The 68,037-nt window shown below is 43.7% G+C and overlaps 4 protein-coding genes across 9 annotated transcripts; 2 read left to right on the top strand and 2 right to left on the bottom strand.

Moving 5' to 3' along the window:
* Nucleotides 1–21,619: 21,619 nt before the first annotated feature.
* Ndufa6 (NADH:ubiquinone oxidoreductase subunit A6) lies at nt 21,620–28,352 on the top strand. Its single transcript, XM_005338568.5, has 3 exons — nt 21,620–21,801; nt 27,216–27,331; nt 28,152–28,352. Exons 1-3 carry the CDS (start codon nt 21,663–21,665, stop codon nt 28,281–28,283), a joined length of 387 nt encoding a protein of 128 aa, XP_005338625.1. The 5' UTR covers nt 21,620–21,662; the 3' UTR covers nt 28,284–28,352.
* Nucleotides 28,353–29,601: 1,249 nt separating this feature from the next.
* On the bottom strand, nt 29,602–33,256 carry Smdt1 (single-pass membrane protein with aspartate rich tail 1). The gene is made up of 3 exons (XM_005338567.5): nt 32,980–33,256; nt 31,253–31,393; nt 29,602–29,846 (listed from the first exon to the last, which is right to left on the bottom strand). Exons 1-2 carry the CDS (start codon nt 33,163–33,165, stop codon nt 31,256–31,258), a joined length of 324 nt encoding a protein of 107 aa, XP_005338624.1. The 5' UTR covers nt 33,166–33,256; the 3' UTR covers nt 29,602–29,846; nt 31,253–31,255.
* Nucleotides 33,257–33,276: 20 nt separating this feature from the next.
* Nucleotides 33,277–57,113, top strand: Naga (alpha-N-acetylgalactosaminidase). Of its 5 annotated transcripts, none has more exons than XM_013364399.4 (10): nt 33,277–33,417; nt 40,596–40,677; nt 41,449–41,584; nt 42,023–42,194; nt 42,608–42,785; nt 43,060–43,154; nt 43,911–44,072; nt 45,432–45,629; nt 46,455–46,598; nt 47,096–47,769. In XM_013364399.4, the coding sequence occupies exons 2-10, from the start codon at nt 40,662–40,664 to the stop codon at nt 47,264–47,266; spliced, it is 1,272 nt and encodes a 423-aa protein (XP_013219853.2). In that variant the 5' UTR covers nt 33,277–33,417; nt 40,596–40,661; the 3' UTR covers nt 47,267–47,769. The 5 variants fall into 5 exon arrangements, with proteins under 5 accessions (XP_013219853.2, XP_077908774.1, XP_005338622.2 ...); XM_078052648.1 differs by lacking the exons at nt 33,277–33,417; nt 47,096–47,769 and adding exons at nt 40,147–40,274; nt 56,917–57,113; XM_005338565.5 differs by lacking the exon at nt 33,277–33,417 and adding an exon at nt 40,148–40,274.
* Nucleotides 33,495–38,725, bottom strand: Pheta2 (PH domain containing endocytic trafficking adaptor 2). 2 transcript variants are annotated; one of them, XM_040277229.2, is made up of 3 exons: nt 38,392–38,725; nt 36,637–36,710; nt 33,495–35,871 (listed from the first exon to the last, which is right to left on the bottom strand). In XM_040277229.2, the coding sequence occupies exon 3, from the start codon at nt 35,856–35,858 to the stop codon at nt 35,091–35,093; it is 768 nt and encodes a 255-aa protein (XP_040133163.2). In that variant the 5' UTR covers nt 35,859–35,871; nt 36,637–36,710; nt 38,392–38,725; the 3' UTR covers nt 33,495–35,090. The 2 variants fall into 2 exon arrangements, with proteins under 2 accessions (XP_040133163.2, XP_077908775.1); XM_078052649.1 differs by having other exon boundaries at nt 38,073–38,725.
* Nucleotides 57,114–68,037: the final 10,924 nt, after the last annotated feature.

Raw genomic sequence — 68,037 nt, forward strand, 5'->3', positions numbered from 1 at the left:
GGGAATCAGGAGGCATCACAATACCAGAGCTTAAATATACTACAGAGCAATAGTAACAAAATGGCATGGTATTGGCACCAAAACAGACATGAAGACACAGACAAACCCACATGAACACAGCTATCTCATACTAGATAAAGGCACCATAAACATATATTGGAGAAATGACCGCCTCTTCAACAAATGGTGCTGGGTGCTGCAGTCTGGCTGGGCACAAATCACGAGCCACTGAAGCAGGAACAAACTTTATTTCTGAACTCCACCAGCACACTCCACACATGCTCCCGGGAACTCCCCGGAATGCCACGCAGCTCCTCCAGGAACACACACCATCCGGAAATCCCTCCTCCGGCACTTCCCCAACCAATGGGAACTCCAAAGTAGCAGGCCGAGGTGGACAGCAGGGGTCTAATATACACAGCTTAACATAACCATTATCATTCTCAATGGCTTGCCTCTCAACCAATACTATTGGCAAAATGCCAGGGGCCATTTCCGCTCGGCTGTGGCTCTCAGCAGCTGGGAAAACTAGAAATCCATATGAGGCAGAATTAAATTGAAACCCTATCTCTCACCCTGCACAAAACTCAAAGTGGATCAAGGACCCAGGCATTAGTCCAGAGACCCTGCATCTACTAGCAGAAAATATAGGTCGAAATCTCCATCATGTCACTGATTTCCTCAACAAGACTAAGGCACAAGTAAAATCAATAAATGGGCTGGGCTGGGGCTAGGGCTCAGTGGTAGAGCGCCTGCCTCGCACGTGTGAGGCACTGGGTTCGATCCTCAGCACAGCATAAAAATAAAGATATTGTGTTCAACTACAACCAAAAAAAAATCTTTTTTAAAATAAATAAATAAAATAAATTGGATGGCATCAAACTAAAAAGCTCTTCATAGCAAAGGAAACAATAAGAATGTGAAGAGAGAGCCTACAGAATGGGAGAAAATCTTTGTCATCTACACCTCAAATAGAGCATTAATCTCCAGGATATGCGAAGAACTAAAAAAAAAATCAAAGGAACTGAACAGATATTTCATAGAAGAAGAAATATGAATGGTCAATAAATATATGAAAAAGTGTTTAACATCTCTAACAATTACACAAGTGCAAATTAAAACTACATTGAGATTCCACCTCATTCTAGTCAGAATGGCAATTATCAAGAACATAAGTAACAATAAATGTTGGTCAGGATGTGAGGAAAAAGGTTCATTCATTCATTGCTGGTGGGATTGCAAATTTGTGTAAAAAACATTCTGGAAAGCAGTATGGAGAGTCCTCAGAAAACTTGGAATGGAACCACCATTTGACCCAGCTATCCCACTCCTCAGTTTATACCCAAACAGTGATGCAGCCACATCAATGTTTATAGCAGCTCAATGCAGAATAACTAAGCTATGGAACCAACCTAAGTGCCTTTCAGCAGATGAATGAATAAAGGAAATGTTTCTCTACACAATAGAATATTACTCAGCCATAAAAGGAAATTAAATTTTGGCATTTGCTAGTAAATGGATGGAACTGGAGACTACAATGCTAAGTGAAAGAAGCCAATGCCAAAAAAAATAAAGGCCAAGTATTCTCTCTGAAATGTGAATACTAACACACAATAAAGGAGGGAGGCAAGAAGTTCACTAGCTTAGACAAAGGGGAATGAAAAGAAGGGAGAGGGGATGGGGACAGGAAAGACAGTAGGATGAATCAGACACAACTTTCCTACATTCATACATGAATACACACATGGCCAGTGAAACTCTACCACAGGTACGACCACAAGAATGGGATCCTAATTAGATCTAAGTTGTACTCCACATATGTATAACATGTCAAAATACAGTCTAGTGTCACATACAAAAACAAAGATATTGTGTCCGCTGAGAAGTAAAAAATAAATATTAAAAAAATTTTTTTATATCTTTCTTTATTTATTTTTATGTCGTGCTGCGGATTGAACCCAGGGCCTCGCACATGCTAGGCGAGCGCTCTACCACTGAGCCACAATCCCAGCCCCCTCTTTTTTTTTTAATGTTTAGTTGTAGATGGACACAATATCTTTATTTTATTTTTATGTGGTGCTGAGGATCAAACCCAGTGCCTCATGCACGCTAGGTGAGCACTACCACTGAGCCACAACCCCAGCCCCTGTACACTTTTTATCAAGACAGTTTCCCAGAGAGGAGGGACATAAGTTTCCAGAGGGGAAGAATCACCAAGTATCTAGGACAATGGACCAAAGAGGAGCCTAACCCAGATGTTGTCACAATAAATATCAGAACACTAAGGATAAAGAAAAACCTGCCACCTCAGCATTAGGAATGCAACTTGATCAGATTTTTTTAACACCAATATTTAAAACCAGAAGAGAATGAAGAACTTCAAAATCTAAAAGAAAATATTTCCGATGTAGAATTCTATACCTAGCTAACTGCTTGATCGAGTATGAAATACCTTTTTAAGATAAGTAATGTATAAGACTACTCAGGGAACAACTCAAGAGTAATCTAGAAAGAGGATAACAGAGAAGGGATGAGTCCCCAGAATTAGGGTGGAGGAAGTCTCAGGAGAGCAGCTGAGCCTCGGGCCTCCAGAGCACCCAGTCCACAGGCAGGCAGGGAGATTCAGGGTTCCAGGAGATGTCTGCATAAAATGATCATGTTGATAACTCATCTAAATGCACTGCAAGGAGATTGGTATTTTTGGCAGAAAGCTTAGATGAATTAACTATAGGGACAGAGAAAACTATAGAAATTAAAGAGAAAACCAAAAGGAAGAGTGATCTTCTACTTCAAGAGATTATTGTTTACGTATTTTTTGTTATGTATTGATCTTATAAAAACTGACAATCATGATGAGAATAGCTTTTAAAATGACAAAAGCTAGAGAGGAAGTGGCACAACTGGAATCTCTCATTCACTGCTGATGAGACTGCAGAATAATACAATCACTTTGGAAAAGTTTGACTGTTCCTTACGTTTCTTAAACTCATACTTACCATGTGACCCAACAGCCCACTGCTGTTTATCCAAGTTAAAGGAAAACTTATGTTCCCATATGGGAATGTTTATATTTATTTTATTTGTAATCAGCAAAAATTAGAAACCATCCATGTCTCTTAACTGAGGAAGGGTAAACAAACTGTGACCTTCACACAATGGACTACTACTGCTGATGTACACAAGTGGATTAATTTCAAATGCAAGGTGCTGAGTGACAGAAACCAGGCTCAAAACAATGTGTTTCCATTTATATGACAGTTCTGCAAAGACAGAACTCACAGGTTGCCTGTGAGTGGGGGAAGTGTTGACCACAAATCAGTAAGGGAATTTTCTTTTTTTTCTTTTTGCAGTACTGGGGACTAAACTCAGGGCCTCATGCTAGGCAAGTGCTCTCCCATTGAGGTGCATTTCTAGCTCTTTTAATTTTGAGACAGAGTCTTACTCAATTGCCCAGTCTGGCCTCCAATTTTTAATCCTCCTTCCTCAGCCTCCACAGTAGTTTGGATTATAGGCATGTGTCTGGCTAGATGGGGAATATTTTGAAATGACAGAACTACTTGCATCTTGATTGTAGTAATGGTTACATAACTGTATATATCTGTCAAAACCCAGAACTGTACACTAAAAAGGATGGCTTTTACTCTGTATAAATGATAACTTAATTGGAAAAAAATAAATAAAAAGAGCCCCATAGTGGTGGGAGGGAGCTAGGGAGAGGAGCTTTAAAGCCAAATGATTAAAAAATCATAAAAATAAAAATCATATTTAAATTTTTTTTAAAGAATTGAAGTAATTACTCAAAGATTTACAATGCCAAAAACTATGATTATGTTGGAAAGTCAGAGAGAGGTGAAATGCTAGTTGGAGGTAGCAGAAATAACAGTGCAGCAGTGCAGCTGTTTTAAGCACTGAACCCTATCTTCCATTGTAGTAATTTATTCAGTATGAAAATGCCAAGATAAAGCAGGATGGGGGTGCTGGGGTTGTGTCTCAGTGGTACAGCGCTTGCCTCACACGTGTGAGGCACTGGGTTTGATCCTCAGCACCACATTAAAATAAATTAAATAGAGGTATTGTGTGTCCGTCTACAACTAAAAATATTTTTATTGATAATTGATAATTTTTGGTTAAAAATGGAGATTGGGTTTCTTTTTTAAGCAAAGCTGTAATAATCGCCAAGGCACTTGTCATCGTGGGCATTTATAGAGGCTCCCCCAATCTCTAGATACTCCCCAAAACCGTGACCCTTAGTGTCACCAATAACCTTGTTCTTTCTTTCTTTGGTACTAGAGGTTGAACCCAGGAGCACTGCACCACTGAGCCACAGCCCGGTCCTTATTTTTACTTCGAGACAAGCTCTTGCCAGGCTGCTGAGGCTGCCCCTGAATTTACAGTCTTCCTGCCTCCACCTCCCATGTTGCCGGAGCTCTGGGCATAAACCACCATTTCCTCAAAAGCACTGGAGAGGTATCGGAGGCCTCCAGAGAGCAGTATGTGGTCTTTCCTTCATGTCAGTTGGCCCAGGTACTCTCTTTTGGAGCCTGTCTCCTCATTTATAAAGTGGGAGCTTTAAACGGTCTGACAGATGGGCGGCCCCTGACCCACTGCATGTCCTTCAGTGGACATACAGCATTCATTTGCATTCTCATGCAGGGCTAGAAGTAGGAGCCTCTGCCACAGGTTCTTGGGCCTGGGACTTCAAGGAGACTCTGTAACCCCAGCCAGATGTCCTGGTTGCCCATTCTCAAACGGGTCACTCCTCCATACTGGTGAGGAGGTCATCTGATCTATTGGTGTGTGTGGGCCACCACCATAGAGACCTAAGGTGACCAGATAACCAGCACATGACTGGGGGAGGGAATAAGGCTCTTCTCCGACACTTTGCCAGAGACAGACAGAATTTCTCCGGAGCCCTCATGTTCACATAGTATTTTGTACCCATGGGTGGTTGACTGTTTATGGTCAAGGAGCAGGACCTCAACTCAGGTTCAGGTGAGACCGCCTCAGCCTCCAGTCCACAACAGCCAGACGTTCATACCTGTGATGACTCCTCAGCAATCTCAGAGTCAGGGGCTGTTTTCCCCACCGACTTCTGGAAATAGTAGTATATCACTCCTGCAGGTTGGTGAGAAAAGACCAGTTAAAGCACTTAAGAGCGACGTGATTGCTTTATTTTCAATGTCCTTATTTACAACAAGCCAGAAATCATATCCTCTTCAGCTATTTAAGCTTGTGAAAGATATTAGGTGCTGACTGAAAATGTACTCAGGGACAGCGTTTTTCCAGAGGGATGCAGGCAGAGACCTGAGACCACTGCTGTGGTCCTGTGGGGAAGGGCGGCATGGACTCAAGTCAACGCGGCCAGTCCCATGGGAGCCGGGATGTGGCTGCCTTAGGGAAGGGTCTGTAGGAGCTCCATGGGCCCCTGGAGTCAGGTAGCCCTGGGGTGGGAATCAGTCTCCCAGGTCCCGCCATCATCCCTAATCCATGCCAGCACCCAGGGCCTTACCTATAAGAATGAAGACGTGTACTATGTACAGGGCCTTGCAGAGTCTGGAAGAGAGCATGGTGGGGTGAGAGGCAGAGGTCTCTGGCCCTTTCCCGTGGGTACTAGGTTCTCCCCCGTTCTAGGCCCTAGAACCTACTCCACCAGGGCACGTCCAGTCAACATTTGTGGATGACCAGATCTCAACTGCAACAGGGCTCCGCTGGGAGCACACAAGGAACCCCTCACACCCTCCCTCCTTTCCCTCCGTCATTGTTTAGGGGATGCATCTGACTGAGCAGGTAAGCCCAACCAGGTGACAGGTCACAGACCTCTGGCCTCACTGTGTGGTCACTCGCTCACTTGGTGCTGGATTATCAGCTCTTCTCCCCACAGCTCTGCCTACTCTGAACTGACTCATCCCACAACACACTGGAATAATATCCCATGGCCCAGCTTCCTCTTCTGAGACCCCTCCCCTGCGACAAGCAGAGCATCTGGGCACTACCAGGACGCTGGCTCCCTGCTGTGCACACACAGACATGTGCACACTTGTGCAGGCACGTTCTTCCTGCCAGGCACAGGACCAGGCTCTCCACCCCGAGCTCCAGCTCCTTTCCTGGCCCTGAGTCCTACAGACACAATAGTCAGGGGAAGGAGATCTGAGAACCTTATTCTCCCTTCCTCTCAGGCCCAAGTAGGGGGGTCCCATCTTTGGCCTTTGGGGAAAGATAACAGGGCCCACATAGACTTTACCCCTCTCTCTGGCAGCATAGACCAAACAACATTTTCAATCTAGGAAGAAAAAATGGGCAACAGTCAATACGCCACGTAGGCCCAGGATCCCAGCGCTTCCCCACCCTACTGCCAGCAGGGACGCACCCAGGCGGCAGGGGCAAGAGCAGGAATTCCACCCACAGGGCTTAGCCAGGGGATGGCTGGCCAGTCCGAGAGACCAAAGTCTCTAGGCACTTGAAACATGCTCAGGAATTTCTCCCAAGACCTTAGAGCCCCCAAATAAAGCTCATCTTCATGTCCTCAGAGCTGGAGATCCCAGTGGATCAGGATGGGAAAAGGGGACTGGGATAGGACTAGGGGAAAAAGGCACAGTTCTGACAATTGGTAAAAAATGACCCCAGGTGTCTGGGCGCAGTGGCATAGACCCATAATCCCAGTAACTGGGGAGGCTGAGGCAGGAGGATCACAAGTTAGAGACCAGCCTTGGCAACTTAGCAAGGCTTTAAGCAACTTAATGAGCTCCTGTCTCAAAATAAAAACCAAAAAGCGCTGGGACATGCTCAGTGGTTAAGCACCCTGGGTTCAATCCCCAGTATTAAAAAAAAAAAAAAAGTCCCCAGGTATAGGGAGCTGATTATACTAATAAGTGAAATGGTTAAACACACTTTAAAGTGTTCTCTGTCTTATGCAGCATTTAAAAATAATTTGGGGAGTGGTGAGGGAGATCCCCTAACTTCCTCAAGGCAGCTCTTGTTTGAAATCCCACCCGCATGTCAGAAGCCCACCCAGACTGACACCAGTGCAAAGTCAAGGTTTCCAGTGTGGGAGGCCCCTCGGCAGGGCCCGCAAGCCTGTTCCCATCACTCCCCACTGTCCACAGCGACCAGTTCAGGTTCTCGTTAAGTCTTCCACCCCACCTCCACCTCGCTCCCTCTCTGTTTGGCAGAGAGCACAAACAGGCCCCTCCCTGACTCACCCCCTGCTTCCCAGGCCCTCTCCGGGGCTGCCCTGCTCCTGTTCTGGGTTCCATCAGCCTCCTCACCCCCTGGGCATTCAGGGACCTCCTGTGTACTCTGCTGCCTCCATTTTTCTTGGCTCCTTCCCACCAGCATTTAAACACATCCCTCATCTCTTCCATGAAAGAGGCCTTCCTTGAACCCTTATCCCTTCCCAGTTAGAGTCCTAACTGCCCCGACCTCTCACACCGTCTCTGCAAGAGCTGCTGGGTGGATGTCTTCAACACTTTCCACCTGGCCCTCGCTCCACAACCCACTGCAATCTGTTTTTGGCCCCATATGCTTCTAAAACCCCTCTCACAAGGTCACCAATATGCTCCAAGTCACCAAATCCAGTGTGCGCTTTCCAGGCTTGGGCTGTCTTCTTCTCTGCTGGGTGCCGCTGTGCCGCCCTCTTATTGAGTCACCTTCTCTGGTCTTTCTCCCACCTCCTGTGCTCCTCTCCCTCTGCCTGGCCTAAGTGTCAGAGCTGCTCCTGGTCCTCCTGGACACTCCCCTCTTCTGGGGTAAGCCTCTCCCAGGGCTCTCATTCACACCCACTCAAGAGGCTGGTTATGACAAAGACTGAACTCCCACCTCAGGCACTCAGTTCCGGGCTTTTGCCCAGGCTCTTCTCCATCTAGAATGTGCTTCTCTGCTGCTTCAGCAAGGCTTCCCTGACTCCCTGAGTCACGTGGAGCAGCTGGCCTTAGTGTTCTTAGAACATTTTACTGTCCCCCAACAAGGGGGCTCTCAGAGGGACCACATTAGGCCTGCCGTTGTCAGACCTCTAGTAAATGGGCTCATGCCTGAGACATAGCAAGAGCTCAAGGACCACCTGGGAGAAGGATCCTGGGATTCTGGGGCTCACCCCTATTGCTCAGAGCCCTGATCAGAGTCGGAAAGCAAACCTGCTGTATTCTCTTACTGAGAATACTGCTGGCGATGCACTCAGCAGTGAGCTCCGCGGGCCATTTATAACTTAGTGTGAATCAAGTTATTAGGCTCTTTCTGAGGTTTAGAGGAGAAGAGAGAGAATGAGTCCAAAGGGAGAGCAGGGGGACAGGCAGAAGGGGCGCGCCAAGCAGAAGGGGACACCCAAAGGGCAGGCGAAGCATCACAAAGAATTTCCATCTACTTGGGTGTGCTCAGTGATTAAGGGCAGCCTTTCAGGCTCACTTACCAGACACACCAGCCTTGCTGACGTTTATTGATACGCAGAGAATCCTTTGACCATATCAGTGTCCACGCAGCCTACCCGCCTCCTCTAAGGCCTGAGGACACGCCTGAGAAAAGCACTGTGGCCCAACTTCGTCTGGGGTCCAGTGCACAGGCCCCTCCTTTTTCAGGGAGAGAGGTGTCTGTGTGTGACATCATGTCTTGGGGAGGCTTTGTGACAGGACAACCTCTCCATCCTTGGCCAGAGCAGCCTATCGATTGCTCAGGGTGGCTTTCAATTCCCACAGGTCAGAATCAGCACCTGTGTAGGCATCTCTCTGGTTCAATTCAACATTGTCACTGCGACTAAACAGCTACAATGTAGTAAGCTGGGTGAGGTCCTGGGGGGAAACAAAGTCACCAGGGGGTTAAGACTCAGTCTTGACCCTAACACAAGAAGCACATTTTTTGAATCAAGAACCAAGAACACAGCCTAACAACTGCTAAGTGTCTCTCATTCAACATTCATTCAACCAGGGTCTGGGGCGGGGCAAAATGCCAAGGGGATATAGAAAGGCAAACAGGACACTGCCTGCCCTTGAGTAGCCCAGACATCAAATGGATACAATTCAAGACAGTAACTTTGACCTCCTCCAAATTACTGTAAATGTAACTAAATACTAATTACATATCTATGGATGGTTAAAACTGAGGAATGCCTTAGTTTTACATGCACCAGACATTTATCAAGATAGATCATATTTTGGATTTTAAAATAAGTCTCACTGGGCATGATGGCACATCTGTAATCCCAGAGGATCAGGAGGCTGAGGCAAGAGGATTATGAGTTCAAAGCCAGTCTCAGCAAAAGCAAGGCACTAAGCAACTCAGACACTGTCTCTAAATAAAATACAAAATAGGGGTGGGGGATGTGGCTCAGTTGTTGAGTGCCCCTGAGTTCAATCCCCAGTTCCCCCCCCCAAAAAAAAAGTCTCAATAAATTCTAGAAGATTAAATTCAAGTATGTTTTTTGATCACAGTGAAATTAAAAATTAAAAATCGTATACAGAAACATTATTTGAAAATCCCACCTAATTAGAATACATTAAATTCCACGTGTGTGTATAATATGTCAAAATACACTCAAGTATATCTATAAAGAATAAATTTTAAAAATTACAAAAAGAAAGAAAATCCCCAAATATTTTGAAAATCAACAACACAGAGAATTGGAATAACAATCAAAAGGAAAGTTAGAAAATATCTTGAACTGAATGAAATTTTAAAAATAAAAATTTATAGGCTGGGGCTGGAGTAGTGGCTCAGTGGTAAAGCACTTGTCTAGCATGTATGAGGCACTAGGTTTGATTCTTAGCACTGCAAATAAATAAATAAAGGTCCATTGACAAATAAAAAATATTTCAAAAAAATTATAGGCTGAAGCTAACATAGTACACTAAGTACTATAAGAATGGCCTCAAATTGATGACTTCATTTTGTCCTTTAAGAAACTAGAAATAAAATTACAAGTAGAACCTAAAGCAAACACAAAAAAGGAAATAAAAAAGTCTATAGTGGAAAAAATGAAATATAGAGCAAGAACAACAGAGAAAATCTCTAAAACCAAGATAGAGTTTTATGACATCAACACAAATTGTGTACTTTTCCAGATAGAATGGATCAGGAAAAAAGAAATGACAAAAATTATGAGTATCAAGAACGATAAAAGTAACACTGATGCATATTCTAAAGATACTAAAGTGATAATTAGGAAATATTATGAACAACATTATGCCTCTAGGTTTGATAACACTAATGAAGTAGACTCCCATGGCTTCATTAGTGAGTCCTACCAAACTTTTAAGGAGGAAATAATACCAATTCTGTACAGACTCTTCTAGAAAGAGGAGGGACTACCTCAAATAAAATAAAATAAATAAATGAATAAATAAATAAATAAAACTCATTCTAGGAGAGGAGCAATGCTCTGATACTAAAACCAGATAAAGTTCCATATTTTACCCCATAACTGTCACTGCCACATAACAGATGCACCCTGCTTATTTAGTCCAAAAGTTGGCTTATAACCTTTCATCACTAATCATCACGTGGTGTAATTCTGTTCTCACGCTGTGTAAAAGGTAAATAGAGCAGCAACGCATTCACCAGTGGCATCTGGATGCACAGTTGTCTTCTGGAGCCGCCAGCCTAGAATTCTCAGCACAGGTACTGTCCAACAGCTGCCTTGGGTGGTTCAGAGCACTGCGGTTCTAATGGTGAAACATCTTGAGTGGCGCTGAGCACGGCGAGCCAAATAACAACACGTGCACAAAATCTTCAGATACATAAAATTAAATTTTGCAACACTGCAGTAAATTTTCTCAAGTATAATACTATATTATAATATATAATACGCAAATCAGTAACAAGTAGTGTATTAATTTATTTTTTCAGACCAGAAAAACATTTGCTAAACTGTCAAGAAATGATATGCATCTATCTGGACTATGCAAGTTCAACATATATTAATGAATATTCTGTGTACCCTAATCTTGCCTCAAGTCAGTTTAGTAAGAAATTATTTTTAAGTAATGCTGGCAGATTTTTTTTTCTAAAATATTTTTAGTTGTCAATGGACCTTTATTTTATTTATTTACATGCAGTGATGAGAATCGAACCCAGTGCCTCACACATGCTATGCAAGCACTCTACCACTGAGCCATAACCCCAGAACCCAACTGGCAGATTTTTTTTTTAAAAAAAGTTTTAAGGGCTGGGATTATGGCTCAGTGGTAGAGCGCTCACCTAGCATGGGCGGGACCCAGGTTCGATCCTCAGCACCACATAAAAATAAACAAATAGATTGGAGGCATTCTGTCCATCTACAACTAAAAAAAAAGTTTTGCATAATGGTCACACCCTACTTTTTTGTTTTAAAAAAATTGGTATAAAATATGTGACGAGGTGCCAGGGTTGTGGCTCAGTGGCAGAGTACTTGTCTGGTATGCATGAGGCACTAGGTTCAATCCCCAGCATCACATAAAAATAAACAAGTAAAATAAAGGTGTTGTGTCCATCTACAACTTAATATATGTATATACACACACACAAATCTGTGACAAATATGCTGTGAATACAATTAATAAAAGAAAACTACAACATCCCTCATAAACACAGGCACAAATATTATTAACAAAACCTTATCAAATTGAAAAAGACAACATATGAAAAGGATAATGCACATTCTCAATGGAGTTTACCCCCAGGAATGCAATTGATTCAACGTTCAAAAATCAATCATTGAAATTCACCATATTAATAGACTGAAAAAGAATCAAATGATCATCAACAGATGCACAATATATTTGACAAAATCAGTACCTATTCCTGGAAAAATAAAACCAAACCAAATAAAACCTCCCAGCAACTTAGGAGTAGATAGGAATATCTTCAACCTGATGAGTAGTATCTATGAGAAAGAAACCTATGGCTCCCAACACACTCTAGGGTAAACTACCGACTGCTTCCCACCAAAGTTCAGGAATAAGAAAAGGCCATCTACCCTCGTCAACAACATAAGTCAAGAAAGAGAAGGAAATGGCAACCAAAATGGAAAGGAAGAATAAAACTATATTTCAGGCAACATAATAATGTGTAAAATCCATGGTATCATCCAAAAAGTCACTAGTATTTAGCAAGTTTGAAGGATCACTATATAACAACCAGTTATAAACTGGGCATAGTGGTGCACACCTATAAATCCAGCAGTTTGGGAGGCTGAGGCACATAAAAAATGGGCTGGGGATGTGGCTCAGTGGTTAATTGCTCCTGGGTTCAATCCCCAGTACCAAAAAATACATATATTTCTATATAGTAGCAATTAATGGTTGGAAACCAAAAAGAATTTAATCCTCTTATAAAAGTACCCAAAATATAAAATAATAAGAGAAAAATTCTGACAAAAGGTGTGCAAAATTGTACAATAAAAACTACAAAATAGGGCTGGGGCTCAGTGGCAGAGCGCTTGCCTAGCATGTCTGAGGCACTGGGTTCAATCCTTAGCACCATATACAAATAAAATAAAGGAATTCTATCCATCTACAACTACAAATTTTTTTTTAAAAAAAACTACAAAATATTGCTGAGAGAAATTAAAGAAGACCCAAATATATGAAGAGATATACTATGTTGGGGAGGATATTGGCCAAATTATATTATTATATTATATTATATCATAAATATGTACAAATATTTAAAAACAAATCCCATCATTATGTACAACTATAATGCACCAACAAAAAGAAAAAGTGACACACTATGGTATATGAATCAAAAGATTCAACATTGTCAAGATGTCATCTCCACCCTGATTAACATGTAGGTTCAGTGTAACTTCAGTCCAAATTCCAGCAAACTTTTTTCATATTGTTTCAAATATTCATATGGAAATGCAAAAGACCTAGATAGCAATATTATTTTGAAAAAGAATAAATCAGGACAATAGTCAAGATAGTATGAGACTGTTGATGTCAAGTCAGACAAATAGATCAGTGGAATAGAAGAGAGTCCAGACATAGACCCCTACATTGTAAGCCAACTTTAGATGGAGGTGCAAACATGATGCAGTAGATGAAGTATAGTTCAGGAAGAATAAATGGTCCTAGAACAATTATATATTCATATGGAAAATTGATTTGGATAGATACTTCAAGCCACATACAAAAATTAACTCAAAATTGATCACAGACCTAGATGTAAAACATAAATCTATAAAACTTTTAGAAGAAAACATAGTTGGGGCCTGGGGATATGGATAGCAGTAGAGCATTTGCTTAGTTCCACACTAAGCCCTGAGTTCAATTCCCAAAGAAGTCATAACACTTGAGTACCATGTACAAGGCTCATATACCATAGTATATCACTTTTTCTTTTGATCCCCAGTGTTTCAAAAGAAAAAGAGAAGAGCCAAGAGTGGCGGCACATGCCTGTAATCCTAAAGGCTCAGGAGGGTCGCAAGTTCAAAGCCAGATTCAGCAACTTATGGAGGCCCTAAGCAACTTAATGAGACCTTGTCCCTAAATAAAATACAAAAAGGGCTGGGGATGTGGCTCAGTGGTTAAGCCCTCCTGGTTCAACCCCTAGTACAAAAAAAAAAAAAAAAAAAAAAAAAGAATAAAATAAGAGAACATCTTTGTGACCATGAATTAGGTAAAGATATTTCATATATATCACCCAAATCATGGGCCCAAATAGAAAAGTATTGATAAACTGGATATAATAAAAATAAAAATCTCATGCTCTTTAAAGACACTCAGAATGAAAATACAAGCCTCAGGCTAGTAGAAAACTCAGATTGCAAATCTAATAATTGTTGTCCAGAAAATTAAAGAACTCTCAAAACCTAGTAAGAAAGCAAACACCCTAATTTTTAAAATGGACATTTTATTTGAATATATCCTCAGTGAAGAAGATAAACAGATGGCAAATAATCACATGAAAATTATCTTGATATCACTGGCCACTAGTGAGATGCAATTAAAACTATAATAAGAACTCAATATTGGACTGTCTCAAAACAAAAGGCCAGTGGTACATGCCTATTAATCCTAGCAACAGGCTGAGGAGGATGGTAACTACAAGGGCAGCCTTGGCAACCTAGTGAGACCCTGACTCAAAATAAAAGATCAAAAGGGCTGGGAATGTAGCTCTGTAGTAAAGATCCCTGAGTTCAATTCCCAGTACTCCAAAAACAAAAACCTGCCGGCATCAAGTGCTGATGAGAAGTACAGCAACTAAAACTCAGCCTCTGATGGAGGGAGTAGAAAATGATAAAACCACCACTTGTTAGAGTTTGGAAGTTTCATTTAAAATAACATAAAGCTACCATATTACCTGGCCATTCCACTCCTGAGAAATGAAAGTGTATTTCATACAAAGACTTGTTCACAAATATACAGAACAAGTTCAATTGTAATAGCCAGAAACTGAAAACAACATAAATGTCCATCAACAGTCAGTTAATAAATGAATTATGGTATACTAATACAGTGGAATATACTCAATAAAAGTATATTTTGCACAACAATATGGATAAATTTCAAAGTAATTTTGCTGATGGAAAGAAGCCAAATGAAGAATACATACTGTATGATTCTATTTATATAAAATATTATAAAATGCAAATACCTTTGGTAACTGATAGCTGATCAATGCTTGCCTGGGGCTGGGGGTGAAGGTAAGAAGAGATGAGAAAGAAAGATGATAAAGAGGACTGAAGAAACTTTTGGGGGTGATATGTTCATTCTCTGAATTGTGACAAAGATCACAAGTTCAAGATTAGCCCGGGCAACTTAGCAAGACCCCATCTCAAAACAAAAAAAAAAATAAAAAGGGTTGGGGATATAGCTCAGTGGTAAAAGGCCCCTGGGTTCAATCCCTGCTGTTGGAGAAAAAAAGAAAAGAGAATGGCAATGACAAAAAATATAGAGGATAAACCTAGGAGACTGAATAATCATATAATATGAATATCCAGAGGAAGAGAGTCAAGAAGCAACAGTAAAAGAAATAGTCCTTGATTCCTTGAAGAAAAGAAAGTTGTGACTCTTTAGATCACATTTTTTGTTGTTGTTTGATGAACCCAAGTCCTAGAACATGTTAAGTAAGCCCTCTACAGCCCCTAGATCACACACTTTTAAATTAACATAATGAGACAAAAATAACACAAAGGATCTCGTGTGTGTGTGTGTGTGTGTGTGTGTGTGTGTGTGTGTGTCCTGGAGAGATTTTTGAATTTTAAAAAGAAAGCATTAAGGCAGAGAAGAAAAAATAGGTTACTCAATGTCCTGACATTAAGTATTCTGGATTCATTATTATTTTGTAATAAAGTAGCATACAGTGAAGTAATATTCTACAGAGTTTTGAGAGAAAGTCATTGTGACTCAAGAAATCTATGCTGAGCCAAGCCAGCAGTGTCAGGACAGCCAGGAAGGTTCTCAGGAGCCCCTGAGTCCAGACATCAGTGTATACAGTCTCCTTCTCCTACTCCAAACCAGAGATACAAGAAAGCAGGTCTCAAATACAACTTATTTGGTTGTATCTGTCCCCTTGTTGAACCAGAAGCTCAAGGACTCTAAAAATGGAAGGCAAACAGGGTAAGGTTGACAGAGGAAACCAAAGTACAAGACCCAGGCACAGGCAGGCCTCACAGAGAAGGGCAGAGTCTCTGACTGTTCCTCAGAGAGCAAATGTGGGAAGAGAACCCTATCAGGATGACTGGGTGGGGATTCACGTGAAACCAGAGGTAACTGGCTCTTCTCCTTCTCCCTCTGTGGCAAGCAGACAAAAAGAAGCCCCAGATGGGAGCAACTAGTGTGGGGATACCTGGCAAAAAAAAGACACCCAGCATGGAACCACCAGCACCCTAGTGGTGTTTCCTGGTGACCTACGCAGACTGATGGCACGCCACAGTAACTAAAAGCATCCTAGGAGGGTCTTTAAAAGAGAACCTCAAATACAGACCCAAGCATTTGTCAAAACTGGAAGAAAACTAACACCAGGAGAGAGAGGCCCAAACTGTATGTTTCAGTCGGCATTGCATCACTGTGACCAAAAGACCCGAGAAGAATGTTTCTGTTTTGAGTTTATCTTGGCTCACAGTTTCAGAGATCCTTCTGTAGATGGCCAAGTCCATTGTTCTGGGCCTGAGGTGAGGCAAAGCACCATGGTGCAAGGGCTTAGTGGAGAAAAGCAGCTCCAGACATGGGAATCAGAGAGCTTCCTGATTCCCAGAGACCATACCCCGTGGACCCACAGGTATGGCCCGGGTAATCCATATCAGTAGTTTGATCCACTGATTAGGCTGTACCTCTCATGTCTAATCATTTCACTTCTGAACATCCTTACACTGTCTCACCTTCAAGCTTTTGAGGCGGGGATAACTCATATCTAAACCATAACACTGTGTAAACAGAAGAGCTAAGGACTAAAGGAAAGAATTAACAGAGCAAATAAAAGGAGGCATTAAATAAATATAATTGATGTTCCCCAAAAGAGGATATGGGACCAGTGAAATATGAATTGGCCATTAAAATATGGAAATAAAAATATGGCTGATGAAATCTGAGTTCCACTTAGGCCCTGGGAGGGAGTTTCAGGCATGAGGGAGTACCTGACTAGAGTTACCCTCTCACAACACAGACATAAAATCAGGACAAAATATAATATAAAATATAAATAATATAAATTATATATAAAACTATATAAAAAATATATATATAAATGAAGAGCAACCAATGCAGATTCTCCTTTTTTTTTTTTCCCGGGGGCACTTGGCCACTGAACTACACCCCCAAGTTGCATCCCCAAGTTGCTGAGGCTGGCTTTGAACTCATGATCCTCCTGCCTCCACATCCCAAACTGGTAAGATTACAGGTGTGTGCCACTGTGCCCGGCCCAATGCAAGTTCTTCAGAGATGATCCCTGCATTTACCTAGGTGTTTTTCTGAGAGCATTTTCTGAAGTATGGTCTGAGGAGGTAAAGCCAAGACAGGGACCAGCAATCTTAATGGTCATGAGAGTCCGAAGGTCATAGCTGCTGGTGTGACTGGAATTTGAGAAGAAAGCAAAATGGAGAAAGCCATAGGCCAGGAGCCTGAAAGTCTCCAGAAAAACGCTCCTGAAGTGTTTAGCCACCTGCTAGGCTGTACATGAGCAGCAAATAAGATGTTCTGGCAGATAACAGCTTCTAGAAGGTGAGAGCTGTCAGATAAATTCAGCTGCAAGTTCCGGGGAGGGGAGACATTGGGCTTGGCCAGAGTGGAGAAGGCTCGACGCATTCATTGGAGACTCTAGAAAAGCATCATGTTAGGAATAAGGACTACCCCCAAGAAGGACAAACGAAACTAAAACAGTTCAAGTGATAGAAGCCTAACTTCAAGCCTCAAAGCCTACTAAAAGTTAATATTCCTTAGAGAAAATAACATAATCTACAGCATATTATCCATGTTGTCTAGCTTATAACTAAAAGCTCATAAATGTGAAGAAAAGAAGCAGGAAAAACAAATGACAATAAATAAGACAGTCAACAGAAGACCCAAGGATAATCCACAGAGTTAGCAGATAAGGACTTTAAAACAACTATGAATCATATGTTGAAGAAAACATTTAAAAGAGAGACAAAAATAAAGTGACGCTACAAGAGAATTATAATCTTTAAAAAAATGAAGTAGACACTCTGATAGGCAACCTCTGCTATGGTCCCTAATAATCCCCACTTCCTGTTTGATGCCTTTATGGAATCCCACCTTTTGAGTGTGGTATGCATTGACAGATTCACTTCAGCATAAAATGTGGCAGAAGTGAGATGTCACTTCCAAAATAAGATCAAGACTGTGTTTCCATCTTGGGTGCTCATGCTTATTCTCTGAATGCCTGCCATTGAGTAAGAGGTGCCCTGTCATCAGGTAATTCTGTGGAGACCCACGAATTGTGACACCATGTGGTGAAAAGCAGGACCTGCCACCAATGATGTGGATAAGCTCAGAGGTGGATACCCTTACCACTCCGGCACATGTTCTCCTCCCCACCACAGCTGATCCTTCAATGAAACCATGGTGCCAGCTGGCTGCAACTGAGGGACTCATGAGGGACCTTTCACCAGAGGAACCTGGTTAAGCCTCACCTGAGTTTCTGATAGGAACAGTGAGATATTTTTAAAAAATTTTTAGTTGTAGATGGACACAAAACCTTTATTTTTATGTGGTGCTAAGGATCGAACCCAGTGCCTCACAAGACGTAGGCAAGTGCCCTACCACTGAGCTGCAACCCCTTAATATTTGTTTTGACTGCTAAGTTCTGAGGTTTTTTGTTTAAAGAAATGGGTAATATAGACATTCCAGAACACAAAGCACAACAGCTGATGTTAACTCATTAGGTGGGTTTAATACAATGGACACAGCAGGAAGTAGAATTAATGTGAGGAACAGGTAAAAGATGCTATGGTGGTAATAAGTACTATTTCCTCATACAGAAGTCTGGTAATTTTTACCATTCCTACATACAGACACATGCTATGTATGAAATACACTACCTTGACAGAATGTTTAAAAGACTCCAGAGTTTAAAGATGTCACTTCTTTTATTAGCACATTAAAGTTATATGTGGTCTTGGGTTCCTTTTGACAAAATCATGCTGCTTGGACTTATTTATTCCACTTTAGTCTCGGTTTCACCTTTTCCCTCTCCTCCACCCTCCCCATTCTCCTTCCTCTACTCTACTATTCTTTCACTCATTTATTTTTGACTGGTGCTTTCTACATACAAAGGTGGAATTCCCTGTGGTATATTTATATATGCACATAATGTAACTTTGTTAAATTCATTCTGCATTTCCCCCCTTTCTAGTTCCTCCTCTCTCCCTATCTCCTTCTATTCCACTGATCTTTCCTATATCCTTATGATATCTCATCTCCCCCTCTTTTGCTCTGGCTTATTTTGATCCAGCCTCCACATGTGAGAGAAAACATCTGACCCTTGTTTCTGAGTCTGGCTTATTTCACTTAGCATGTTCTCCATTTCCATCCACTTACCAGCAAATGCCATAATTTCATTCCCCCCCCATTCTTCTTTATAGTTGAGTAAAATTCCATTTTGTGTGTGTGTGTGTATCACATTTCCTTAATTTGTTCATCTATTGACCTATTGATGGGCATCTGGATTGGTTCTATTATTTGACTATTGTAAATTATGTTGCTATAAACATTATGTGACTGTATCATTATAGTATGTGATACTATAGTTCTTTTGGATAAATACAAAGGAGTGGGATAGTTGAGTCATATAGTAATTCCACTTGAATTTTTTTTAGGAATTTCCATACTGCTTTCCACCAATTTGTAGTTGTACTAATTTGTAGTTCCACCAACAATGTATGTGTAATTTTCCCCCCACATCCTCACCAGCATTTATTATTACTTGTATTTTTGGTAATTGCCATTCTGACTGGAGTGACATGAAATCTTATTGTAGTTTTGACTTGTTATTTCCCTGATTACTAAAGACGATGAACATTTTTCATGTATTTGTTGGCCATTTGTGTTTCTTCTTTTGAGATGTGTCTATTTAGTTGTTTTGCCCATTTTTTTACTGGGTTATTTGACTTTTTTGTGTTAAGTTTTTGAGGTCTCTATATATTCTGGATATTAACCCCCTGTCAGAGGAGTAGCTGGCAAAGATTTTCTCCCATTCTTTAGGCTCTCTTTAAAGATGTTATTTCTTTATTCAAAGTAATCTCAATCAAAATCTTTATAAAGTTATTTTTTAAATTGACAAAAAAAAAGTGAATGGAATAGTTGGGGATGTAGCTCAATGTGGTACAGCACTTGCCTGGTATGAGCAAGGACCTTGGTTAGAGCCTCAATATTGCATTAATAAATAAATAATTTTACTCACTAAGGATATAAAGCAGTGTATAAATCAGAGCTGGGGTTTGATAACAAGCATCAAAAAAGGAGAAAAAAGATTGCCAAAAATATTTGAAAAATAAGACTTGTTTAGGAATATCAAAACATACCTAAATCTTGAGCAATTAAAATTGTTGGTATAAACTAAAGGAGAGAACATCAATGGACAGAAATTGATGCTTGTGTTTATAGCTCCTTGAAAATGATAGAGGTATACCATTTTGATGTGTGATAAAAAAATCCTCAGTTATTAACATAAAATGGTAATTTTTAAAAAAGTATTAATAAAAAAGAACATAGTTGTAATCTTGAGGTAGGAAAGACAGTCTTAAATAAGATGTAAAATACTCAGTTTATTATTATTAATTATTATTATTATTATTTGCAGGGCTGGGGATCAAACCCAGGTCCTAGCATTCAGTAGGCAAGCACTCGATCACTGAGCTACAACCCCTTCCCCATATATTAATATATAAATTTCTATATTTAGCCAAGTACATTCATTCACTCCTGTAATCCCAGCTACTGAGAAGCCTGAGGCAAAAGAATCAGGAGTTCAAGTCCAGTTTGGGTAACTTAGCTAGATTCTGCCTCATAAACAAATAAATTTCTATAAAACAAAGCCATAAACAAAACTGAAGAGAAAAAATAAACAGGATATATGAAAGCCGGGACAGTGGCACATGCCTATAATCCCAGCAACTCCAGCAACTCGGGAGATCCCAAGTTCAAGGCCAGCCTCAGCAATTTAGGAAGACCCTCAGTAACTTGGCAAGACCCTGTCTCAGAATGAAAAAGGGATGGGGCTGTAGCTCAGGGGCAAAGCGTCCCTCAATTCCTGGTACAAAAATAATAATGAAAAAAAAAAAACTGAGAAAGATTGGGCGATGCAGGATCCTACCCAAGCCAGTTGGGGCCCCACAGCTAAACTCAGCCTTGTCCTTTCTCCCTTCCCCAGTACTTCCAAGGTGCCTGTGGCAGGTGGAAAGTGCACCATCTGTTTCCTCACCAGTAAAATGGGGATGCTCACAGTACCTGTCTGGCCTATGAGGTTAAACTAACTAAAAAATCCAGTGCACCGCCTGTCATGTTGTTAGCTGTTACTTTTCCCGTTACAGTTCGAGGTTCTCCTTGTTGTTCTGCGAGAAAATGCCAGCAGACAGCTTCCCAAAACGGATGACTTAAGGTTCTTTCCAGGTTTCTTGCTCAGGTTCCTGGGTTGCTTCTGGGCGAGATCCACGGCTTGGGATGTCAAGTCCTTGTCTAAAACGGAGTGATGCTGTGACCTACCTCCCAGGGCTCAGAAGTGCCCAGAAGCTAAAGCCAGGAGGCGCTCTACCATCTACCGCGCTCCGGAAGAACTGATTTTTAGGAAAATAAATCAGCAAACAACCTGTTGCTGCAGAAAGCCGCCACGGTCCAGGCCAGGGCCACTGCAGCCCGGGCGCCTGTATCTACCCCAGACGTCCCCTCACGGTCCTGCTACCCACGCCCACGCAGAGGACGGGAAACCTGGAGCCCGCGCGCCTAGAAACGCTGCAACTAGGCTCCTGCACTCAGTCCAAGATCCCGAAGCAGTTTCCTGGCGCCCGACCGCCCTTCGGAGCAACAATTCAGCAGCCCAACTGCGGAGCCGCATTTCTGCCAATCAGCGTGCGCCGTTCCCCGAGCGCGGCTACTCCCACTGAAACTGAGGCTCCCAGCCAATCCGAGAGCCCCGGAGCCGTCCGCCTGCCTACCAGCAGGGGGGCGTGGCGTCTCATTGTAGCCAATGAGAACGACATCCTTCCGGGAGCACGCGCGCGTGGGAGGCGGCGCCTCAGCAAGATGGCGGCGAGCAGCCTGCGAGGGGCTGTTGCAGCGGCCAGCACCTCCGTGAAGCCCATTTTCAGTCGGGACATGAACGAGGCCAAGCGGAGAGTGCGCGAGCTCTACCGCGCCTGGTATCGGGAGGTGCCAAACACTGGTGAGAGGCAGCGGCGCAGGCGGGGCCCCGGATGCAGCTGCCCAAGGTCTCACGACCGAGCCGAGGTCACTAGCTTGGGCAGAGGCGACTGCGGGTGCTTCAGGGGAAGAGGGTCACTCGAGCTAAGGTGGACCCGACTTGAAGGCAGCGCCGAGGTCAGACCAGTCGTTCCCAGCATCCTACAGAGGTTCCAGGCGCGCTCGGCGCTCTGGTGTCCCGTCTCCTAGTTCTTCCCGAGGCCTAGAGGGAGAGCAGGGACTGTCGGTGACAGACTCATTATGCAGATGAGGCACCTGAGGGCACCAGAGGCCAAGCGAAGCGTTCTGGCGCGGAACCCAGAGTCAACTCTAGTTCCAAAAGGCAGTTTCAGACACCCATTGGGTTTTATAAACGAAGTGGCCATAGGATTCGGGCAGTCATCCAGTTCCTGTCACCACCAGAAAGTGAACCAGAGAAGGGAAGTGATTTTCCCAAGGTCGTCCGGTAAGCCAGCGACTCCTTTTCCAGTCTCTTTAGGCTAGATGGCTTCCTTGCCCTCCAGTCTCCCAAGACTTGCTGGTCTCCCCATTTCTACCGCAGAACCCCTTCCTTCGCCCAGATGGCAGAGATTCAGTCCGTTTAGCTGAAGGATTAGTATGTAAACTCCCTGTGTGCAGAGCTTGTTTTCTTAACTTGATTTCCCCCGGCTGCCCACTTTATTTTATCCAATAAAGACTGGGGAAAATCCCACCTAAACTTCCAGGGGTAGTACAACTGTGGGACTGTCCATGCTTTGTTATCTTGTTGTTCTTCCCTGCTAGTCTGAGGGGTAAGGCATGTTTGAGTGAGTTGGGAGCATTGTAGCACTCTCAGAGCTGACACTTCCCTATCTATGAGAAGCAGCAGAATGTGGAGATTAGAATAAGCCTGCACTCATCTCCAGGCCCTGCCCTTTAGTAGCTTTGTGACCTTGGGCAAGTGATTTCATCTGTGTTTCAGTTTTCTCATCTATAAAATGGGGGTACTGATAGTATCTTCGGAGAGTTACTGTGTTAGGTAGGTTAATATATCCAAAGTGCTTAGAACAGGGCCTGACACTTGGTTAACACTTATTAAGTTATTGGCTACTATTGTTTTTATAGGGCTTACCCTAGAAGGAGCTTCCATGTAGAGCCCAGTTTTTTAATGTGGGAACTGTGCTCCACAGTCCCTGTCCTCAGACTGACTTTTTGAGAGATTGCTAGTGACCTTAATTTAAACCCACCTGAAAGAGAGGAACTAAGGAGGACATGACGTGGCTGAGTTGAAGATGGAACCCAGGTATTGCAAGTGTCAGGACCCAGCTCTTTCTGAATCATCCCTTCCCAGGATCTTCCTTCAAATGCTGTTTGGAGAGAGAATCCCAGAGTCAGAAGGGGCCTGAGAGGAGAAAAAGAAGGTAGGGTTAAGGAGCCTAGAAAGCAGGGTCAGAATGGGGGGCAGCGAGTGGTCAAGGGAGCAAAGGTCAGACCTATAGGGAAGGTCAGTAATCTGTAGCTGGTCAGTTACTTAGATGCTACACTGTCATGCATCACTGGAACTCCAGCTAAATAATCAAATCAAGGATTAGGAATAAGTAATAGAATTGATGATGATTAACATTTATTGAAATGTTTACATATGGCCCAGAACTATGCTAAAGGCTTTACATTGCCTTATTTTAAGTCAGGCTTTGTTTCCTGCCTTACAGATGAGAAAACTGAGGCACACAGACTTGTCTGGGGTCACATTATCAATGAGTGGAAGAGCCAGTTTTCAGACCCTGATTATTCAACTCTAATATGTGGCTCTTGGAGCTTGGGGTATATATAGCTCAGTAGTAGAGTGTGAGCCCTAGGTTCAATCCCCAGCACCAAAAAACTGGCTCTGAATGCCCACTGTATTTTCTCTGAAGCTTCTGGGATCCACTTTGGCATGGGAGCACTAGGACAGAACTGCCTTTGAATCCTTTCTTTGAAAAAAAAAAAAAAAACTATGCTGCTTGCTGGCCAGAAGATATCAGGAGGCTTTCTACAGAAAATTCATTGATTTATTCTGCATTTCACTGGGCACCTCTTGTACTAGATAGGGTCAATACTAGATACCTAGAATGAAACAAACGTGTTTGTGTTCACCCACAAGGCCTTCAGGATCTTGTGGTCAAGTGAGGAAGGTAGGCACATAACCAGATAATTTCCTGGTGTATCATGGAAGTGGCAGGGGAAATGCTGAAAAATTTTAACAGCCAACATTTGTCTCATGCTTTACTATTTACAAAGTGCTGTTCCTTATTCTCTACCATATTTCTATACAGCAATTAGATTAGAGGTTATTTCCTTTCCTATAGAGAACATAGGCAAGAAGGTATACGTCAGACCAAAATTGGAATGTCTTTCTCTAGGAATGTTCATACTGATGTTGAGGCTTTACCCAGCCTGTTTGACCCCTGCCCTTGTGTTCTTTTCCCTTATACCATGCTGCCTCGCATCAAAGGATCACCTGGTGTGAATGATACCAGAATGAACTGCAGCAAGGCTGACAATTGTATCAGTGTCATCCTCCCTGATCTGTCAGGAACCTCGGAAAAGCCTTACTAAGTTTGGAAAGCAGACTGGAAAAGTCATCTTTCATCCAAAAGAGATTCTTACTTATCTTTTTAGCCTCTCAAATGTAAATGTTCACTATTTAAAGAATAAGCCAGGAGTCTGTGAGTTGAAAAAGAACAGTTGGAATTGATTTATATCAGGGCTTCCCAACATTTGCACTAGACAGTTTATTGTACGTACAGGGCTGTACTGTGCATTGTAGGCTGTTGAACAATATCCCTGACATATACCTATTAGAAGCCAGTAGCATTCTCCCCTTAGTTGTGACAGTCAAAAATGCCTCTAGACATTACCTAATGTTCTGGGGGTAAGATCATCCCTGATTTGAGAACTACTGATTTAGACCAAGTTCAGCAGACTAGAGCTAGGCTGTTTTCATTTGATTTCCTTCAGCCTTTCTCACTGGTGAAGGGTTGTGTTCAGTTGGCTGGGATGTGAGGACGGCGCCTGGGACAAAATTGGAATGTCTCTCTCTAGGGAAGGGTTCCCTGGGGAGATGGGCACGGAGGAAGGGGAACTGATGGGTACCAGCTCCCATAAGTATCCCTGGAAGCATTGCCTCTTAAGGTTGGCAGGAATTTGATATAAAAGTGTAGAAAAGGCAAGCACTGATAGCAGAGGAAGATTCCTCGTATTTCTCCTCTTAAATGAGCACAAGATTGTAGGTGAAAAAACAAAGCAACAACAACAAAAAACCCACCTGGATTCTAGGCCCTTATTTTCCAGGAACACTTGTATATGATTCCCACAGTGCTCGTGCCTGATTTTTCCTGAAAGAGAAGATTCTGAATCCCATGTCTCATACTAGTTTTCATTTGTTTTTGCATCTCTTTGTCATCCTATTGTACTTTTCTGTGCTTTTTGGTGAAATCCCTAATGTGATAAAAGGATGACCAGCATTCTTGGGGGTGGAGGGGCGCAAAATTTATACACGCTACAGTTTACCATTTCCTGTGGTATAAATATTCCCACTATGGTTGATTATAAGCTACCAAACTGAAGGCAGATTTGGGAAGTGATTACAAAATTGGCTGTCCTTAAGGACCTGCTCCAGGACAACACTGGATACTTCAATGAGTGATCATCTCTGTTATTAACATTAACATTTATTTACCTGTCAAGCTGGGATGCCAGTTTTGTTAGATACTGCTATTACTTATTCTGTGGTCAAAGAAACCTTGTTTTCTTTGCAACATGGCATGTTATTTCCTTGGCAGAAGCTTTATTACTCCATGGCTATCGCTAAGTTATGAGTATGATGAGATAGGCCTCATAAGTTTTCAGAGTTAGTTGTGATAGTTCTGTAGATCAGGGTGGCCAAGCCAGTGAGTATACAGTAATAGTTCTAGCCTGTCAGCCTTGCTCGCTGTCCCACCAACCTACTGGGGCCTCACCCTGTCTGTATTCCACCTGGCTCACAGGGGCTATTCATACCTGTTACTAGCACTCCACGGAAACTGGCTGAGTGCCGGGGGGTGAGAATACAAGTGACTGAAACCTAATTTTCAAAGGACATCCACATGCCTGTGTGCCATACAAACTTGAAGGTCTGTCACTATTTTAGGTGCTAACTTAAGGGATTGGGAATATTATGATTTTATGCTGGCAGTCATGGATGACTGTTCCTCTAATCAGAATTTAATACCTAGAGAACTGGAACTATATCTTCTGTCCTTCTTCCAAGAAACCTGCTTGTTGGATTAAAGCCTTCCGTACCTGCAGAAACCCTTAAGCAATCTCTCTCAACTCCCAAGTTCATGTGGTACCAAAGCCCATGCCACATTATTTTACATAAATTTCAACCCTGTCACCATATTGTACAGATTGTTCCATATAAAAATAATGCTAATTCTCAGGTGTGGCTCAGTAGTAGAGCACTTGCCCAGCATGAACAAGGCTCTGAGTTCAACTGCCTGCACCGCAAAAAAGAAAGGAAAAGCTGGGTATGGTGGCATGTGCCTCTAGTCCCAGCTACTCAGGAAACTGAGGCAAGAGGATCACAGGTTTGAGGCCAGCCTGGGCAATTTAGTGAGACCCTGTATTAATAATTTTATTTATTTATTTATTTTAAATATTTACTTTTTAGTTTTAGGTGGACACAATATTTTATTTTTATGTGGTGCTGAGAATTGAACCCAGTGCCTCAAGCAGGCTAGGCAAGCTCGCTACCACTTGAGCCACATCCCCAGCCCCTGTATTAATAATTTAAAAAAATATATTTTTTTAGTTATACATGGACTCAATATCTTTATTTTTTTTGTTTATTTTTATATGGTGCTGAGGATTTAACCCACGGTCTCACACGTGCGAGGTGAGCGCTCTACCGCTGAGCCACAACCCCAGCCCTGTATTAATAATTTTGCTAACATTTATCGGGAGTCAACTCCATGTTAGGCACTGCTGTAAGCATTTTATATCTCACAGCATCACAATTTAGAGTTATGCATCTTATTGTCTTGTTGTCTCACTTCACTGACAGACTCAAGCACAAAGTTGTTAACTTACACAGAATCACGTAGCTGACAACAGCAGCTGGGATTTGAACCCATGTTGATCACACTCTTCAACTGTGCTACATACTGTTTCTTCAAATGCTGTGGTCTTGTCTCCTGAAACAAAATGTAAACTCATTGAACCATGTCTCACACATCCTCACGTCCTCAAGCAACTAGCTGAGGGTTAGTTAGGCTGACGTTTGGTGCACGGAATGAATGCACAATCTGTATGTGTTCAGTGAACATCTACTGACTTAAGTTTTTAAAAACTATTTTAGCTGTGTAATTTCTATCCCAAATCTTGTTTTCTCTTTAGTGCACTTATTCCAGCTAGACATCACTGTGAAACAGGGACGGGATAAAGTCCGAGAAATGTTTATGAAGAATGCCCACGTCACAGACCCCAGGGTGGTTGATCTTCTGGTCATTAAGGTAACTGCCCTTCCCGGACCAGCTTAAAGGACTGGCCAACTTGTCCCAGGCGTTTTCAGTTTCCCCAGATGAACATTTTGCCTCCAAGTTAAAAAAGTAACTACTGGTTCAGCAACTATTGCTGTTTCAGAGTACTTGAACTTGGAGGTTATCCCCTGATTGAATAGACTAAGATTGCTGAAGGGAAAATCTACTGGGGGGTTCCATTTTAAAACCAAGAATCACCAATGTGGGAGGCTGAAGCAGGAGGATCACAAATTGAAGCCTGCCTGGGCAACTAAATGAGACCTGTCTCAAAAATTTTAAGAAGTGCTGGTGACGTAGCTTAGTGGTAGAGCACTCCTGGGTTCAATCTCCAGTACTGCAAAAGCCAACCAACCAAACAAAAAATATATATAGGAGGAGGTTTGAGCTCTTTGTAACCAACATCCCTGGAAGTTACTGCTTTACCTGGACACCAGCTTAACAGCTGGACAAGGCAGACAAACTGGGTGTGAGTCCTGTGTAAATGGGAGTCAAATTCTGGGCCTGATTCTGTCTTCCTGTTCAGTTATATTGGTATCAATAGGAGCTTCAGTATGGATCAATAAGTCACCCAGGAGAGATGTTAAGCAGAAACATAAAGCAGTCAGTTGTAGAGGTGACTGTCTGAAAGTCTTCCAAAATGATTTAGTCCCACTTCAGTTTCCACATACAAAAACTACCTCACGGGGTATGTATTTGTCCAAGGTCATTCAGGTCAGTGCCAAGCACAGAATAGAATCCAGGACTTCAGTATTGTGTTCCTTCACCTTAACCACCTCTCCTCTTACTTGTGTAGGGAAAGATGGAATTGGAAGAAACAATAAAAGTGTGGAAGCAGCGGACACATGTTATGCGGTTCTTCCATGAAACAGAAGCACCCAGGCCAAAGGATTTCCTGTCCAAGTTCTATGTTGGCCACGACCCATGAAGCTACTCAATGGAAAGGTGCATATTGATATATTTAATTACTATATACAAATAAACATATATAAACTCATGGTGGTTGCTTCATGGTAGAATTCTCTTGGTGAACCAATTTCCTACAGTCTCTCTCACCAAGCCTGATGAAGTAGGGTATTGGTACACATACCCCTGTCATTCCCTTTGCTTCAATTGTGTAGTGTGCTATAAATTAGATTGGATTCTTCCTCAGAGTCTAATATGTCAGTAAACAGGATGAAGCCATCTCTTCAGAAACTCACACTGGATATGAAGCTGGATGACTGTTAATTTAGTCATGTTTCCATAGCCTACACAATTGGATGCCTTGGTATTAGGGCACAGATAATCCAAAATTAGCCATTTCTGGCTCTCAGAGAAGGGTCAGAGCAACACTAACAGGCATGGAAAAAGACCTGATAAGATGGGCCATTTTCCTCTCTGGTTCCAAAGGAAATTGATGGCCAGAGGCTTAACCCCTGTCTTTCAACAAGCACCAGTCCTCATAGTGAAATTCAGTTCCTACTCTTCAGGCAGGCTGCTAGTACCCTGCCTATTGGATGCATACACAGAGAACAGAAATATTCCTGTTGATTTTGCACACTGGTGTAGCTCTAAATATAAGGAGAATAAACATCAGTGGAGGTTAAAGAACTGATTCCTATTTGTTTTGGATGGTATTCTCTGTTCATTCCCTGGAGAGTCCAAATGCTGGAGAAAGGAGTTCAGTATCTATAGGTATAATCACTCAGAGGATTCTTATACTTTTCAGCATAAAGGATTCCTTTATTTTTGCCTAAGGAACCCAAGTTTTAAAAGGTCATTCTTATGAGCTGGGTGTGATGGTACACCTGTAATCCCAGCGGCTCAGGAGACTGAGGCAAGAGGATTACGAGTTCAAAGCCAGCCTCGGCAATGGTGAGGCACTGAGCAACTCAGTGAGACCCTGTCTCCAAATAAAAATACAAAATAGGGCTGGGGATGTGGCTTAGTGGTTGAGTGCCCCTGAGTTCATCCCTAGTACCCCCCCCCAAAAAAGATTCTTATGACACTAAACTAACTGTAAAATAATAAAAGCTCCTAATAGGCACATAGCTAGCCAATATTACTAACAACAGACCAAAAAAGCTTGAGGCTTTAGTTAGCCTCTGCAGCTTTGAAGGAAAACTGTTTCTATTTTGTAAATTTACAAAATAGGTCTCAGGCCTCCTTAATTACCTTTGTGGATCCATAGAGGCCTGGCTATCCTGGGCTACTTTGCAGATAGAGAAAGAAAAGACCAAAACATTGCAACAACTAGAGCCTGCTTTCAGTCACACACAGCTGATATTTATTAATATTATTCATAATTTGACAGCTTGCTTTTTCCAGTGTTCAGTGGACAGCACAACTTGGGGAACCTCCCAGAATGTGGGGATCTGGGCTGTGTTCACAGACCATGCAGGAGGCAGGACTGGGGGCTTCCCCTGAGCCTTCTGCTTGTAGGGGAGGAGGGCTGAGCATCACCATTCCTTCAGCTATGATTTTGTCCTTTCCATACCTCTTCCATGCCCTGTAAGAAAAGAGAGCAATAGTGAAATGGGTGTGAGTCCTCCATCCACTTACTGAAAAAGAATTCAACAGAATGCTTCTGCTAAACATGGCAGGAGAAAGGCAGTTCTTAGGATCTTTGATTACTTATTCACATATTTACTGGGCATTCACCACAGACCAGGCACTAGGAGTCCATAAGGTATAAAATGTTTCCTTCAGTAAGAAACTTAAGGCTCTGGTAGAATTTTGGTGTGGATGTGGGTGTTTAAGCACATAATACTGAAAATTTTTAAATTGGCTTTTATTTTTTTGATACTGGGGATTGAACTAAAGGGTATTTCATTGCTACGTCCCCATTTCCACCCCAGGATATCACTAAGTTGGTGAGGCAGGCCCCAAACTTGTGATCTTCCAGGGACTGGGGATATAGCTCAGTTGGTGGAACGCTTGCCTAGCATGCACAGGGCTACCAAAAAAAAAAATCCCACAAAAAACAAACTTGTGATCTTCCAGCCTCAGCTTCCTAAGTTTTCTGGTATTATAGGCGTGTGCCACTCCACTCAATTATACTGAATGTTGTGAGAAAGGTGAGGGTCACTCAGACAAAGCAGAAGTCACTCTCAGATGAAGGGATAAAGGGAAACTTTATCAAAGACACTGAAGAATGGGTGGAACTAAGAAAAAGAGCAGTCTGAGTGACAAGCCAATGCTTGGGGCTAAGAAGGTACTTGAAAAATGATGAATCCTGGGGATAGCTCACCAGAGTAGAACAGAAGGCCTGGTCCTCTCAGGGGCATTTCCTCTTGTGGTTGGGAATATGGAAGATGAGCGTGGGATAAGAGGTGTGACTAGATAGATCATGCAGGCTGAGTCAGGAGTGTCCTTATTTATGACAGCTGTGCTGCCAGAAAAGGACATATCAGAACACGGGAAATCAACACAAGAATGCTGAATGAGAAGAGGGCTGGCACACCTTGGGGAGGGTCTGTGAACAGTATGAACCAGGCAGTTATGCCCATGCTTAGACTGTACTGGTGCAGAGCTGACATGGTGAGGACTTGCCAGTTTCCAAATTTCAGTATGGAGCAGCTGAAATTATGCTGTTGGTGGTGGGTGTATAAGGCATATTAAATTGACAGGAAATGTATGAGTTAATGAATTAAGAGTATGTCAAGGGCAACTGAATAGATGCCTAAGATCTAGACCTAGTTGAAGAGACAGCAGTGAATTTGTAAGTCAACTTTTATCCCTGTCCAACATAAGAAAAAGGCAAAATAAAATCACTAATCACGAAGTGGATTAATTCATAGAAGTTTCTGACCTGAATGTCCAAATGTTGCTACCGGGCCAGACTGCATCACAGATCACATCAGATGCTCCACCCTCTTCTTGCTACTGCCCATTTAAGGGAATAGCAAGTCTTACCTGTTAGTCATCGTCGTCATCATCCTCTGGGACAAAAATGTCATGCTCCTCAAGTAGAGCAGCAAAGTTCTTGCTAATAAGCGTCCCAACATACAGAAAGGGGATCACAATGGAGAACACACGGAGAAGGCCAAAGGACATCTGCAGAGGGTCAGAAGGGTGGCTGTGAGCTCCAGAGCCCAATTTGACAGGAGCATTTGCTCCTGTGGACCTCAAACCCATCCTAAACAACCTGATTTTAAGCCTTTGGAAAAACTCAGAGCAAGAAAAATAAAAGAAGATAAAAAAGTGATTGTTGTGATCATGAAAAAAGATACTACGAAGAAAAGTACAAGGCAGTCAGACATCTAAAAACTAGGCACAACCTGCTAATTATTTGTAGATACTCTACAATCAGGTGAGAAAGTACTAAGAGGACTGAACTAAGATCAACACTTCTTAAAGAAGACACTACACACGTGAAAATTAATTACAAGACAAGGTATGGCTATGGGATGTTCTATACAGTTCAGATAACAGGCTCTCTGATACCTAACAAAGTTGATTTCACCACATAAAATTTCAGAAACAGCTTGTTTGAAAAATGGGCACGTCTTTACAATGGAATAGATGGATCCCAGAAGTTCACCAACATTTCCTCTCCTATTTTCCTGGAGTTAAAATCACTTTGAGAAGCTGGAAGCTGTGACATGCTCCTGTAATCCCAGCTACTCAGGAGGCTAAAGCAGGAGGACAACAATTCAAGGCCAGCCTGGGCAACTTAGACCCCGCCTCAAAATAAAAAAATGTAGATCAGTGATAAGGTGCCCCTGGGATCAATCCCCTATATTGGGGGTGGGGTGGGGTGATGAGGGTGGAGGTGTGCTGGAGATGTAACTCAGTGGTACAGCGATTGCCCTTTGCCAGAGGCCCTGGGTTTGAGCCTCAACCTGTGAGTGCGGTTGGGTGGTGTTCAATTGTCAATTATGCCTCTTTGTAAGACAGCAGCACTTTCTTTCCGGTCTTGCTGTGAAACCAGTCTATGGTTAATTGTGTGAATTAGCATGGGCCAGACCAGCTTTCAAGAACTGGTTTTTAACTCACACAGCCCTGCAGTCAGAAAGCAAACTTTTGTTTGGTATAAATGGCTATTTCTATTATACTTAGAAAGACCCAAGGATACTACTAACTGACAGCACTCGGTGGTGGGAAAAAAAAAAAAAAACCAGGATCTGGTCGGGGCTGTACTAAGCAAAAAACATGGATGCGAGGACCTAACTTGGCTGTCAGCCTAGGATATTGGCCACCACCCTGGTTCTTCATATACTAGGTCACGACTAATCGGTCCCGCCCCACGTTCCCCTGATGCAAAACTCCTTCACGACTCGTTCTTTCACCCCATCAACTGCGCGCAGAGACTGCATAATCCGCCTGAACTCGATGCACAAAGCTGTCTTCCGGCCCAGAAAAACGGGCACCGTACTTCTCCCGATAAACTAGCGCAAAATACAGCTTTCACCCTTCAACCCCAGTCTCCAAACCCGGCTCAACATGGGGTTTTAAACAACATCTCCCCCGCCCCAAACAAAACCCGCAGCCCGTCAGCGCAAAAATTTGTCCTTAGCCGCCTTCCAGTCTACAGCGATCCTTTGATTGGCCTCTGTTCCTGCCGATCAGCGTCGGCCCGTACGCACTCCCCACAACGATTGGCTTCAGCCCCTTCGCCCCGCCTCCAGGCAGACACTCACTTTCACAGGTTTAGGCAAAATGGCGCCGCTGCGGGTAACGATGACTGACCTCGACGGTACCAGGCTCCGACCTGAGCTGCCCCGTGTGGCGGAGACATCGCCACCTTTCTTCAAGATCGGCCCACTCCGGGTAACCCCGCATCGGACAGGTGCTAACGCCAGCCAGCGAGCTGCTCCGGACGCCATCTCCCAGCCCCGCCCCTCGCCCGGGCACCAGTACCCCACAGTCGGGCCTCGGTGCCGCCCTCACGCAGAACGCCACCCCAATCTCGCGAGACGTGAGGGAGAACGCGAGAAGCCCAGCCCTGACACTTGCGCAGTGCCCCCAGTTCCTGTGGTGGTGGAAAGAGGCGTTTGTCTCCCGCCCGACGTGGTGACGTCACGAGAACGATACAGAAGTCCCCCTTTGCCCCTCCCGCGGGGCCCTGGTCGGCCGCAGTGAGTTCTGTGACTTTCTTTGTTCCCGGAGGGGTCACTGAGAGTGTGTTGAAATAAGCTTCAGGAACCAAAATGAGTAATAATGAAAAAACTTTACTCATTGAATCTTATAAAAAACACTAACAACGGGCGGGAGTGGGCTGAGGTCTGGGACACGGGGCTGGAAAAGAGGCGGGGCCAAAGTGGACCTGGTGGGAGTTAGGCCCGCAGCAAAGCCGAGGTCCCAAACCTAACTCAGCTTCTGCCATCAGATACTGGCTTCGCAGCTCCAGCCCTGATTCTTCATTTCTAAAAACATTGTAATAACCAAGATGAGTAATAACTTTTTTTAAAAAAAGCTTTAGTGTTTTAATTGTATATATATATTTATATTTAAAAAAAAAACAGTAACAAAGGTAACAAAGGCCTGTAGTATCTGTGTATAAAATAAAGTGCAGGTGGGCCGTAGGGCTCCCGTACAGGGCTGGGAACAAAGCAGGGCAGCAGTGGTCCTGGGCCTAGGGCCGCATCTCAGCCTCCTGAAGTCTGTCTTCGGCCCACTTGGGCTTAGTCCAGCCAAGTGAAAGGGAAGCAAGGAAGGGGGTGTCTGCCACCAGGCCCTGCATCTTCCCACCTCTCACTGCCGCTATACCTTTAAGGTGACAGGCTGGGCTGGCCTTTGGCTCTGTAGTCCCAGCAGTTTTGCCTTCCAGACAAATAGAAAAACATTTTGCACCACTGCTGGGAAGAGCAGCAATGAGGATTCCTGAAGGTAAAGTCCTGGGAACTGTGACAGAGTTCCCAGGTGGCTTTAGGAGGAGGAGTACCTTTATGGGAGCCCAGCCAGGAGAGTGGGATTTATCACATGGTACTGAGAATCCTAAGCTTCTAGAATACCCAGGACTGAGGACCAAAGAAACAAACTGGCCTTCCCCAGGGGCCACCCTGCCTCCCTGCCTCTTCTTTACTTCCTGCTGGGCAGTACCAAGAGCTAGCTGGCTGCTGAGGACGGAACACAGGAAAGGTTTTTGCTGACATAAAAGCCCCTCCCAAGGCAAAGTTCAGCATTATCTGGTGGCTTGGTAGAGGAGGAGTAAGAAGTCACTCTATTTAGCTAAAGGCTGTTTCCTACAAAGGACCCTACCCAAACTATGGGGGGAAAGGGGTCCCGTGCCCAGTCTTCCTATCCCTCTCAAGAAAAGCTGGGCCCAGAAATCCCTATAACACAATAAATTGATTTTCACTGACAATGTTAGCCCCTAAGCTAATACTGCAGGCAGCCTCTGGCATTTAAGTGCACACGAGACTCCTGTGTTGGAAATTATGGCTAGAGTCTGGTGTGTAGGTGAAAGATAGGGCAGCCCCTCTTCCTGCATTTCATTAATATACCCTGAGAGAGGGGCAGTCCTGTCAGAGTCAGGAGACAGGTTTGCTCTGGGGCGATCCGTAAACCACCTTTCCTTTCTGGGTTTCAAAAAGTCAGGGGGTTGGAAGCCATAATTCCTCAGTCCCCTGTAGGCACAGGGAGAATGTAGAACCTGGAAGGCCTAAAAAAATCAGGAGGGAAGGAACTCCCCTCCCCCCAAAAGCAACCTTGGAAGTGAGTAAACATTTAACTCCTTGAAAAGCACTGGCTGCAGTGTCCTGACCAGCAGGACAGGGCCAGGACTAAAGGCCCAGGCTACGGGCCTATCCTATGGCTTGCATTCTGGCGGGCTCCCCAGGACCCTTTGCTGCCACCCCCGCCTCAGTTCCACAATCTCCTGACCATACCAGTCGTGGAGGGTAGAGAAGCAGGAGGTCTCAGGGGACACAGGGCTCTGCCCCTTGCCTAGGAGGAAGCTGGCAGGGCCCTGCAACTCCCACTCAGCCAAATCCCGCCCTGCTGGTCTGCTGCCCCCTTCTTCACTGGAACCCATGGGGCTGCAGTCACTGGGGAGAAAGTGTCCATTCTCTGGACTTGGAGACGAGTGGTTGGGAGCCTGTGGCTTACAGCGGCTGCCAGCCACCTTCCAGGTGGCACAGCGGTGCAAGGCCAGGCTCTGGCGAGCTTCCTGCAATTGGCCTTCCAGCTCACGGACCACCAAGCGCATGTAGCCAAAGCTGGCCCGGGACAGCGCCTTTACCCAGGCCTCTTGGGCCGCTTGCCCATCTGCTGCCAGCAGGTGTGGGCGCACTCCTGGGGCGTCAAAGCGGATGGCAAAGGCGAACTCCTCAGGCACCGGAGCCTCGGCCAGTTCCACGGTGCAGCCCTCCAGCACAACCAGGCTCAGCGGGACCCGGCCCTCGCGGCTCTCAAAGGAGAATAGCAGATTGCCCTTAAGGACAAACCAGCATCTTCGGCCCGTGCCACTGGGGGTGGGTGGGGTCCCTGGACCCCCCCAAGTGCGCAAGAAGCCTGTGTGGTCTGCGGGGGAGTCACTCAGTGCGTAGTGGGTCACACTCCTCTTGTTAAGCTTCATGGCTCCCAAAAAACTGAGGAGAGGGAGATGGTTGCAGATTAGAGAGGGAGGCAGCCCCAGGGGGAAGGACCTGGCCCTGCCTTGTGGCCCTGCTCACTGACTGCATCCCAAGGCTCTTAGTCTTCATACATGAACTGGGCCGGTCTTCCCTACCTTTCTCTCAAAGGGATGTTGTGAGAGGCCAAAAAGTGGACATCCAATGACTCAGGAGAAAGGATATTGCAATTGTAGAGCAGAGGTGTGGTGGGACATTGACATGGTTTTTTAAAACCCAAAGAAATAGGCCCTAGCGTGGCTGAAACAGACGCCAGCCAAGCCCATGGAAACAATTCTGCTTCAATCACCCCATGAACTTGCAGGCCTCTCAACTCCAGTTCTGTGGACAGCCCTCCAGAGTCCCCATTGACTCTTCCTGGCCTCTCACTGTATGGCACAGTTGTCCTTCACCGGGAATCTGCAGCCTTCGGGGCCAGATAGGTGCAGGGGGCGGGGAGGCAGGCCTGCTTCACAGTGAGGTTCAGAGAAGATCTACTCTGTAAGCAGGAGTGTGGTCCAAACTCAGGGTCTGGCTGAGAAGGGCCTGCCACAGCGGCTGAATGCTGTTGCCCAAGGATCATATAAGGCACTTAATCCCAGTGTCTTCCTTATTCATGGAAAACGGTGACAGCATTGAAGAGGAACTGCCCAAAATCACATGACCAGTGAGAAGCAGCCCTTGCTTTGCCTATTCTCTCACACCTTCTGGGGGCGGGGGAGTCTCAGGTGATGATGCACTTACCAAAATAACTCACAAGGAGAGGGCAGTCGCCTCCTCTCTGGCCACACAGCTCAGCCACCTGGTTCCCAGGGGGCCTGCAAAACAATTCTCAAATGATGAGAATTCCTACTGTGAACTGGGGCAAAGCAAAATGACCATATCCACCAAGAAGCCCTCCCTGCCCCTTGGTAATCCCCACCCATTGACCCATTGACCCAGACCTGGCACACTCCCGGGTCTGGGTCCCACAGTCTTGACCTTCACTCTTCTCAACTCCCTGCCCTCTGAGACTAGGTCAGAGGTAAGTGCCCCCATAGCTTCCTGCTTTCCCTTCTGACACTTTGTGGCCTTTAATTTATGTCACCTAATTAGAGAAGCCTTGCTGGATTACCAAACCCAAGGGAGGTCCTGATCACCAAGGTGTCTGACAGAAGGTTTCCTTCATCCCATAAAGATCCCATTTGCAGGGCTGAGTTTGTGGCTCAGTGGGCACTGGGTTCTTTCCCCAGCACTACATAAACAAAAAAACTAAATGCAGCGATTAAAAAAAAAGTTCCATTTGCAATTTCAGCACTGTCCCCAACCCTAGAATGTCCAGGGCTGTATCCAGTGTGGCTCCACTGATGAGCACTGTGCCTGGCTCCTAAAGCCCTCAAGAAGTGGGTTATTTCCAGGCGGGGCAGTGCCCACCTGTAATCCTGCAATCCCAACAACCCGGGAGATTGAAGCAGGAGTGCAGTTTAGCGAGACCCTCAGCAACTGAGCGGACACTATCTCTAAACAAACTAATTAATTAATTAATTAAAAAGAAGTGGGCAGTAGCTCAATGGTAAAGCGCTCCTGGGTTCAATTTCCACTGAGGGAAAAAAAGAGGAGGAAGAAGAAAAATGCGCGTTGGATTCAGGGGACTACACCGGTAGGCAAAGCAAAGTCCCCTGCCTTCCTGGAGCCACATTCCAGTGGGGGAGATCCACTGTGAGCAAACAGAAATGAATAATAGCATTATCATCATCATCATCATCATTATTAAATGGATAATTAAGTTACAGTCAATGGGCTAATAAACAAGGGCGGAGTGATAAGGGCTAAGGAGAGAAAGGCCGCCGGGCTGAGGAGGGGCCTTTCCAGTCGCCGTGGCCCCGGAAAGGGGAGGAGACCACAGAAGTTGGCCCGAGGAGTGGCCCCAGCGCCGGGCAAGGGGAGGGGTCTGCGGCCCGCGGCTCTGGCCACCGCTCGGGCTGCGGACCGGACCCCGCGTCCGGCTCTCGCCGAGGCACCGCGGCGTCCCGGTTGCCGGGGACTTGGCCGCTGAAACGGGGGTCGCCGCGGTCGGGACCTCCCCGGCGCGGGCCGCAGCCCGGGCTTCCTGATCCGCGCGGCGCGGCCGTTCCCGCCGCGTCCCGCGACCGCACCTTCCCCGCGCCGCCGCCTCCCGCGCCCGCGGGGCCCGCTCTCACCCCCCGCGCTGAGCGCGCGGCCCGCTCGGTGGGCTGCGGCCGCGTCCCGGGCGCTCGGGCGCCGCTCCCGCGCCTCCGCCGGGCTGCGAACGTGGCCGCGGGAGTGGGGACCCCGCCCGGGCGGCTCGGGTTACCGCCCTCGCCCCTCCCTGCCCAAAACGCCCCGGGATCCGCCAAGTCGCCTCGGGATCCAGAACGGCGGGAAACTGAGGTCCCCGAGGGTGGGCACCTGCCCGAACCATAGAGCTGGTCAGTGGAACTGTGGCCGCCAAGCCAGGGCTGCCCCTCGGGCTGTCCGCGGGCCTCCCGCCCAGCTCACCGCTGGGAGAATCCAGAATCCACTTCCCCGCCAGGTCCCGCTCGGTCCTCCGTCCTGCTGAGCCGAGCCGGGCAAGGCCTCCGGTGTCTGCTAAGGGCCAACTCCTGCACAGCCGGCCAAGCCTTGTCCGCTACACCAGGCCCCTGGGGGCTGCCTTCTCGGCCTCTGCAGATTACCCATTTCTCTTCACCCTCCAGGAGGGTCCCTCCCCTAAACTCCACCCTGAATTGGCCAACGCCTAGGCCTGCAGTGAAGATCGCTGGAACCCACAAAGACAGAGGCTGGGGGTTCCCAGAGGCCCTTCCTGGGAGCCGGTGTACTCCAATATCTGACCATGAACTTGAGGGTTCCCACCTCAAAGCCTTTTCGTTTGCAGTTCCTGTAGCCTAGGCAGCCCTCCCTTCTCACCCCCACCCTCCCAGCCCTAACCCCAGGACCCCTTCACAGCACTTTGTCTCAGGTCAGATGTCCCCTCCCTGGCCACACACTACACAGTAGCTACCCTGAGGGTTTGAGCACATCCCTGGGTGTGTTTTCATTATAGCCCCAGCCACTACAGTAATTCCCTGTACTCATGCTTTTATTTCTTACTTATAGTGTCTCCCTAAATAAATTTTATTCAATCAATAGTATAAACTATAATAAGTGTATAAAAGGTGATAACTGTGTGGAAAAAATAGACTAAGGCAGACGGGGAGTTGGGGTGAGAAGGCAGGGTAGGCCTCACTGAGAAGATGTCATTTGACAAACACTGAAGGAAACGAGGGTGCCAGCAAGGCCGATATCTGAAGGAAGGGATTTCCAGGCAGAAGTGACAGCTAGTGCAAGGGCCCTGCCAGCTGTTGTGCCTGAGGGGCTGCAAGGAGGCCAGTGTGATTGGAACATCCTGAGGAAGGGGCCAGCAAGCACTCGCAATCTGGGAGGGCCATAAGGGCACACAGAGGTGAGTAGCCACAGGGTTTAGAGGGAGGCTTGACTGGTTTTCAGGGGTTACTCTGGTTGCTGGTGGATGGAAGCAGGAGACTACTGAGAGGCTGCTGAAATACCAGGTAAGGTGTGGTTGAGGGCACCAGAACAGTGAGAGATGGCTGGATGTGAGGTGGATTTTAAAGGTAGAGAGTGCAGAATTTACCAAGAGATTGCATGTAAGGGGCAAGGAGATAAGGCTGTATGGAGAACACCAGGTTTTGGCTTGAGTAATCAGAAGTGGAGTTGCCACTATCTAAGATGGTGGCGGGTATTGGGGACCCATAATATTTGAAATCCAGTGGCCATCCAAGTGAAGGTGCCCAGAACAGTATTGAGCACTAAGTAGTTGCTCAATAAATAGCTGAATGAAGGAGACAAGGAATTTTCAGAGTATCTGGCTGAGCAGTCCCAGAGAGTCTCCTGATTACATGAGCTATGTCCTCCACCGCCTTTGCTCTCTCTCTCACCCATCCTCCCATAGCAGCGCCCGTTCATTTTCACTACTTTTAAGCGTCTTACTATCAGCCATGCTTCAGGACATTTCCTCTAAACAACGCTCTTAGAGGGTTTTCACAGCACCGCCACTTCCTGAGAGCCTACCGTGTGGGGGACACTCTACGCCCTCTTGGGTCCCCTAGAAGTGACAGAATTAACTTCGCAGCAAACCTGGTCACCCAGCGGGCAGGGCTGGAACTCAACAGGGCGGGGCATAGGGAGCGCGTGGGGGCGGGGCATCGGGTGGGTGGGGGCCCACAGAGGGCGGGGTACGTTGCTAGGGGGGTTCTGATAGGTTGTGCCAGAAGGATAGCCGAGCAGGGGCCCGCCCACTGGAACGCTGGGAGCGAATCAGGCGTGTGGATCTGCCAGAGGCTCGGGAGGCCGAGGCCGGCAGTGGGTCTGAGCGCCCCGGAGGGGTGAGTGAGGCCGCCGCGACGTTGGGAACCGAAGGCGGGAAGCCGAGGATGGAAGTCGGGAGCCCGGACTGGGCTCAGCGCCTCCGTTCTTTCAGGGCGTCCTGAGCCCGTTGCTGCCGTTGTCTGGCCCCAGCCTGGCCTACGGCTGCCCGTAGGCGCGCGGTTTCCCAGCACCGCGGGCGGGTGAGGTCCCAGGTCCGGGGCAGCCTGTCTGATATTTCTTGCGGAAGAGCTTGGGCTCGGGGAAGTAAAGGCTGGGAATGGGTGGCCAGGGGAAGTGGTCGTGAACCCAGAGCTTCTCTACCGTCTCGTGTCTTTCAGAGCCCAAAATATAAAGCTGAAAAGAGCAGAGATTTGGCCCGGTTCTGAGACGCGGAGTCTAAAGCCATGTTACTGAAGACAGGTACCTACACCGACCCCGGGAGCGACAGCACGGGTGGGGGAGGACTGCGTGGAGAAAGTTGTAGCCCTCGGGTTTTGGCCCTTCTTCCTTGACGGGTGTGTGGGGAGACGTGTTCCTCCCATTCATGGAGCTGGGCTAGGAAAGGTGAAGAGGATGCTCCCCACCCAAGAATCGATGCCCCCTCCAAAGAAGTCCTTTCCTTTCTCACTCCCTTTCCCCCAAGTGCAGAGGTCCTCTTATGCGATGTGCCATTGCTGAGAGCAGTCCTGTGAAGCGGGAACAGTAACTCCCTCTGACACCTAAAGAAACAAGCCTGAGAGGGAAAGGGCTCACCTTGTGGGCAGGCTGGGCCAGGTCCTTCCTAGGCAAGCTGGAAACCTTTCGGAAACCTTCTGAGTGTCTGTGGTTGAGAGCAGAGTTCTGGATTGGGACTTAACAGACCTGGCTTCTGGCCACATTGTACTGTAAAGTTCTATGTATAAGGTGGAGAGGGCTGGTCAAGGGAGACAGGAAGGACATGATTTAAAAGTGTCAGTTTTGCTAAGTCCAGTCCTACTGTGGCAACAGCAAGTGGGGAGCCAGACTTCAAACCCATTGTCTTGCCCAAAGGACCTCCCCTGCCAACCTCTGCAGGAAGAGCCAATTCTACCCTAAACCCAGGAGTCTGGTTCCTCTAATATGCAAGCAGTGTGAGCAGCATGCGCATGGGGTGGGAGGAGGCTCTGGACTGTGAGCGCCATTCACAGTCACTATTCTCACCCGCACTCCCAGTGCTCCTGCTGACCCTGGTGGCCCAGGTGCTGGTGTTAGAGAATGGGCTCCTTCGGACACCACCCATGGGCTGGCTGGCCTGGGAACGCTTCCGCTGCAACATTGACTGTGATGAGGACCCAAAGAACTGCATCAGGTGAGTGAGGTCCACAGCCACCAGACAAGCCTTGCCCAAGGCCTGCAGAGTTGAGGCAGGGAGAGAAGGACCAGCTAACAAAAAGGGCACGGTCAGAACCCCTGATCCCAGAACAAGTACAGGCAGAAGTGGCTTAGAGGATATCTGATATTTAGTCTCATGATCTGCTTGGGGCCTCTGTGGGGCAGGGACATTGCACTGGACTTGGCCCCTGAGGTAATTCAAAAGAGATAATGTAGAAGGCCAAGCAGACCTGTCCCTCAGCCTGGAAGCCAGACCCCTCATTTCATCCCACCTAGTTTGTTGTTCCCGACATAGTGGTTTAGTCTGCAGCTGAAAGTAGTCATGATTTTTACAGCCCAGATTCAGAGCTGAGGAAGGGAAGGGATAGGATGAGGGTCAGGCTGGGCGATCGAGCAGCCCCATGCCCCTTGCTAGTGAGCGGCTCTTCATGGAGATGGCTGACCTGATGGCACAGGATGGGTGGCGGGACCTGGGCTACGTCTACCTCAACATCGATGACTGCTGGATTGGTGAGCGAGATGACAGAGGCCGCCTGGTGCCTGATTCCAAGCGCTTCCCCCATGGCATCACTTTCTTGGCTGACTATGTGAGTTCCACCCTAGCCCTCCCAGGATCTGGGGGCTCTTCCTCCCCTATCACCCCATTGCTTGAGCCTCATGGGAAAACTGATGAATGATCACCACTATGGTGAGAGGCAGAAAGGGCATCCTACTCAGCCTGGGACTCTAGGAAGACCCTTGGAGGAGACAAGTTAGTTCTTGAGCAACCACAGAGGGGTGGCCTTTGAGGCAGACATGAAGGCCTTGAGGCAAGAAATAGCCAGAAGCAGTGTGTTGGAGGGAGGAGAGGCTGGAGCTGCAGAGGCCAGCCAGCAAGCTGGGACCTCTCCTCTGGTCAATGGGAGCCAGTGAAGGTTTGAATGGGCCCTAGTCAGATGTGCTGATGAGGAGGCTTCCTGAGGGTCCCACCTGAGCCCTCTGTGTTCTCAACCCCCTACAGGCTCATTCCCTGGGCCTGAAGCTGGGCATCTATGCGGACATGGGCAACTTAACGTGCATGGGCTTCCCTGGCACCACACTAGACAAGGTGGAGCTGGATGCGCAAACATTCGCTGAGTGGAAGGTGGACATGCTGAAGCTGGATGGCTGCTTCTCCACCCGCCAGGAACGGATTGAGGGTGAGTTCCACAGCTGCCAGGGGCCATCAAGTAAAGAGGAAGAGATGGCCACAGGAGCTTGGTCTGTGTGTAGCCCCTAGCAGTGGTTTTGCCAGTTCCCCTTACCCAGGGGCTGAAGGGATGTTCAGGTTTCCTAAAGATGGGGTAGACCACAGCCACCTCGTTCTCGGTGTATGGGAGGTACCTCCTGTTTGGTTGGAAAACATTTGAGTGGAGGCCCCTGGCTGCCTCTGCGCCTGCTCAATCCTCTAGTGGGGGTTGGGCTTTTCTTTAGGATATCCCAAGATGTCTGCTGCCCTGAATGCCACAGGCCGTTCCATCGCCTTCTCCTGCAGCTGGCCAGCCTACGAAGGGGGCCTTCCCCCTGAGGTAAGCCATTCTGTGTACCCACCTGCTAAGGCTCCCATACCCTAGGGTCTCCCTTGTCCTCTGCGTGCCAGGCCACAGGAAGGTAGCTACCAGAGCCAGGGCTGCTCTCAGCTCAGTTGCCCATGTGCTTATTTGTAGGTGTGTAGAGAGAGGGCCATAGAGTCTTAAAGAGGGGGCCACAGCCAGCCCCAGGTGTTAGAGAAATGGAGCCCTCATCAACTGAACTGTCAGGTTGGTATCCAAGGCTCGTGCCAGCACTGACCACCCAGCAAATGGGGTCAGCATGCTGGGTGGTAGGTACTGAGTGGGCTAGGAGGTCCAGAAAGCTGGTGAGCCAAACCTCAGAAGGGCCCATGGGCACCTTGATAGCCCCCACCCGCAGCACATCTGACCCTAGGAAGGATGGGCTCAGACCTCCAGAATGAGGGAGATGGCTGGCAGAAGTGTATGTGTGAAGTATGGGGAATGCACAGTGGGGAGGGTTGTGGGTGCACCAGCCTAAGTCCACCCTGGGCTCAGCTCCAGCAGGCATGAGAAGATAGCGTAAGCTCCATACTGGTGCCAGCCTGTTTGGAAGGGAAGCCTAGGTAGGCCCATAGCAGGCCCACCCTCTCAGAGGGCTTCCTGGTCCTGAATAAGCTTGTGGACCTATCCCTTTACCCCTTCCCACTGTTGCCTGCTGAGCCTCCTCAGTCCCTGGATGGCTCCAGGCAGCAGGGCATGACCATGCTGGACTCTGCCTTCCCTGGCATCCAGGTGAACTACACTCTGCTGGCTAACATCTGCAACCTCTGGCGCAACTTTGATGATATCCAGGACTCCTGGAGGAGTGTGCTCTTCATCCTGGACTGGTTCGTGAAACACCAGGACATTCTACAGCCAGTGGCCGGCCCTGGACACTGGAATGACCCGGACATGGTACCAGCATGGATGGAAGGGAATGACCCTAGACCCGCAGTCCATGAAAGCCCCACTGCCCGTGCTCTCTTCCTTCCTTGAGGCTCACTCCCAGGTTCTAGGTCAGCTTTTCTGAAATGTGCCCCTGAACTGGGTGTGACGTGTTGTGTCAGACTCACCTTCAGAGCTTATTTACAGTGCCTGACCATGGTCCCTCCCCCACCTTTTGCATCAGAATGTTCAGGGAAAGGTTGCAGGAATGCCCATTGTTTCTAGAACTCCAGTCTGTAGCAACCAACTCTCCAGTAAAGATGATGCCTGTTCCTTGCTGTGTTGCCGGGCCTAGCACCTAGACTGTCCTCCTGAGCCTCTGGAAGCTCTTCAACACCCTCTACCCTGCTGTCCTACAAGCCCTGCCCTGCCCCACCCTCTAGGCCACAGCTTCTGGCGCTTTGGTCCTATCTCCATCATAGCCCTGCTGATTTTTTAAAATAGTTTTATGGTTATCTGTTCATTTAGCCAACAAGTATTTACTACCAATGACAGTTATAATTGTGACTACTAAGCCAGATGGAGGGGCCGGCCTGCTTTGGAGTAAAGCTTACCTGCTTTGGAGTTGTAGCTCCAGCTCTACCACTTACCTCCAGCAAGTAACCCAGTTTTTTCTGTGCTTTTGAGAGTCAAATTTTTAACTCTAAAATGCATATGCCAGACACTGTTTAAATCACGATCACCAAGTACCATGTTGAATTAGCAATAATGGTTTATGTCCTGTGGATTGGTTGTTTGCTCTGGGGTCAGGAGTTCCCGTGGGTTCATTCAGCTCTGGCTAGGGCAGGTGGATGGCAAGTGGTAGGACTCTATCCAAGTCTGGTTTCCTACCACTGCTGCCTGCAGTATGTTTCTTGACTCACTATCCCCATTTACAAACTTTTTTTAAAAAATATTTTTAGTTGTAGATGGACACAATATCTTTATTTTACTTATTTACTTTTAGGTGGTGCTGAGGATCGAACCCAGTGCCTCACATGTGCGAGGCAAGCGCTCTACCACTAAGCCCCAGCCCCAGCCCTCCCATTTATAAACCACTAGACACTGTCTCAAAATAAATAAAAAGGGCTGGGGAGAGCTCAATGGTGGAGCATTTACAAAGCATATACCAGGGCCCTGTGATGCAGCGAGAATATCATCCTCCCATGCTCCTGATGAGGGGGAAAAAAAACAAACCCAAACTGATGTGCAGATGGAAGGGGATTTATTTGCCCCATGGCCACATAGCTGCACTAAGCCAGGTCCACACAAGTGACTCTCATTCCCCAGTCTATCCCATGCCTGTCTCCCTGAGGAACACAGATGATTGTTCCTTTCTTCTGTTACCAGCTGCTCATTGGGAACTTTGGCCTCAGCTATGAGCAAGCCCGGGCACAGATGGCCCTGTGGACTGTGCTGGCAGCCCCCCTCTTCATGTCCACAGACCTGCGTACCATTTCCCCTCAGAACGTGAACATTCTGCAGAATCCACTCATGATCAAAATCAACCAGGATCCCTTAGGCATCCAGGGACGCATGATTCTCAAGGTACTGGGGTGTGTGGGGAGGGCTGAGAACTGGGCTGTCCTGAAAGCAAGGCTGTCAACCTGGAGGACAACTGGGGACGGGAACAGAGGTGGGGCTGGGTCTCTGAAATCCCTTCCTGGTTGCATGCAATGGAGAACTGCTGGGAACTGCTCCAACTGCCCTCTTCTTGCCTAGGTGAGAGCAGGGCAGAGCAGGACAGCTCATGGGCATGAGGCAGGGGCACATCACTACACAATTGCTCAGGGGAACAGTGAGGCATAGGGCCACTGCACATAGGTAATGTTCTCCAGAGAGCTAGGGCTTTCTTCTAGAGTTTAAGAAATTGTTTTAGCCAAGACCTAACATTAGTTTCTACTATTTATTGAGCACCTACTGTGGCTCAATACATTTTAGATATTTTCTTAGCAAGGTGGATACTCTTACCTGTTTTATAAATGAGAAAAACTGAAGCTTCCAAAATCTAAGTAACTTTTTATCTTAAGGTTTCATAATTGGTACAAATAAGACTTGAGCAATCTTGTGAGCTTGTGAGGTAGGGCCTCAGGCATTATTGTGTCCTAGCATGAGGGCTGGCACAAAGTAGACTTTGGTGTGCATCTGCTAAGTCAGAGAATGAAGATAGGGCTAGATAAGTTGGGGAGGCTGTGACATCATCCCCAAGCCTCTGTATGACACAGAGGGACGTCTGGGAAGTCTGACAGGCTGTGGTGGCCCCACTGAGCCTTGACCATAGCCTGAGGGGCTTAGAGCTCAAGGGAGGGCCAGGAGGGAATTTCAAAACCTCTCTAAGCAGAGACCTCAGTCATAACTATCTTTTATGCCCAGGAAAAATCCTTAATTCAAGTGTTCAAGCGGCCCCTGTCTGGGGACACCAATGTCGTGGTCTTCTTCAGCCGTAGGACGGACATGCCTTTCCGCTACCACTCCTCCCTGGCAAAGCTTAACTTCTCCAGCTCCAGAATCTATGAGGTGAGTCCCCTGCCCCTGCAGCCCCTGGCCTTGCCTCCTGGAGTCTGGTTTCCAGTTTCCTGGGGGGGGGGTGTCTACTGGGGCTGACCCTCACTCACACATGGCCTCCCTATGCCATGGGCTTCAGGGCCTCTGGCAGGTGCTTGTGCAGCTACTGCAGGCACTGAGGGCTGGGGCTGTTCTCTGCACTGGTTTTCAAGCAAAGCAGACAGAACCATGAGTCCCCTTAACCTCTCAGGTTGCTGCTGTTCACTGGGCAGCCCTGGCTGCTACAGCCCTCGTGGCGTTTCCCAGGCTGGGGCTTTCTCTGCTACCCTTGTTTGGACATCTGTGAGCTTTGCTGGTGGAAAAGTGAAGGGAGGTTCAGGGCTCCCACTTCCATAGGGCATACTGGAGGCCTGCACAGACAAGCCAAGGTCCTGGCACTTCTCCACACTCTGAGGGGCTTTCTGTGCAATTCTAATTGCCGCCATTGGTGATGTCCCTCCCCACTGCAGGCCCAGGACGTCTTCTCGGGTGAAATCATCAGTGGCCTCCGGGATGATACCAGCTTCACAGTGGTCATCAACCCTTCAGGGGTAGTAATGTGGTACCTGTATCCCATCCAGAAGATGCAGAAAAATGTGCAGAAGTCCCAGGTCCCACTAATGAGGATCTGGGATGTCTGACAGGCAGTGGTGGCCCCACTGAGCCTTGACCACGGAGCCTTGGTATGCCAAGTGCAAGCAGGTGGGGCTCTCTCCTCTCCAGGCCCACTCAGCAACCTGACCTCATCTTACCCAAAGTGCAGTTGCAGGGTCAGGTTCCATGTCCTACCCAAGTGTGGATCCTATTGGAAACTTCTCTTGGGGCAATTTCTTGTGGCCTTCCTGGCCTCTATCTCATCTCTACAGCCCCACAGATATTGCTGAACAATTTGCCAACCTCCTGAGCCACAGGCAGGGGCACCGATGCCCATCAGGACTCTAGCCTCCAGCCTTGTTGTTGACTGTGAAATCAGGATTTGGAATTTTTCTAATTAGGAGTAGAGATCTGACCTCTTGCTAGAACTCTCATGAATTGTGTGACTGGCTTTCCTAGCCTGAGAAGGCCTTGCAGACTAAAACTACCTGGAAGTGGGGCCAGAAAGTGGGGCTCCCTGAGGTCACCAATAAAGCTTTTCTTTAGTCAAGTAGTTGTTACGTGGACTTGGGATAGGGCATGGACACCTTCAGTTGGGGACTCTGGGTGGCAATGCACAGGATGAAGGTTTCATGTGTCCGATGTGTGGCATCTTGTGGCCCCTCATTTTCCAGAGTAACCTACAGATTATACTCCTTAGAAATGCCAGACTTGCCTCACCGCAGGGACCCTTCTCTGCTCTGCATGACACTCTGGTGGCCATGGTGGCAACAAAATGAGGCAGAGTAGTGTTGTTCCCAGGGCCTATTGGTTATGCTTGGCACAGCAGTGTCTCCTGCCTCCGTACCTCAACCTGCTTTCTTTTGGTGACCCCACCTCACCCCAAATTCTCTCTCTTCATTATTTCTCTCCCAACCTGGCTACAAAGGAAGTTCAAATTTCTCAGCTATTTCCATTTAAAAAAACAGAAACAAAACCCATTTTCTATTGTCTGATCAAGAGAATGGCAGGTTCTTGCCTGCCTCCCCAAAACTACCTCCTTCAGCTCAGACCACAGGATGCCTCTCTCCCATGGTGGCCCTCTTTCCCATTTGGAAAGCTGATGGCATAGCAGGTTGGCTGAGTCCTCTTTGGGCCTTAAATTGGGAGCTGCAACCCGGCACTGCCCTGCCTTATGGGTCCTCTGCTGGGCAGACCTCCCCTACTCCCTGCCTCACGATCTTGAAGTCCTTATCTAGAGTAAGGTATAAAGCATTTACAAGTGCACATTTTATATGGTTTAATATTACTGGAGTTTTACGATTAAGTCACTAGATCTGATAGTTGAGTCCCCAGGGAAGGTTCCCTGTCCCCAGCTGATGTCTTGAAGCTATGAAGTCACTCAGGAAGACAGAGTCTACCCTGTCCCGGCCTCTGTCCTTGAAGGCCCATTGCTCTGTACATAATTCCATCCTTGGGTCTTGGCCAAAGTGCTCTTCAAGACAAATGGAAACGTGTTGGTGGAAACACCTCTTCTCTTTCCAGCTCTGGGAAAGAAGCTAGAGATGGGATGTGAATATAGAATATAGGGATTGAGACCACAGACAGGGACTGGGGCCAGGGTTCAGCTGAATTTGACGAATCAGCACCCTTGACTTTCAGACTCAGAAGTGGTCACACATCTGTGCTTGCTTTAAAACATGTCCTTTCATCCTGGGGTTGCCTGAGTAGTTCTCCTATTTCCATACATGCTGCCTGTCTTCCAGGAAGGACACTGTTCTACTCTATTCTGCCCAAGGTCAGTGAGGAACTCAATTCTTTTTTCCAGTTCAAGGTAGCCTTACTTGGACTCCAAGGGTAGCCCTTCTCTTTTGAAAACTGTATTATAGAAATTTTTAAACACAAAAAGTAGTACAATAAATCTCCATGTACCCATCACACAGCTCCAAGAGCTTGTGCCAATATTTCATTTCTCCCTACATACACTTTTCTGAGGTGTGAACTAGAATACTGAAAGCCAATCTCAGAAACCCTAGGTACCACTATACAATCTCTATCAGGGTCTTTGAAATATAAGTCTGACTTTAATACAATCTCCCTATGTAAGGAAGCAGAATTCTATAATAATATATGTCCAGTTTTTGCCATTGGTATCAAAATATCTTTCTTTAATTTGTTTGAATCAAAATCCAAAAAAGGGGTCAGCAAAATTGGCTCAGCAAGAACCACTGGAAGTTTGCATGCTCCATAAAAGCAATGAAAAACCTGCCACACAGGTCAGAATCATCTTACAGAATTCTGGAAATTATTCAAAGACTTCTAACAGCCCAGTTGAGTTTCAGTAATAACAGAAAGCTTCATGGCATTTTAACTTTCTTTAGTACTAGATTTTAACAATTATTTTAAATGTGTTCCAAGAGCCAAGGGAAATCATGTCTGATGAATTAAAGCAAAGAATAAAACATTTCAAAAAATAGAAGGAAGATATAGAAATTATAAAAAAGAACCAAGTATGAATTCTCAGGCTGGAAAATATAGTATCTGAGATGAAAAATTCACTACCGAGATTCAATAACAGATTTGAGTACAGAGTAAAAGAATCAGCAAGTTTGAAAATAGTATGTTGAAATTAATACAAGGAACAGAAATACTAATGATTAATGAACAAAGCCTCGGTGTCCTTTGGGATACTATCGAGTGTACTAACATACACATAAAAAAGAGGGAGGGGCTGGGGCTGTAGCTGAGTGGCAGAGCACTTGCCTGCGACGTGTGAGGCACTGGGTTCCATTCTTAGCACCACATCAAAAAACAAAGACATGCTGTTCATCTACAACTACAAAATTTTTAAAAAATAAAAAGAGGAAAGGGGCAGAATATCTGAAGAATTGTAGGAGTTAAGAGTTCCTATATTTGATGAAAATACTAATCTGTATTTCCAAGAAGTTTAACAAACTCAAAATAGGATAAACTTAAAAAGTTCCATACCTAGGGGCTGGGGTTGTACCTCAGTGGTTGAGCGCTTGCCTCGAGTGCGTGAGGCCCTGGGTTCAATCTTCAGCACCACATAAATAAATACAGATATTGCGTCCATCTACAACTAAAAAAAAAAAAAAAAGAAGAAGAAAGGAAAAAAAAAAGGTCTAGACACATCATAAAAAGAGAAAGAATTCTGAAAGCAAGGCAAAAATGACAAGGGAGGCTCAGCAAGCTACCAGAAACTACAGAAGCTGGAAGGTTGATATATTCAATAGAAAATGACTGTCAATGAGAAATTCTATATTTGTCCAAACTTCCAAAAATGAAGGAAATATGAAGATGTTCCCAGGTAAAATAAAATGAAGAAAGTTCATCTATAACTGACCTGTCTTGCATAAAGCACTGAATAGAGTTCTTCAGGCTGAAATAAAAGAACCCTGGATAGTAATCCATATGAAGAAATAAAGAGCACCAGTAAAAACAAACATTGAAAAACAACATATATGTATTTTTTGTTTGTAACTCCCTTTTGGTCCCTGATTTAAAAGACAACTTTACAATGCAATAATTATAAATCTAAAATGGACAAACAATGTATACAGATGTAATTTGTAACAATATCAGCAAAATGGAGAACAGAGCTATCTAGAAGCAAAGTTTTTGTGTTCAATTGACATAAATTGTTATTAATATGAACTAGACTGTTATAAACTAGCTATCAGTGGTAATTCCCTGAAAAGCATAGTTTTTTAAAAATGACAGCTGGGTTAGGAGGTCCTATAGCCCTACTGACTGGAGGCTGAAGCAGGAGGATTAGGTTCAAGACCAGCCTGGGCAACTTAGCAAGCCCCTGTCTCAGAAAATAAAAAAGGCTGGGGATACAGCTCAGTGGTGGAGTGCCCCTGATACTCTACCACTTCCCAGCACTGAAAAGAAAAACTGATAGATTAAAATAGTACAAAATAAGATGTTATAATAAATAATAAAAAAGGCAGAAATACAGGAAATAAGATAACTAAAGGAAATGCCAAATGGCAGAGATAAATCCTGCCTTATCTACAATTACATGTAAATACATTAAACAGATTAAAAGACTATATTTAAAGCATTTTCTCACACACACACAATCCAAAAATAGTCTTCTAAATATGATCAAAAACATTCAACATCTCTAGCAATTAGAAAAATGTAAATTAAAACTACATTGAGATTTCATCTCACTTCAGTCAGAATGGCAATTATCAAACATATAAGTAACAATAAATGTTGGCAAGGATGTGGGGGAAAGGTTCACTCATACATTGCTGGTGAGAATATACACTGCTCTGGAAAGTAGTATCAAAATTCCTAAGAAAATATGGAATGGAACTACCATTTGACCCAGTTATCCCACTCCTTGGTATATATCCAAAGGACTTAAAAATCAGCATACTATAGTGATGCTGTCACATCCATGTTTATAGCAGCTCAATTATAACAGCTAAACTATGAAACAAGCTTAGGTGCCCTTCAACAGATGAATGGATAAAGAAAACATGGTATAGTAATATACAATGGAATATTACTTAGCCATAAAAAGAAATGAAATTATGGCATTTGCCAATAAACAGATGGAACTGGAGACTACCAGGCTAAGTGAAATAAGCCAGTCCCCAAAAAACCAAAGGCCAGAAATTCTCTCTGATATGTGGATGCTAAAGGGTGAAGGGTAGGGAAGCCTAGAAGTACTTTGGATCAAACAAAGGAGAATGAAGAGAAGGAAGGGGGAATGGGAATAGGAAAGATAGCAGAATGAATCAGATATTACTTTCTTATGTTTGGGTATGAGTACACAAGCAATGTAATTCCACATCATGTATAACAGAAAAACAGGAAGTTGTACTCCATGTATGTATACTTTTTTTTTGTCATGTACAACTAAAAAGAACAAATTAAAAAATCATTTAAAAAAACAAATATACAGTCTTCTAAAGAGACATGCTTTCGAGTCAAATGAAAGAGATTGAAACTTAAAAGAATGGAAAAATTACAATAAATATAATAACCAAAAGAAACTAGAAAGGACTACATTAATGTCAGAAAAGGACTTTAAGACAAAAGTTGTTAGAAACAAAAAGTGCCAGGGGCTGGGGTTGTGGCTCAGGGGTAGAGGCACTGGGTTTGATTCTTAGCACCACATATTAAATAAAGGTCCATCAACAACTAAATATATACATATGTATGTGTATATATGTATATATTGCAAGTTCAAAGCCAGCCTTAGCAAAAGCGAGGCACTAAGCAACTTAGTGAGACCCTGCCTCTACATAAAATCCAAAAAGGGCTGGGAATGTGGCTCAGTAGTTGAGTGCCCCTAAGTTCAATCCCTAGTACAAAAAAAAAAAAATCTGTAAAGTTAAAAAGGTAAATCCATCAAAAAGACAGAATGATTATAAATGTGGATGTACCTAACAAAATAACCCAAAGATATGTAAACAAAACCTGAGAAACTGAAGAGAGAAATGGATAATTCAACAATAATAATTGTTGAAAAGAATAGAGAGCCAAGAAGTAAATCCACATACCTGCAACCAACTGATTTCTGATAAGTGTGCTAAGAACACAAACTTCAACCAATGATACTGGGGAAACTGGATATCCACATGCAGAAGAATGAAAAGACCCCTAACCAGTTACAAAACTCAAAATGGATTAAAAATTTATATGTAAACTGGGTATGGTGCCATACACCTGTAATCCCAGCAGTTCAGGAGGTTGAGACAGGAGGATCATAAGTTCCAGTCTAACCTCAGCAATTTATCAAGACCCAATGCAACTTAGTGAGCCCCTGTCTCAAAAAAATAAAAAGGACTGGGATGCAGCTCAGTGGTAAAGTACCCCTGGCTTCAATTCCCTGTACAAAAAAACAAAAAACAAAAAACTGAAACTACAAGAAGAAAACAGGGCACATGCTTTGGGACATTGGAATGGGCAAGGATTTTTTTGAGAAGACCCCAAAAAGCAGAGACATGAAAGAAAAAATAATAGTAAAAAATATATATATACACACACACATATATATACAAATATACATGGCATATTTATGTAGATAAATGGGATTACATCAAACTAAAATCTTCTGCACAGCAAAGTGAAGAGACAATCTGTAGGATGGTAGAAAATATTTCCAAACTGTACATATGACAAGGGGTTAATGTCCAGAATATATAAGAAACTCAAAAAACTTAATAGTAAAGAGCCAAATAACCCAATTAAAAAGTGGGCAATAGACATTTCTCAAAAGAAGACATAATCAACATCCCTAATCCAAAAATTGCAAATTGAAATCACAATGACATATCATCTCACTCCAGTAAGAATGACAGCTTTTCAAAAAGAAAAAGTGTTGGAAGAAATGTGGAAAAGGGAAACTTGTACACTGTTGGTGAGAATATAAATTAGCACAGCTATTAGTGAAATCAGTATGGACATTGCTCAAAAAGTTAAAAATAGAACTATCATATGATTCATCAATCCCACTACTCTGTATTTATCCAAAGGAAATGAGATCAATATGTTGAAGAGACATTAGCACTCCCATGTTCATTGAAATGCTGTTCATTTAGCTAAGAAATGGAAACAAGTGTCCATCAACTGATAAATGGATAAAAGAAAAGAAAAGGAAATTCTGTCATTTGTGACATGCATGGAATTGAGGCCATTATATTAAATGAAATAAGCCACAGAAAGACAAGAACGTCATAGTCTCACTAATCTGTGGAATACAAAAGTGTTGATCTACAGAAGTTGAGAGTAAAATGGTGGTTACCAGGGACTGGAGAGAGTAGGGGGCTGAAAAGTCAGAAGAGGTTGATCAATGAGTACTAAATTATAGTTAGGAAGGAGTAAGAAATTCTGGTATGGGCTGAAGTTGTAGCTCAGTGGTAGAGTGCTTGCCTAGCATGTGTGAGGCACTGGGTTTGATCCTCAGCACCACATAAAAATAAAAATAAATAAAATAAAGGTATTGTGTCTACCTACAACTAAAAAAAGATTTTAAAAAATAAAAATAATTTTTAAAAAGTTCTGGTGTGCTATTGCACAGTAGTATGACTAGAGATAATTTGCACTTCACAGAGCCAGAAAAAGGAATTTGAATGTTTTGAAGAGATATATTTAATTTGATTTAAACATTATACAATGTATACATGTATCAAAACATTATTCGGGGAAAATTAACCTACTGGGAGGGTTCTTGCCAGACAGAACTACAGTTCCATTGTCTCGTGGTCTTGTAATGCACTGGTATAAACAAAATAAATAGAAAAATAAATAGGGAGAGAAGTGAGAATCAGGTACCTTAAATTAAAGGACTTTGTTACTTTAGCCACAAAGCTAAAACAGCATTACCTCAGCTCTAAACTAGCCTTGAAGTTTACAGACATGACTTTGTAAATGTATTGTTTTTCTTTGTTGTGATGTCCTTTTATTTTTCCTTTGAAAACTGCTATCATGTAAGATAAAATGTAAATTGCTGCCAACTTTAGTAATGATGCTTTTAATAAAAGTGACCCATGATATGCAAAAAAAAAACATTATGTGGTATCTCACAAATATATTCAATTTTTAAGTTTTTATGTATCAGTTAAAATAAATTTAAATACTTCCACAAAACCACAATAATTGTTCAAGGCCATGCTGCTTTCAATAATGCCTAGAACTAGACAGAAGTTCAGCAAGAGAAGATTTAACACTATAAATCAACTATCCCTAGCAGGCACCTACAAAACATTTCACCCCAAAACAGGAGAATACAGTAACTTCTCAAGTGCAAACATTCTCCATGACAGACCATATGTTAAATCATAAAATAAGAATCAATACATTTTAAAAGCCTGAAATTATACAAACGTGTTCTTTCACCACAATGGCATGAAAGTAGAGATCAATAACAAAGACATTTTAGGAATTCACAAATATGTAGAAATTGAACAACACTCCCAGATAACCAATGAATCAAAGCAAAAATGTAAGGGAAATTAGAAATCATATAAATTTGAAAATGTATACAAGTGAGTATATAACATACTAAAATAAGGTATCAGAACATGGATGTATCTAAAGCAGTGATTAGAGGAAAATTTATAACTGTAAATGCCTAGAGAGAGAAAGAATGGAAAAACAACCCTCAAAATGAGAGAAAATATCTACAATTCATATATCTGTTAAGGGAATTTTATCTAAAATACATTAAAAACTCACAACTCAATAATAAAAGGCAAATAACCCTATTAAAAATGACCAGGGGCTGGGGTGTAGCTAAGTGGTAAAAGTGCTTGCTGAACATGCATAAGGCCCTGGGTCCAATCTGTGCACTGGGGAAAAAAAAAAGGCAAAGGATCTGAATGGATCTTCCTCAAGGGAAGACATGTAAATGGACAATGTTCAACTCAGAAAATTCAACATCACTAGCCATTAGGGAAAGGCAAATAGAACCCACAATGAGATACCACTGCACACACAAAAAGGTCGCTAGAATTTAAAAAGTAAGTGTTGGAGAAAATTTGAACTATCATAGACTGCTACTAGGAATATGAAATGGGGCAGCTGCTATGGAAAATGGTCTGGCAGCTCCTCAAATGATAAATAATTAAACACTCGTCTCAGCGATTCCATTGCTAAAGAAATGAAAACAGTCCAGGCTTGGCAGCGCATGCCTATAATCTCAGCAACTGGAGAGGCTGCAGCAGGAAGATTACAAATTTGAGATCAGCCTGGGAAACTCAGTGAGACCCTGTATCAAAATTTAAAAGGGCTGGGGATGCTCTCAGTAGAGTGTCTCAAGGTTCAATCCCAGTAACAAAACAGAAAAAAAAAAAGAAAGAAAGAAAACATATGTACTGTGAATCTTAAGTAGCATTATTCAGAAATATTCAAAAGGTGGGAAACAAATATTCACCAACTGATGAATGGATTATTTTAAATGTAAGGATTAGGAGTATAGCTTAATGGTAGAGAGCTTGCCTGGCATGTGTGTGGGCTGGGTTTCTTCTCCCAGACCAAGAAGAAAAAATGTGTTGTATCCATACAATGGGATATTATTCAGGAACAAAAAGAAGAGAAACAATAATACATGTATGTGACCTCATGGATGCATGATGCCACCAAAATGTGTTAGCACACACCTATATCCAGCTACCCTGAGGCTGAGGCCGAGGTCTCCTTGAGCCCAGGAGTTTGAGCCAGCCTGGGCTACACAGTGAAACACCTCTCCTAAACTAACAAAGAAAAACCCATTGTGTTAAGTGAAAAAAAGCCAGCCACAAAAGGTCATATATTATTTCATTTATAGGAAAGTCTCAGAGAAATTTTTAGAGAGAGCAAATTAGTGGTTGCTCTGAGCTGGGTGGGGAGGATCGGGATGAGCAATGACAGACAAAATAGACAAAGTAGGTTTCTTTCTGAGGTGGAGGAAATGTTCTAGAATTAATGGTTGCACATATCTTTCCATATCCTAAAAACCAATGAATTGTACATATTAAATGGGTGAACTGTATGGTATGTGAATTATATCTCAACAAGTTGGTTTAAAAAAAGAGATCTTGGGGCTGGGGTTGTGGCTCAGTAGTAGAGCGCTTGTCTAGCACGTGTGAGGCGCTGGGTTTGATCCTCAACACCACATAAAAATAAATAAAATAAAGGCATTGTGTCCAATAAAAATACATTTTTTAAAAGAGATCTTTCACTTATGTTATTACAGCATTACAATAGCCAAGAGATGGAAACAATCCAAATGCCACTCGTGGAGGAATGCCTGAAGAAAATGTGGTATATATGCCCAGTACCCCCATCCATGATTTCACTTTTTGCAGTTTTAGTTACTTACAGTCAATGGTGATCCAAAAATATTAAATGGAAAATTCCTAAAATAAACATTTTATAAGTTTTAAATAATTATATACAGGATATTGTTATAATTTTTCTCTTCTATAGTTGGTTATTATTTTTAATTTATTACTATGTCTAATTTCTAAAGTTTAATTTAGAAATTATAAAAATGTATGAATAGGAAAAACATAGTATACACAGGGTTGGTACTATCTGCACTTTCAGACATCCACCAAGGGTCAACAGAACATTACTTGGCCTTTATAGAAAAGGAAATAATGCCACATATAATAATATTGATGAACTTGGAGGACATTATCATAAATGGAATGAGCTAGTTACATGATTGCATTTTTATAAGGTATCTAAAATACTCAAACTCATACAAAAAGAAAAGTAGAATGATGGTTTCCAGGGCCTGGAGGGAGAGGTGAATGGGGAGTCATTGAATAATACCAAGTTTCAGTTTGTAAAATGAAAAGGTTCTAGAAATTTGTTACACAACAATGTGGATACAGTAAACACTATTGAACTGTAAACTTAAAACACTTAAGAGGGCACATTTTATATGATTTTTACTACAAATTATATATATATATGTGTGTGTATGTATATGTGTGTGTGTGTGTGTGTGTGTATATATATATATATATATGTATGTGTGTGTGTGTGTGTGTGTGTATATATATAGGGAAAACATAGTATATATAGGGTTTGATACTATACATACATACATATAAAAATATATTTATATATATTTCCCATCCCTAACCCAAAACTGAATCAGAAGATGCCCAACATTTTAGTGATGGTGGCTGTGGAAAGGCCGTCAGATAAATAGGTCAATAGAATTTAATATGTCCAACAAAAAGTCAACATGCCAGGAAGTAGTATATAGTCTCAAAGACATTATGCTCAGACTCAATCACAATAGGACAGCAACATTTCCCAGAAATGCAAAAAGACACACAAAGTAAAAGGTGAATCTAATTCAGCTGTGCACATTTTCAAGCCTAAGAGGTGGAATGAAGAAGGATGAAACTGGGTGTTATTAAGAATGTCTACTGCGATTGTGCCTGTCAGTTAAATGTCTACTACATACAAGTAGTTCTTGTTCTACTTCCTTCTTTTTTCCAGACTTAATGCAAAATAATGTAATATTAATACCTTTTCTCTTATTCAATGTTATCCAAACTTTCCCCCCATCTTTATCTAAATAATCATTTGGCTGCAGTGATTATAAAAAAAAAGATAATAAAGAGGGCTGGGGCTGGGGCTCAGTGGTAGGGCACTTGCCTAGTATGTATGAGGCACTGGGTTTAATTCTCAGCACCACATAAAAATAAATTAATAAACAATAGGTATTGTGTCCAAGTACAACAAAAAATAAAATTTTAAAAAAGATAATAAAGAGATCTTAATAAAAAAAGAGATCTTGGAATGAGCCATCCTCACTCTTCCCTAGATCATCCATATCCATAAAGGACTGAATACAAAGAGAGAGGAGAAAAATATCTATCATGTGGATATTCAAGGTAAGGAGCAAGAATAATAAAGGTCTTTGTTCAGTGCCAAAAAATGTTCAAATCAGTAACAGAACATTCCACCTTAAGAAATCAGAAAGAGCCAGGTGTTGTGGTGCATGCCTGTAATCCCAGCAACTTGGGAGGGTGAGACAGGAGGATCACAAGTTCGAGGCTAATTTAGGGAAACCCTGTCTCAAAATAAAAAGGGCTGGGGACGTAGCTCAGTAATAAAGTGCCCTTGAATTCTGTTCCCAGTACCAAAAACAAAAACAGAGAGAGAAAATGAAGTTTCATATTTCCAAAATGAAAAGTGAAAGAGGTGGTGTTATTTCTGACTTTACAGAAATAGAAAGGATTATGAAAGAGCACTATGAATAATTGTATTACAACAAATAAGATAACCTAGATGGAAAAAACTCCTAGAAACAACCAGCTACCAAATCTGATTCAAGAAGAAATAAAAAATCCTAAATCAATAAAGAGATTAAGTAACCAAAAAGTTACTACAAACTGGGCAAGGTGGCACAGGCCTGCAATCCCAGCAACTTTGGAGGCTGAGGCAGAAGGATCACAAGTTCCAGGCCCAGCCTCAGTAACTTAGTGAGAGGGACTGTGGATGTAAGTCCATGGTTAAGCACTCCTGGGTTCAATCACCACTACAAAAAAAAAAAAATCACTACAAAGAAAAGCCCAAGAACAAATGGCTTCACTTGTGAATTCTGCTCAATGTGTTTTCCCATGTGTTTTGTTGGCTTGTGGTACTGGGGACGAAACCCAGGGCCTTACACATGGTAGGCAAGTGAGATACATTCTCAGCCCTTTTAAATTTTTAAGTTAGGGTCTCCCTGAATTGCTGAATCTGGCATTGAACTTCCAATCCTCCTGCCTCAGCCTCTTAAGTAGTTGGGATTACAAGTACACTAATGTGCCTGGTTTCTATCCAACATTTACAGAATAATTAACCCAATCCTTCACAAATGCTTCCCAAACAATAGAAGCAAAGGGAACATTTCTTAAATTATCATATGAGGCCAGTATTGCCCCAATACCAAAATCAGAAAAAGACATTATAAGAAAGCTGCATACCAGTATGCCTTATGAATACGGACACCAAACTTAAAAGTACCAACATACAAAAAAGGATTATACATCATGCTCAAGTGGGATTTATCATAGGATTTTAAAATTCATTCAACATATGAAAATGTAATACATCATATTAAGAAAATAAATAGTTGGGTGAAGTGGCCCACGATGCCATCCCAGTGACTCAGGAGGTTGAGGCAGGAGGATTGCAAGTTCAAGGCTAGCCTCAGCAACTGAGGGAGGTCTGTCTCAAAAAATAAAAAGGATATAGTTCAGTGATAGAGTGCTCCTGACTTCAATCCCCAATACCACCAAAATAAATTAATTGATTAATTAATAAATAAAGGAGAAACTGCATGTGATCATTTCAATATATAGAAAAATCATTTGACAAAATTTAATGTGCTTTCATGATTAAAAAAAGAAAGAAAACTAGGAGCAGAAAGGAATTTCCTCAACCTAATAAAGGGCGTCTATGAAAAGCCCACAGCTAACATCATACTTAACAGTTAAGCATTAAAACTTTCTCCTCAAAATCAAGAATAAAACAAGAATGACTGCTCCTGACATTCCTATTCTGTATCATACTGGAGGTTCTAGCCAGGGCAATTGAGTCAAGAAGAGAAATAAAAGGCATTCTTCCTTAGAAAGGAAGAAGTGAAATTACCTTTATTAGCTTATAAATAGAAAGCCCTAAAAGAACACACACACACACACACACACACACACACACACACACACACACACACACACGAAGCTATTAAAACTAATAAATGAGTTCAGCAAGACTTCAGGACACAAGATCAGCATGGAAAATCAGTTGCATTACTATGTAGCAATGAATAACCCCCAAAAGAAATGAAATCAACTTCACTAGCAATAAATAGAGCAGTCAGGCATAGTGGTGCACATTTCTCCTCCCAGCAACTTGGGAGGCTGGGGCAAGATGATCACTAATTTGAGGCCAGCTTCAGCAATTTAGTGAAACCCTAAAAAGCTAAGTGAGACCCTGTCTCAAAATAAAAAATAAAAGGACTAGGAGTGTTGCTCAGTAGTAAGTTCCCTGGGGTTCAATTCCCAGTGCCAATACATAAACAAACAAAAAGGATAAAACAGGAATACAATTATAACCAAAGACATAAATTTTCTTTTTGTTTTTATTTGGAGACAGGGTCTCACTGTGTTGCCCAGGCTGCACTCAAACTCTTTGGCTCAAGTGGTCTTCCCATCTAAGCCTCCTGAGTAACTGGAACCAGAAGAATGTGCCATTAAGTCCAGCTAAGACTTAGATATTTAAAACTATAAAACATTCCTGGAATAAAATAAATGTCTGAATATGTCGGAAAACATCCCATTTCATTCATGCATTGAAAACTTAATACTGTCAAGAGGGCTCCTGAAATTAATCTACAGATTCAATACCAACCCCTATCAAAGCTCTAACAGCTGATGCCAAAATTTATGTGGACTAGGCAAGGGATCCAAAATAGCTAAAACAATCTAGAAAAAGATGAACAAAGCTGGAGAACACATTCTTCCTCTTCCAAACCCTCCCCAAAAGCTATAGTAATAAAAACAGTGTGGTATGAGCATAAGAGAGATAAAGATGAACAGAATATAATTGAGAGTCTAGAGATAAGCCCCTATTGTCTATAGTCAACTGGTTTTTTACATAGGTACTAAGACCAGTCAATGAGGAAACAGTCTTTTGACTAAATGGTGCTGGGACTACGGATATCCATAAGTAAAAGAATGAATTTGGCACTAATAGAGTCAAATTTGCATTTCTGATCTTCCTCCATTCCAAAATTTTTAGCTCCCACAGTCCTCTCTATTTGTATGATTAAATAGCTCAATTTTTTCTATTTGTTCAGTTAAAATAAGTCAGTCATTTTTTCTCTAAATACTCTACCTACTTTTGCACCTTAATTTCTCTTATACTTATGATACTCCAACATATAAATTGCATGTCTATCACTGCCTACCCATGTATTTATCTCCTAAAATCTTATATGAAGACATATTAAATGAAAGGTGTACTACTAAAATGCTTGAACTTGGTGGACATTAATATATTAAGCTAACACAAAGTGGGGAAAAATACCTAAGCCTTCTTATGACTGTAACTTTTTCAAAGTCAATCCTAAATAAATCATCTGTGTCAGACTAATGTGCAATGAACAGAGTAAAATATAAGCTTAAATAATTTTAAAAAGAATGAATTTTGAAGCTTACTTCATACCAGATACAAAATTTTAATTCAAAATGGATCAAAGACCTAAATGTAAGACTAAAAATCATTAAATTCTTAGAAGAAAACATCAATATAAATCTTAGTAACTGGATTAGGCAATATTTTCTTAAATGTGATGCTAATAACATAAGCAACAACAAAAAAAATAGGTCACACTTTATCAAAATTAAAACAAACTTTGTTTTTAATCAAGAAGTTTCTCTATCAAGAAAGTTAAAAAGACAACCCACCAAATGGGAGACAATATTTGCAAATCATAATATCTGATAAAGGTCTCATATCCATAATATACAAGGATTCTTACAAATCAACAATAAAAAGATAAAAGGCCTAATTAAAAATGGGCAAAGCTGGGGCTGCAACTCAATGGTAGAGCACTTGCCTTGCATGTGTGAGGCACTGGGTTCCATCCTCAGCACAACATAAAAATAAACAAATAAAATAAAGGCATTCTATCTATCTAAAACTACCCAAGAAAATTTGTTAATGGGCAAAGGATTTGAACGGTTATATTCCTAAGGAGATATATAAATGGCCAATAAGCTCATGAAAAGATGCTGATTACCATTAGTCACCCATCACTATGAAGACCTGTCTGGGAGACCTCGAAATGTTAAAACAGAATTATTGTCTGAGCCTGCAATTCCATTTTAGGTAAATGCCCACAAGAACTTAAAGCATGTTCACACAGACTTTTATACGAATGTTCACAGCATTATTCGTAATATGAAAAATGTATAACAACCTAAAATGTCAAGCAACTGATAAATGGATGAACAACATATCGAATATCCATACAATCCATGCAGTGTATCACACGCTACAACATCGATGAACCTTGAAAATATTATGCTAAGTGAAAGAAGCCAGACATAAAAAAGGCACATTTCATATTATTTCATTTATATACAATGTCCAGAACAGTCAAATCTACAGACAGAAAGTAGATAAATGGTTGTCAGGGAATAGTGGGCAGAAGGCAATGGGAAACAACTGCTAATGGATATTGAGGGGTTTTTTTTGGATAATGAAAAATGGTGTTTAGGGCAGCTGAGAGCTATTCCCATCAGTTCCATGTCTAGGCCACTAAGAGCTATACTTTCTCTCTCTTGTTCTTTTTTTTTTTCCTCTCTCTCTCTCTCTCTCCAGAGCCCAGAAAAAAACAGAGAAATACAGTCAGGGATAAGCAGTGACCATCCAGACTTACTGATTTTCTGACCACCTCAGTGAAGACAATTCTTTCATTTTTTTTATTATGAATTTTTTTTCCTTTTCTTTTTTTTCATTCTTGCTGTGCTGATTAGTTACTGGATACATATACATATTTCTGTCTCTTTCTCTCATTTTTAGCATTTTTATGATAGTTATTTTTCCTTATCTTCTAAGGGTTAGGGTTTTTGGTTTGTTTGATTTTGTTGTGTTCTATTTTGTTTCTTTTCTTTCATTTCTTTTCCTTGCATGTGTGAGGCATTGGGTTCCATCCTCAGCATAACATAAAAATAAACAAATAAAATAAAGGCATTCTATCTATCTACAATCACAAAATGCTCGTTTTCTCTTTCCCCCTTTACTTTGTTTTTCCTGTTTTTCTCCTTCTTCTTTATAACCATCATTTGAGATATCTCTTCTGCATTCTTTGTTCACATTTTGAACATTCTAAATGTTCATCTATCTTCCTATTTCATTTTCTCTTCTCCTAAAGAACTATATTTTACCATCTTTTAGAACCAATTGGTTTATGTAACTCCTGCCCCCACCATTCATGTTACTGCAGTTATTACTACTGGACATGACACAGTTGATAGCTGTTGTTTAATGCCAGGTTGAGTTCATGGTTAGCTATTATTTTTGCTGTGGGCAATTGCTGACCCCACCATTCCTGTTTTGTGGTAATTAGTGTTATAGATGTCATAGTAGGCACCAGGTAGTTATTTTAATGCTGTATATTGTTTACTTTAGTTGTTATTCTACTGTTTGTTTCCCCATTTTCTGTAAGTTATGGGAATCTAGGGATACCACAAGTTCACAAGGTAGAGACTGCTTCGGAACTAAACCCAGAAAAAAGCACACCTTCAAACTTCAGCTATACTTTAATACAAAGAATAGAAGAGGGGAAATATCCAAACTAATGGCCAGACCCCAAGTAACATTGGCTGGGGGTATGTGCCTCAGGTCCCACTAACAGACACCTGCTAGTACAGCAACAGCAGACTGAATTAACACAAAGGCTGTGGGGATTATACCTACAAGGGGTCTCAATCTAGATCTCACTAGGATACTTTGGTTAGAGAAGGCTGGGCCCTAAAAAGCCCACACATGAGAGTGAAAAAGAAATCCAACTCAAGAGATGCATAAAACCTAACACAGGCCTAATGACTCCATGGCATGAAACCAAGAAAGCAGATAGGCAGCTTCTCAGAAATGGGGGTGAATAACAACAAAAAGGAAGGGGGCTTTATTGGAATTTAATACTGGATATTTGAAGCAGATTGGGACACAGAAGGTTGGATATAATAAAATAAGGAAGAAATCTCCAGCAACACAGCCATTGCCATGGCTGGAGGCCAGGGATAAGGGAATTAAAGGAACTAACATTTTTTGGAGGCCTGAGGCATGTCTGGGTATAGAGAGTTTAGATATCAAAGATCTGTCCAACTAAACCGAAAGGCAGATGGCACCATATCCTAGCACAGAAAAGAAGCCCCATTTCTCCTGGCTGTGTGCAGAGGACAGAGGAAGGAACCATTTTGTAGCCATGGTACAGGGACCAACAGCTGGGGGGAGCTGATTTCTGCAAACCTCAGTTTGTCCTGAAATATAGGCCTGCAAAACCACATTGCACAACATAGTGTATGCCCAATGACCAGGAGAAAAGCAAATGTGGAGAGAGGTTTACACAGGGTATAACTGGTTGTGGAAACCCACCTAGCTCTCCCGCCTCCCCCTTCAATCTGGCTGGGAGCAGAACCAGCTGAAAAAGACATGCCTGGCCAGGAATTTGAAAAGATGCAGGCAGGAGAGACCGAGTTTGGAGACTGAACCTGAGACTAGGAAATGGGGCCCACAGGAAATAAAGTAGTTAAAGCACTGTCTCCTCCACCACATGAGTGGAACCCAGGGGAGATTCTTGGGGATGCAGTCTTCCAGTGTGGACCAGCAACTGCCTGCCCTAGAGTTGCTCTGATTTAAAATCTCCAGACTAACTGGCATTCATCAGAGAGCTTGGAGCCCACCTAAATCTAAACCCTGCCTCCAAGCATTCTACCTAAGGCACTACCTCTCTTCACTCATGCTCCGGAGGGTGCATGCTTCACACTCCAGACAACCTCACCTAACTGATAAGGAGGGAAGCTGAGAATCTTTTCCTAACTCCAACAGAAACAATTCTGTTGAGAGCCACAGCCAAAGGGGCCCCAGCAAACTTCCAGCTGCCAGCAAACCTCCAGCTCCAAGCTGATGATTGGCTCACAGTGGCCCCAGCAACATCTAGCTGATTGGCTCCTCTGCGGTGATGTTCACTGGGCTGTTTCCCTGCCCTTCAGACTGCCAGCTGATGATTGGCTCACAGCGGCCCCAGCAACATCTAGCTGATTGGCTCCTCCACGGAGCTGCTCATTGGGGGATTTCTTTGGCTCTGCCCACACAACCCAGCCAATCGGCCTCAAGAGCAGGAGGATTGTGAGAGGTGGTGAGGTTGGTGTGGGTGAGAGGCTTGTTGAAGCCGGTGGTGGCAGTTGGGCTCTGAGGGTTTTTTCCCTGAGGAGCTATTTTGTTTGGCGTTTGTAGTTCTAAAAATAAAGTTAGTTTCTTTTGACACGTGGCTCCTGAATTGTGCCCAGCCAGACTGCGGCATTTGGTGGCTCGCACAGGGAGCGACTGAGGGTAAGTAAACTGCTCGCCGCCTGAGGGCAGGGCAAGAGGATGGGTCGCCATCCTAAGATTCCGCTTTTGTTTTGCTTCATTTTTGTTTTAAGTTGCCTGTCCCTGGAGATGAGTGAGACAGAAGAAAAACCGCTCACATCTGAGGAAAAACTATTTGTGTCTGAGGAACAGATAGGGAGCAAGGATGGAAGAACATGTCAGGAGGATAGAAAGGCTGATATAATGAATTTTTGTGGTTCCATTTTTATTGCATTCTGTCTTGGTTTTGTTTGGCATCATCTTGTTGGGTTGTATTATAGTAGAAATATGGGATCAGAAATTAGAAAAAAAACAAACCGAAAGAGTGTTAAGTAAATTGTTAGAGGAAGGAGGCACCCAGTAAAATCAAGAGCAGTCAGGGCATACGTTGATACAATACAAAAATATAGCTCATGGCTTTTTAAGGAGGAGTTGTTAGATATATCACAATGGAACCATCATGGTGAAGATTTAAAAAGAATAGAAAAGAACAACCCAGGGACTCTGCCAGTTGGCACATTGCCATTGTGGACGTTCGTATCTGGTTTGCTTAGTCCAAAGCCTTCAATTCAGACAAAGGTACAGGAAGGAGAAGACTTATTGATTCAAGTAAAAGAGAAGGTCTCTCAAGTTAGTCAGACAGAGGAAAAGATTCAAGTAAAAGAGAAGGTCTCTCAAAGTAGTCAGACAGAGGAAGAAAGTGTAAAGCAGAAAAAGCCATCAGGGGAAAAGTTACAACAGGAGACTGCTACTAACACCATTCTATCACCAGAGGGCATAAGTGTCCAATCAACAGCACCACCTCCATATGCTAGGAGGCTCCCAACCCCCGCAGTTGATAGTTGGGATCCAGATATTTGAATATTTGGATTCCAGAGAGATTAACTAAGGTCTTGACCCAGTAATTGTCTGGAGTTGGGGGGTCTGTTTGTGTGTTTCCACAGGAAGAACAGCAGCCAATTTGGATTCCGGAGAGATTAACTAAAGTCCTGACCCAGTGATTGTCTGGAGTCGGGGGCCTGTTTGTGTGTTTCCACAGGGAGAATAGCAGCCAATTTGGATTCCGGAGAGATTAACTAAAGTCCTGACCCAGTGATTGTCTGGAGTTGGGGGTCTGTTTGTGTGTTTCCACAGGGAGAATAGCAGCCAATTTGGATTCCAGAGAGATTAACTAAAGCGATTTCTTCAGACCAAAAAGAGGATGATTTGGCTCAAATCCATAACAGCTGATATCCAAAACTCCAATTTGGCTATCCTTACATCTGTGACAAAACCAGGATGCTTTTTTCCAATATCTATTTTATTATTGCCCTTTCCCATATCATGAAGTTCTATTTTGTTTTTTGAGCTCATACAGACCTAGGTTAATGTTTTGCTGATCAGTTCTATTTTTTTTTGACTATAGAGTTTTTAAACATTGCAATGGAGATTTCACCTGTAAAAAGTTATAAGGCCTTTACTATTATGTTATGTGTTGTATGTATTATATTATGTGTGCACACTTGTGTTTTGTTTTATATGTTTGAATGTATGTATGTCCATATATCATATATGATGAGCGCTCATGAAAAAATGGATCCAAATATTTTTTATTCACGTGATTTAAATGGTTTAATTTAAATTGGGTAAATAACTGTAAAAATTGTTTTACTATGTGAACAAAAAAGGAGGTTAACAGATCTGTTTGTTTACTTTCACCTTTCCTTTTCATTATATTTAATAATTCTCTTCAAGATAATGTAAATTGTTAAGAAAATTGTTTTCTTTTAGTACCTTCTGGAATGTTACACAATTTTTTCTCTAACCATTATTGCCAGAATTCCTATCTTCATCCCAGTGCCAGTGAAGACAAAGATAAAACTAATCTACAGCTTCTGCAATAGCCATCACTGAACTGCTTGCAGAACTTGCCTAAACTATGTGTCACTTGTATGCATTGTGAACTCACTTGTATGCATTGTGAACTATCTGTTGGTGCAGCGACTTGTGGTAGTGTTGGGGTATTTTTGCTGATGATGTCATCGGTGGTACAATTTTTCCAACAAGAGCCGTCAATTGGCTTGGTGTATCTTCCTCCCTTCTGCTTGTCATGATCGTTCAGCTAAAATTTGGGGGTCAACAGAGGTGAGGCAAAGAACCTCATCCCCCCCCCCCGCTGGTACAAAGACCTCTCCACAGGTGTGGCTGTATACTGGACCGGTAGTCAATGATGGGTAAGATCCAATTA

Source organism: Ictidomys tridecemlineatus, chromosome 6 (genome assembly GCF_052094955.1).
Source record: "Ictidomys tridecemlineatus isolate mIctTri1 chromosome 6, mIctTri1.hap1, whole genome shotgun sequence".
Taxonomy (NCBI): Eukaryota; Metazoa; Chordata; class Mammalia; order Rodentia; family Sciuridae; genus Ictidomys; species Ictidomys tridecemlineatus.

Coding starts and splice junctions, on each gene's coding strand:
- Pheta2 (XM_040277229.2), bottom strand. CDS start 35,858: ATGAAGCTTAACAAGAGGAGTGTGACCCACTACGCACTGAGTGACTCC.
- Smdt1 (XM_005338567.5), bottom strand. CDS start 33,165: ATGGCGTCCGGAGCAGCTCGCTGGCTGGCGTTAGCACCTGTCCGATGC. Junction 31,394..32,979: donor TTTTGCCTAAACCTGTGAAA/GTGAGTGTCTGC, acceptor GACCCTCTGCAG/ATGTCCTTTGGCCTTCTCCG.
- Ndufa6 (XM_005338568.5), top strand. CDS start 21,663: ATGGCGGCGAGCAGCCTGCGAGGGGCTGTTGCAGCGGCCAGCACCTCC. Junction 21,802..27,215: donor TCGGGAGGTGCCAAACACTG/GTGAGAGGCAGC, acceptor TTTTCTCTTTAG/TGCACTTATTCCAGCTAGAC. Junction 27,332..28,151: donor TTGATCTTCTGGTCATTAAG/GTAACTGCCCTT, acceptor TTACTTGTGTAG/GGAAAGATGGAATTGGAAGA.
- Naga (XM_013364399.4), top strand. Junction 44,073..45,431: donor ACTGGAATGACCCGGACATG/GTACCAGCATGG, acceptor TTCTGTTACCAG/CTGCTCATTGGGAACTTTGG. Junction 46,599..47,095: donor CCAGCTCCAGAATCTATGAG/GTGAGTCCCCTG, acceptor TCCCCACTGCAG/GCCCAGGACGTCTTCTCGGG.